The sequence below is a fragment of the Erigeron canadensis genome, chromosome 1 (assembly GCF_010389155.1).
Source record: "Erigeron canadensis isolate Cc75 chromosome 1, C_canadensis_v1, whole genome shotgun sequence".
NCBI lineage: Eukaryota > Viridiplantae > Streptophyta > Magnoliopsida > Asterales > Asteraceae > Erigeron > Erigeron canadensis.
In genome coordinates, this window is record NC_057761.1 from 49,213,679 (window position 1) to 49,284,185 (window position 70,507).

The 70,507-nt window shown below is 32.2% G+C and overlaps 11 protein-coding genes and 1 non-coding gene across 13 annotated transcripts in view; 5 read left to right on the forward strand and 7 right to left on the reverse strand.

Moving 5' to 3' along the window:
- Positions 1–1,869, forward strand: part of LOC122607927 (maspardin) — a 5,342-nt gene extending 3,473 nt beyond the window's left edge. Inside the window, exons 5-8 of the mRNA XM_043781004.1 lie at positions 1–50; positions 678–785; positions 950–1,090; positions 1,369–1,869. The exon at positions 1–50 is cut by the window's left edge and continues 59 nt beyond it. Of these exons, the coding sequence (XP_043636939.1) occupies positions 1–50; positions 678–785; positions 950–1,090; positions 1,369–1,803 (734 nt within the window). The 3' untranslated portion in view covers positions 1,804–1,869. The remainder of the gene's footprint in view (positions 51–677; positions 786–949; positions 1,091–1,368) is intronic.
- Positions 1,870–7,053: 5,184 nt separating this feature from the next.
- On the reverse strand, positions 7,054–9,913 carry LOC122605577. Its single transcript, XM_043778539.1, has 7 exons — positions 9,774–9,913; positions 8,952–9,400; positions 8,381–8,550; positions 8,220–8,300; positions 7,793–7,868; positions 7,621–7,707; positions 7,054–7,541 (listed from the first exon to the last, which is right to left on the reverse strand). The coding sequence occupies exons 2-7, from the start codon at positions 9,370–9,372 to the stop codon at positions 7,381–7,383; spliced, it is 996 nt and encodes a 331-aa protein (XP_043634474.1). The 5' UTR covers positions 9,373–9,400; positions 9,774–9,913; the 3' UTR covers positions 7,054–7,380.
- Positions 9,914–11,891: 1,978 nt separating this feature from the next.
- LOC122585058 (SNARE-interacting protein KEULE-like) lies at positions 11,892–18,409 on the forward strand. Its single transcript, XM_043757157.1, has 21 exons — positions 11,892–11,967; positions 12,607–12,665; positions 13,053–13,134; positions 13,354–13,432; positions 13,726–13,776; positions 13,861–13,957; positions 14,037–14,069; positions 14,291–14,416; positions 14,485–14,673; positions 14,751–14,834; positions 15,271–15,366; positions 15,443–15,519; positions 15,639–15,735; positions 16,130–16,255; positions 16,388–16,483; positions 16,602–16,709; positions 16,800–16,877; positions 16,964–17,157; positions 17,396–17,486; positions 17,574–17,663; positions 18,174–18,409. Exons 1-21 carry the CDS (start codon positions 11,892–11,894, stop codon positions 18,249–18,251), a joined length of 2,007 nt encoding a protein of 668 aa, XP_043613092.1. The 3' UTR covers positions 18,252–18,409.
- A 208-nt stretch (positions 18,410–18,617) lies between these two features.
- Positions 18,618–21,696, reverse strand: LOC122585369 (deoxyribodipyrimidine photo-lyase). The gene is made up of 9 exons (XM_043757502.1): positions 21,307–21,696; positions 20,396–20,736; positions 20,065–20,302; positions 19,824–19,981; positions 19,716–19,752; positions 19,529–19,587; positions 19,331–19,412; positions 19,170–19,241; positions 18,618–19,019 (listed from the first exon to the last, which is right to left on the reverse strand). Exons 1-9 carry the CDS (start codon positions 21,625–21,627, stop codon positions 18,816–18,818), a joined length of 1,512 nt encoding a protein of 503 aa, XP_043613437.1. The 5' UTR covers positions 21,628–21,696; the 3' UTR covers positions 18,618–18,815.
- Positions 21,697–23,311: 1,615 nt separating this feature from the next.
- On the reverse strand, positions 23,312–27,043 carry LOC122585368 (deoxyribodipyrimidine photo-lyase-like). Of its 2 annotated transcripts, XM_043757500.1 has the most exons (9): positions 26,639–27,043; positions 25,597–25,937; positions 25,281–25,521; positions 25,012–25,169; positions 24,905–24,941; positions 24,729–24,787; positions 24,276–24,357; positions 23,769–23,840; positions 23,312–23,644 (listed from the first exon to the last, which is right to left on the reverse strand). In XM_043757500.1, the coding sequence occupies exons 1-9, from the start codon at positions 26,981–26,983 to the stop codon at positions 23,465–23,467; spliced, it is 1,515 nt and encodes a 504-aa protein (XP_043613435.1). In that variant the 5' UTR covers positions 26,984–27,043; the 3' UTR covers positions 23,312–23,464. The 2 variants fall into 2 exon arrangements, with proteins under 2 accessions (XP_043613435.1, XP_043613436.1); XM_043757501.1 differs by lacking the exon at positions 23,769–23,840.
- A 1,238-nt stretch (positions 27,044–28,281) lies between these two features.
- On the reverse strand, positions 28,282–33,611 carry LOC122585370 (methylsterol monooxygenase 1-1-like). Its single transcript, XM_043757503.1, has 5 exons — positions 33,076–33,611; positions 30,990–31,312; positions 29,131–29,278; positions 29,021–29,053; positions 28,282–28,595 (listed from the first exon to the last, which is right to left on the reverse strand). The coding sequence occupies exons 1-5, from the start codon at positions 33,403–33,405 to the stop codon at positions 28,518–28,520; spliced, it is 912 nt and encodes a 303-aa protein (XP_043613438.1). The 5' UTR covers positions 33,406–33,611; the 3' UTR covers positions 28,282–28,517.
- A 6,804-nt stretch (positions 33,612–40,415) lies between these two features.
- LOC122585990 (uncharacterized protein At4g22758) lies at positions 40,416–42,188 on the forward strand. The gene is made up of 3 exons (XM_043758106.1): positions 40,416–40,813; positions 41,357–41,564; positions 41,891–42,188. Exons 1-3 carry the CDS (start codon positions 40,508–40,510, stop codon positions 42,118–42,120), a joined length of 744 nt encoding a protein of 247 aa, XP_043614041.1. The 5' UTR covers positions 40,416–40,507; the 3' UTR covers positions 42,121–42,188.
- Positions 42,189–42,684: 496 nt separating this feature from the next.
- On the forward strand, positions 42,685–46,778 carry LOC122584802 (protein cornichon homolog 4-like). The gene is made up of 4 exons (XM_043756865.1): positions 42,685–42,884; positions 45,792–45,973; positions 46,258–46,380; positions 46,468–46,778. Exons 1-4 carry the CDS (start codon positions 42,813–42,815, stop codon positions 46,502–46,504), a joined length of 414 nt encoding a protein of 137 aa, XP_043612800.1. The 5' UTR covers positions 42,685–42,812; the 3' UTR covers positions 46,505–46,778.
- A 1,667-nt stretch (positions 46,779–48,445) lies between these two features.
- Positions 48,446–49,513, forward strand: LOC122594044 (protein ALP1-like). Its single transcript, XM_043766528.1, has one exon. It carries the CDS (start codon positions 48,446–48,448, stop codon positions 49,511–49,513), a length of 1,068 nt encoding a protein of 355 aa, XP_043622463.1.
- A 4,741-nt stretch (positions 49,514–54,254) lies between these two features.
- Positions 54,255–56,776, reverse strand: LOC122610515 (AT-hook motif nuclear-localized protein 1). The gene is made up of 5 exons (XM_043783499.1): positions 56,305–56,776; positions 55,514–55,581; positions 55,283–55,414; positions 54,972–55,133; positions 54,255–54,873 (listed from the first exon to the last, which is right to left on the reverse strand). The coding sequence occupies exons 1-5, from the start codon at positions 56,756–56,758 to the stop codon at positions 54,577–54,579; spliced, it is 1,113 nt and encodes a 370-aa protein (XP_043639434.1). The 5' UTR covers positions 56,759–56,776; the 3' UTR covers positions 54,255–54,576.
- A 9,365-nt stretch (positions 56,777–66,141) lies between these two features.
- LOC122594055 lies at positions 66,142–67,514 on the reverse strand. Its single transcript, XM_043766536.1, has 2 exons — positions 67,412–67,514; positions 66,142–66,584 (listed from the first exon to the last, which is right to left on the reverse strand). The coding sequence occupies exons 1-2, from the start codon at positions 67,512–67,514 to the stop codon at positions 66,142–66,144; spliced, it is 546 nt and encodes a 181-aa protein (XP_043622471.1).
- Positions 67,418–67,522, reverse strand: LOC122586199. Its single transcript, XR_006321905.1, has one exon. It is a non-coding gene; the product is annotated as a U6 spliceosomal RNA (small nuclear RNA).
- Between the last annotated feature and the right edge of the window lie 2,985 nt (positions 67,523–70,507).

Below are 70,507 nucleotides of genomic sequence, written 5' to 3' on the forward strand. Positions count from 1 at the left end.
GTCCACATGAACCATTTATTGCTGATTCTGTTGACTTCGTTGTTGCTCAGGTGATATTTTGATACATCATGTTTGTTTTCTTAGGGATAGTTGCATAAAAAGCTTACCAACGTTTGTCGAATTCTTATTTAATGTAACAAAAAAATAACTTTAGGCTTGACAGTTATCAAAGTTTCATATAATGTATAACTAACCTCCGGAAAACTGGATATCTACTTATCTCATCAAATTGATGACATGCCAATTGTTGTGTTGGTAACATCATGTTAAGTTTATATTCTTCTTTCTAACATTATGCTGCCATGGTGCCTGAAGCCAGTTTCTAAGGCACCTTAACCCGAAAATTTTTGTTTTTTTTCTGGCTGTAAAAAAGTTGGCAGGAAAATAAGAGTTGGTTGCCTGAAATAAAAATTTAATCAAAGTTACTAGCTTTTTATGCCATTTCTCCTTTTTTTTCCCTATAGTTTGTTAGTGGAGAATGTTTTTTTAGCATGGAGTCTGCCACCTTAAACACTAAACTGTTAATTAGAGAATTCTTAATCTTCGTGAAACATGTATAAGTTTTACATAAGAATGTTACCCTACTGTACATATTTGATATTTGTCTTTCGTATTTTCATCCCTCCAATTTAAGAAAAGACCAAAGTCACCCAGAGCTAAAACTATAAAACATGCAGGTTGAGACCCTATCAAGGGAGGATTTGGCTTCAAGGTTGACTTTAACAAGTGATGCTGCATCTGTTGGATCTCTTCTGCTTTCAGATTCTTTGATCACTATTATCGATGTATGCTTTAAGAACACATAGTAATATGCATTTCTTAGTACAGCTATCTTTAACGAAAATAAGAAAGATATTAGCATAATTTACAAAATTATGGATAAAGTATCGGTATATTAATGGATGAACTGTTTTAAATGGTATTCCATGTTTTTTTTTATATCCTCAAGACAAACGACAAATGTGCAATCCCTCAACAACTCAAAGATGAAGTAAGTGAAAGATTTCCTGGTGCAAGAAGAGCATACATTAAAAGTGGGGGCGATTTTCCATTTCTTTCACGCCCTGATGAAATTAATCTCCATCTTAAGGTACACATATCCAACTTTTTATAGTTAGTAACGCAGGAGGTCATAACACAAAATATTTCACTCCGGGATGCTTTAAGCCTGTTTGACCTGTTATGTGCATTTGACCGATTCCTTCTTTAGTATGAATTTGTTCCATTTTACTTGTTTTGGATTAGAAAAAATCCAAATCGACCCATTGATAAAATCATAAGTTAATGGATCGCACTGTAGCCAAATCCTGAAGGATGTGACAAGCCAACAATAGGTTTTCTTTTAACGTTGTAAATAAATGATGACAGTTACACCTGAGACGAGTTGGTGTAGAAGCTCGGGAAGACCTTGTTCCAGGAATCCCGAAGGGTGGTGATGGTGGCAGTGATAGTGGTGCTGGTGGCTCTGGTGAACCAAAAGATGATAGAGAAGATACCGATGATGCTCCAAACGGGGAAGGTTCAAACCCCGGTGAGTCTTCCAGCAATGAGGATCAGCCACCACTTGTTCCAGAAAGTAGCTATTGTCACGGTCGAGACAAGCAGCCTCTGGGCGCCACCACCAAATGTGACAGGCCTCTTCCCCCAGTCTGTCTTGAAGCATTCTTGGAAAAAGTTGTCGAGACCACAATATTCTGGCATTTCGTGCTTGAGTTCTTGGGTCTTTATTACCAGTTTCCTGTTAACTTGTTAACTATGTACATCAACAATAAGAATCATCTCAAGATTCAGTTGTTCTTGTAAAGATGACTTCTTTGTGTGTAATATATTGTTTTGCCGTTGTTTTATACAACCCTTTTCTATTTTAAATCATTTGGTCGTTACATTTGTGTGTCACGTTTTCATTATATTTAGTTGGTTCTATTCATTTATAATTTACTCTCTCCTCTTTATTTTTGATCATGTTCCTATATTGCTGTTTAATAAACTAGCTCATTAATCTCAGCTTTATTAAAACACAGTCAAAGTCTATATGAGGTAGGTTTTATTTTATTTTCTTTAATAGCTTATTGCTCTTTAACAATGCCAAAGTTAAAAAGCAACTTAGTTAGGGTGTTGGCAACCAAAACACTCACTTCCAATCAATCATATTATGCCACCTCAAATCTATCATTCACTCACTACTCCTTCAAATTTTGATAACATTGTCACCAACCCACCACTCACCCATCACCCACTATAATTTTATTTTTATTTAAAAAATCCAAATTTCATTAAACATAAAAAAATTACATAATTCACTAAAACCATTAAAATACCTTACATAATACTTAAAAAACATAAAAAAAATTACCTTACATAATACTAAAAAAACATAATAAAAACATTACATAATACTAACACTCGAAATAGTCCGAGTCCACAGTACTGTCGCCTTCGTTGCGATGAATGTACCAATACGGTTCAGAAGACTCGGCAGCGTTTCCGGGTTGAGGAGATACATACTCCTCCCCCGGGTCAGTATGATAATCTACATATCGACCACCACCGACACTACCATGCCAGAACTGCCCGTGGTCTAGCGTGGATGTTAATGTCATAGAGGCGGTGGTAAGCTGGAAAATAACTTAGATTAAGCCAATTCATCTTTTGTCGAAGATATACAACATACTCAGATGCGATAGCAGTACGAACCCGATTGGGAGTTTCAATTCGGTAGATTTCGGCTTGGTAAGCCGCCTTGTTCTCAGATATGCTCTGAATTATGTTGTTTACGGCATATCGGTGCCTGTCGTCGTTATTCAAGTGGGTTTGTATCGCATTTTTAGCATCCCAAAGAGTCATATTTTCATTGTTTGCCATTTTAGAAAGTGTGTGTTGTTTGTGTGTGTGTATATGTATACACACATATATATAAATCTGTTAAAAAAAAAAGAAGGAAAGAGTCGTTCCTGACGGTCAAATACACCTCGAATCTCGCACCACTCACTAGCCAAATCGCGTGTTCTGACCACTCAAAATACTTCACGCGTGAGTGCTTAGGTGACGGCGGCGGTATGCAAGTGTGTCGTCCCACCACTCACCACCGTGACCCGTCCATGCCATCGCCCTCACTATATGCTTTTGAAAATAATCTTTTTATGCTCTTGAAAGGCCAATAAGCACAAGCTTACTTGAGTTAGCTTATTGTCTTGTAGCTTTTATCGATGTATGCTTTAAGAACTCGTAGTAATATGCATTTCTCAGGACAACTACTACTAATTTGTCTCATTACTAATTTCTCATATACATACTCACGTTTGGCGATCATGTACAATGGGGTGAAATCTTAGTCTGTATTAAATCTTTTTCTAGCTTCGTAAGTTATCATTATATATGCATATCGATTGGAACAAATATATTGGAGTCGGAAAAAATGAAGCCGTGTAGGCTGTAGCTATGTTACTACTGTACTTAATTTGTGGAGTTGGAAGGGATTCGAGGGTCAACTCAATACATAATAGGGAAAACAACTACTACTATACCCAAAACAACTCACTAAGCCCTATATTGCCATTTAAAATTTAGTTAGATTCTAATTAACACAATCGCTAAGACTGTAAAAAGATAGGTTAATTAATTGGAGGGATTAACTGAATCAAACCGAAAAAAGATGTTAAACCAAAATTACTATTGGTTAATGAACATAAAATTCTCGGTTAACCATCCATGAACAGTTGAACACTAGAGTTATTGCATAAGTTAATCATAATTAATTATTACTCCATATAATATTATTTCTATTCATAATATAATACTCCATATGATTGAGTTCAGTGGTTGTGTATATTTTATGTGAATATAGGTCGTGCCTGAAAAAAAAAAAAAAAGATAATTAATTTTTTAACAACGGGTTAGTAGTTAGAAATTAGTAGTTAGTATTCAAAACTCTACAGTGACATCATATTAGCCGGTATGCAGAGCTTGAAATACGTATGTTTGAGAAGAAGCTCAGAACTCTTGAAAACTCCGCCCCCTAATAATCAACTCTTACAAATACAGGAGATGACATTCAAACTCTGGTGGATTTTTCCATATGAATATAAAAAAGAAACGGGTTATGAGTGATTGCGAGTTGATAATCTATAATTATCATCCTACACCCATATTATAATCCTCATGGTTAGTTCAACAATTATTAATGGGTAATTGATTGCTTTAGACCCTCAAAAATTTAAGGCCTCGAGTTTTCATATAGTATGCTTAGTGCTTAGATTTTTGTTTATGTACCATTATATATTTTGTATTGCGGTAACATTCTTATTGGTTTTTGTATCAATCTTTATATTTCTTTTACTAGTAGTTTAACAATCTATACTTTTATACTATCTTATAATAATTCTAACACTCTCTCTCATAAAATTGTTATTTCCCGCACGATCTTCCATCAAGGATACCATTTGTGTATGTAATTCTCACCATTGTATATATTTCTCTTCTGAATGAGCATATAAACTTATACGACTTTATATCTTGTTTTAAACAAGTTAACAATTATGACTACGCAACCGTTTGGGCTTATAATAAAGATGTTAGGAAAGCAATAGGTGTACGAGAGGTACCGCAACTAGTAACCAACTATAAAAAGACACCTTCATTTCGGCATTATACTCTGATAGATCTATGTGGCCTAAGTTGCATGATATTGTAAGCAGGGAACAGTTAAGGAGTTTTTGTTATGTAATTTGGATATGCAGTACAACTATGGTAAACCTTCAATGCCAGTCTTACGAATTCGATGTCCAAAGTAGTGTTGTCTACCATGAAAAGCTAAGTAAGAGAAACTGCAGAGCTTTGATTTTCAGGTAATAACTTGGTTATTACTATCAGAACCCCCAATATGCAAGCCTACTTACTACTTTCTGTGTTTATTTTTCCTATTATAAAGCGGAGATCATGACTTGAGAGTTCCACATTCGGGTACACTCAAATGGATAAAGTTTCTTAATTTGACGAGGACTGAAAGCAATTGGGATGCATGGTATGTCGATGGGCAAGATGCCGGATACAAAACCACATATGCCCGTGATCTTTATATATACTAAAAGACAGCTGAACTAATAGTTTATTAACCAATCAAAGAGTTTAATTTTATTAAATTGAACATTAATGATGTCATAATTAATATTAATTAAAAATCTTAATAAAAGTTGAAAAACAAATTGAATATCCGATCCAAATACATCATGGAAAAGGATATACATATATCTACCATATAGTTATCATTATTTGATTATTAATTAACATATACTTTAAACAATTTAGATCCGATCCTAATACATCATGGATGGAAAAGGATATACATATATATCAACCATATATTTATCATTAGATTATTAAATATAACACACACACACACAAAAAAACACACACACATATATATGGGGAAAGAAATATGAAGCTGTTAGGCACTTAAGTTGAGTGAAAAACTCCTCACATATCTTTTTTAAAACCATAAAAATCATGGGGGGACAAACATTTATTCAAAATATTAGAATATTGGTATGTGAATGATTTTTCACCCAAGTTGGGTGCATTACAACCCCATACTCACTTTTATATATATATATATATATATATTAAACAATTATTATATAAATAATTAATCTACACCTTTTAATTTTCATCATCAATTTACGTTTTAACCCAATTTAAAAATAATAATTTATTTCTTTTTGGTATAATGTCGCTATAATCTTAATCTTAACTTAATATTATCTTAATCTTAATCTTAATATATACTATAAGATATATAAACTAATGACTTATTAACCAATGAAATCGCTCAATTTTATCAAGTTGACTCTCGCTCATGTCATCATTTGAAATCGCTCAATTTTATCAAGTTGACTCTCGCTCATGTCATCATTTAGATTAACTATAAATTTAAAATCCTAATAATCATTATCCAAATATATTATTATATTGATATTTATATTAATTTGTAAACAAAGCCTCATTAATTTACATTTTTTTGTTTTCCATCAATAATTTACACTTTTTAATCTTAAATACTTAATTTATATTTATTTTTAGATATCAACTTGAGAAGATTTTTATTAAATTGTTTAAAAACGTTACAAAAAGTATTTATATTTAATCTTTTAAAGTTATAATTGTCACTTAAATCAAAAGTTCTAATTGTTATCAAACATTATGAAAACAATCCTAATTGTTATCTTATTAACATAGTACAAATGTACAATGATTGAAAATAAACATATTGAGTCGCATCATGATCAAACACATATACTTGAATGTTAAGTAAATGATCACAACTATGTTTATATTTTAATTCTTAATAATCTTTTATAATAATATCACATTATGAGTATAATTGGTTTCAAAAAATTATATAATAGAAAAATAATTGTAGCATGTGTCTTGTGGAATGACTACGACAAACAATTCCATCAATATGTATCAGTTAATAATGACAATGACGAACATGTGGTTATTATATTACAACTTACAAAGTATAACACTTAAAACCGTATATCTTCAAAATTATATGAGTAATTTTTAATGAATTAAATGTATGAAGATCTAATATTAATAATATCATAAACCCCGTGTCAAGTATCGGACACGGGTCTAAAATCTAGTAACTATACTTTAGTATTTGCAACCGTGAAGGTACAACATGCTATTTTTGTATACATACAAAATTACTATTATCATAAGAACGGAATAAGAATGCTTTATGATTTTGTTTGTACATATGTAGGGAGCAGGGCATAAAGCTCCTGAGGACAAACCTAGAGAGTTTTGAGATGGCCAAAAGATGGTTTGCATATAGACCTATCTAAATTCTAAACCGACCAGTTAAGTAATGGAAATCTGGAATCATACGTTATAATTGCCAAAGAACCGCTATTTTGCAAGACAATAAAACTTACATTCAAGTTTTATACATGCCAACCAGCTTATTTTGGATTACAATGGTGTGTCAATGATTATTTGTTCCCCTGTAATGAAATGGGTGATCTTCTTGTATTGTATGGTTATGGAAAATCCATGTAATTGACTTCGTTACAATAAGTTTTACTTTGCATATAAATGATATTACATGCCATTTCTGACTTTTCTATACTGAATAAACTATAGATTGATATGTTTTTGTAGGGCAGATTTGTTATATACACTGCTCAAACTAGATCATGATTATTACCTGGTTGGACCATGCTGCTGAAAGTCGAACAGAGCAACAGCTCAGGAGGATTTCAATTCATCATCTAGTTATAACCATATGCATCAAGAAATTCACCAATAGTTATGTGAACAAAATACAAGCTGACATGCTCTTTTCAACAATCTACAAAGCTAGTGACCCTGACCATCTCAGAATCTCCTGATCTTAGGTAACTGACCGTCCTTACCACCATCTGGCCGCCTTCTCACACCCAAGTGTGAGCCAGAGGTACTTCCATGGTTTTGCAAATCCTGTCCTGTCTGCTCAGGTGAAGGCAGTGCCCAACCACCTCTTCTCGGCCCTCCTATCACTACAACATAAATAACAGGAAACATTATTGTATCACTATTAAATGACATATAGTGAAGGTTAACACAATTTAGACGTACCTTCATGAGTACTAACTCCACCAGTCCACCCAGGTAGATGCTTTCTAGCTTCTCCTTTCCAAGCCTCTTCAAATCCGCCGAGCTCATCTGACGCAGCCCCAAAACAAACACATAAGGTTACTCAATGTCATGAATCCTATTGAATGCATTACTATATACTGTATTCTTATACCTTCATTGATGTTGTGCAGCACTTGCATTGTATCTACTCGCCCATCTGATTTTAGATTCCTAGTAACAGTATGGCCCTACCATCACAAGCCGGTTAACTTATTAAACCACAACACATATGATCAATTGCAGAACATATGGGTCAAATCAATAGCCAAAAACGAAACTGTCAGAAGTCCCCCTAGTGTATAATTAATGCAAACAATCTTCTATATCCTTTTATGCACATACGTAAAAAACAACTCCATAGATCGCTAATCCGCTATCGTAATAACCTAGTTTCTATAATACCATGAAATATATTCATTTTTTATATATGAATCTGGATCAACTTGATCCAAGCGGATCAATTACAAACATACAATATGAATTCATTTCCCGACACGCCCATTTTGCAACCTCTACCAGGTAAAAAGACAGTAAGATACCTTATCATGTATTCCCCTTGAAAGCCTATGAGCAGCCTGGCCAGTCATTGAATCGGCTTCTTTATATTCCTCAAATCTCAACTGAAATTCCAGATAACACAACATTTGAGTCATAGAAATATAAATGAAAAAATTCCAGTAAACGTGAACTAATTACTCACTCCATCACTGCCAGTCCTTTTGGTTGAAGATGAAGTATAGTATGCTCCATTAGAACCCCCATATGTTACGGTAGAGCTCTGAAAGGTGACGCTGTGGGCTTGTGGACGTGAGGGCATATTATTCATCATACTGAACATATCTCCAAACTGTGTCTGCCTTTGCTCTCTACCTGCAACAAGACAACTGGTTGTTTATTTGCATTGTTGTTCATTACATCAAATAAAAATTTCATATAAATTAGAACCTAAATATTGCGAAACTATATTGTTATAAAGGCAAACACAAACTCTAATTTAAAGTTTTTGTCCGCTTATACGAGTTCATACAACAAAAGGAATAAACGTCACGAAATGCTTATGACACAGCTTTTTCTATATTCGGTAACGCTCATTCCTATTTAGAGGCGTATTTACTCGACCTTGTTCATTTATAATAGTGATACTCCGGCTTAGCATATCAGCACAAGTCGGCTGTTTTAGGTCATCCGATAAACGACTTCAATCATCAAACACATACTAAATCATATATTAAAGGCGTATTCATAGAAATAACAAGTAAAACACACTCTACCTTCAAATTCATCATCGGGATGCTCAATGTAAGGTTGCATATCATGCCTAGTATGAGGCCGAGGATTTTCTTTCTCACTGTCTTCCGCATCAGACTGATCTTTTTCATCATCAGAGTTCAATTCTTCAATAATCGGTCCTCTTGAACTATTTGGCAGGGAAGGTCTACTTTCATGAATTCGAGGTGCTTGTCCATCTATGAACGGATTTGATCTTGGACCAAAGAAGCTTGACCCGAATGGATTCATATTCATGAAAGGACTCCCTGCGAGTCCAGACGGGAATACTCCACCAAATGGACGTGTAAAGAAAGGGTCATCAAATGGATCCCTTCCTCCGAAAACACTAGGCAAACCCCCGAAATCAGCAAAAGGATCGCCGAAACCAAATACCGGATTGCCTCTTCCTCTCCCACCCTGCATCTTCGTCAAACTATTTCTCTCTCTCTCTCTGAAGAGAGCAATTCAATAAAATATTTTCCGACAATCACAAAAGTATATACTTATAATTCACAAGTACAAATATCAGAGTAAGATTAGGCATTTAAAATCATCATCATGATAATATAAAAAATCTAATTTCTACAATTTACCAAAACTTATATATAATTATAAATGACTAAACAATTAATCAGATTCCAATTTCTAAGTAATTAAAACCAAACATTTTATTTCCTAAAAAAACTGACGAAATCAAACACAATAAGATCACATAATATAAATATCGATCGATTTTTAAAACAAAACCTAATTCAGGTAACTGATAATTAAAGATTATAATTATAAGTAATAAAATAATAATGAAAACATATTCAGTATGATACCTTGATTTTGCAGAATCGAGTGACAATTGGAATAAAGAGATTAATAATGATAATTTTAAGAGTAAAAATAAGAAGGGAAAAGTGACTGGTTATAGTAGCGTTTTACGGTAGGTCGGTTTAATCCAGGTTCGGTGCTAAAGAAAGTAGCCTAGTCTAGTAATCTAATCCACGATACATAATTTTAAGAGTAAAAATAGAATAAGGTTTTTTTGGCTCACATAATTTCCCGAATTAACCTCTAAAACATGATAATTAATTTTCAAAGTTAAACTAGCAATTCTCAAATTAAAAGTTTTTACCGTGTATATCATTTACTTTTGTTATACTAGGACGATACCCGGCAATGCGGCAGTGGTCGTGACGGGGACAGTGCGGTGGTGGGAGCGACTGTTGGTGGGGAAACGATATCAAATGGGGTAGATAGTTGATGTAAAACTCTTTGATTCAAAAGGTTAATGAAGATATTTTAAAAGATAAATGATTGGTAGTGTAATTTAACCATTAATGTTATTTTAGATTATTTCTCCATGTAACCTTTAAAGAGAGACTTATTTTTTTAATTAAATGGTATAAAAGTATTGATCATGTGTATAGGGAAATTAAAATTAAAAAATTGAGGTATTTTGAGTATAAAAAGAGATAAATTTCCTAAAATAAGAGAATTAAATATGTTTTATAAGGGGTCATTTTAGTTACTCAGACTAGTTACCTTTAAAAATATGCTTTAAGTTTTTCTTTTTATTTAAAAAACTAGCACGTTACCCGCGCAATGCGGCGGTAGTCGTGGCGGTGACGATGTGGTGGTAGATGCGACTATTTGTGATAGATGAGACGTCGATTGATGTAGATTATTAATAGGGATATTTTAAAAAATAAAGGATTGATAGTATAACTTAATCATTAATGTTAAGGGGTAGTGTAAGTAAAAATATTTTAGTGCTAAGTAAAAATATTACATATCTTAAGGGTGGTAGATGAAAATAGTACATGGAAGGACATTTTAGACATTTCCCTCCATGTAACTTTCAACATGAGGGGTTATTTTCTTTAATAAGTAGTATAGATAGACCTCCTTGCTAGTAGATCATCTTTAGATGGTTTGTAATATATCACGTAATCTTAAGCATACGTGACAGAAAATTTCAACCTTGATATCTAAATTATTTTGAAAGCTCTTTTTGTTGTTTTCCCATATAAGTTTTAGACTTTTAGATTATTTTTAATACAAAATATGTTTATAGGATTTTTGTGTTGTATATTTATGTGACTATGGAAGAACATCTAGAAACTAGAGACGCGCAATTTTGTAAGTAAGAAAAGTAGGAAACCACTATTCCTTAATTTGATAATTTCAGCAACCGAATTTACACGGAAAATTAATAAATATTACTGTACATCAGTGACTATGTTCATAATGTGTTATAAAATCAATTCTAATACTTATAATAAAACTTAAACATTATTTTTTTAACGGGACTAAAAGTCTAAAATATAACTCAATGACATGATAATAACATGTTGAAAATAATGGGAGCTTAAATTAAGGAATACTCATCATATATGCCTGGTGTAATGACGAGTATGATTATTGACAATCAATCTCCATAATTCACGTTATAGAAAACCATCAACCAAAGTTTAATTTGTTCTGAAAAGTGAAAACTTATAATTAAAATCCGCATAATCCTTTGTTTCTAAATGTTTGCTTAAAAGATGTTAAAAATTTGCATAGTATTTTTTTTTAACGACCTCCATGATGATTTAGTAATCATGTTGACATCATGTTTCTATTAAACCAGTTTCTAAACAAACCAGCTGACCCGATACGACCATATCAAAAAATTAAAAAAATAATATAAGAAAAATCACCTAATACCACGTACGAAACTTCGAGTTACATTCGGGTCAGCCATTTAATTTTAAATTATATAATCTTCAAGATATATTCATCTACGGAGTATATATTTTCCTCCGTTCCACCATCATTTTAACTGTTTTTCGATCTCTTCTTTCTTCTTCTTCATATTCTGTACTCGAATAACATAATATAATCATAATAATATATTAATTCATTTAATTACCGATCAATCAATTTGCATTATCCAAGATATCATAAATATGTCGATGTCAGATTCTGATACATCTTTTTACGGTCGCAATGAGAATAAAAATTTCAGACGAACTAGTCGTGATCGTAAGTTTTCAATTTTATTTATTTTTATGTGTGTACGTATACATGTATTGTATTGTATATCATCGTACGTACGTGTATGCATGCGAAATGAATTTTGTTTTCAGCTATGGTGATCATTTGTTATCACCTTAAGTTTTAAATTCTTGTATATTTTGTCCGTTAAATGTTCATTTGAAAACTAAAAATGTTTGTCAAACACACTGTGATGTGTTTATAGCTACCCATCACCATCATCTCTCTCTTTGCTCCACCTCCTCTGGCGAAGTAAGGACAACGCCTGTACCGTATCAAAGCACCACACTATCTCTTGGATCGCCGTCCATCAAATCCACACCATTCTCATATGCGTCCGACTTCCAATCCCTTTATAAATGTCTCAAGGTAGGCTACCGAGAAGGGCGAAGCCCCCTGAACGGCATAGCTGTTCGATTAAGGACTTAGCCCGTATCGTATGACAATTTTCGACGATGGTGATTGACAGCTATTAACACATTGTGTGAAGTTTCAAATCACAGTGTGTTTGACTAGTTTTATGGTTTTCACACAAACTTAGTTTTCAAATGATGATAACCCTATTTTGTACATATATCATGTTTGTATGTATTAAATACTAATTCGTTTTCGCTCATCATATGTTAGGACTTTTGTATGAAATGATCAGATCCGCGAAAAGACCAGACTCCAAATCAAATTGGAAGGTATTATCATAAGTCATGTCACCAGCCCAAGTGTTTGAAAGTGTATTCAACTTTAATATGAAGTTTATTGTATGTATACGACTTGTGTTTATAATTAAGACACTTCATTTTTGTCTAACCAAGCTAAGTATCCAGCTTTTGCTAGCATCCATGCACTATATATCTAAAAGTTGGATACACATAATAACAATACTTGAAGTTGAATATACATACTATAGAACTTTTCTATTAGGTGTACCCAACTTTTAAATTTCGGGCTAGATTTATAGGCTGCCTTAAGGCAATTTACTTTCTATTTCCGAGTTGAATCAGTTTATTGGTTATCTTATAGTTATTTCATTCTTTGCTCTTTTCATTTTTGTTAAAATCTGACGTTCCTTTCCTTAGGTACTAATTATGGACAAAGTTACTGTTCGAATTCTGTCATACTTGTGCAAAATGGCTGACATGACAGAAGAAGGAGTTTCATGTAAGGCAAATACACCAGTCTGAAAAAATGTGATTTCTTTTTGTCATAATATTATATAGAATGGTTACTTGAATAGATGTTTTTGTTATTTCATTATCTGTTGACAGCCATATTTTATCATTTTGAATTAGTGATATATAACAACGACATTCACATATGCCTCATGAAACTAGTTTGTTAGTTGTAATGATAATTAAGCATCATTATTTCTTTATGCAGTGGTGGAAGACATAAACAAGCGAAGACAACCACTGCCTAACATGGATGCAGTATACTACATCCAGCCAACAAAAGAAAAGTAATTATTATTTTTTTTATATATATAACAATCAATATGCATTTATGTTTAATTAGTTCTGTTTTTCTGTCATTTGTTTTTCGATCCGTTCGCTTTCATACTGTCAATGTAGAACATTATGTAACAAAATATTGAACACTTACTAGCCCCGGGGACTCCTCAAGATGAACAGCAGTGTTTAGTCATAGGGAATGTGTTGTTATTAACATCCTTCACAAGATAATCTAGTGACATGGTAGATGTAAATCTCATAGAGATGCTGAAAATCTTATATTATTTCTGTTGAAATGTAGTGTCGTCTTGCTCTTGTCTGACATGGCTGGAAAATCACCTCTATATCGAGAGTAAGTGAAAGATTTCCTTTTTCTTTCCATCCTGTATCTTTAACTTTGATTTCAAACTTTGATTTTCTTTTTTTGTTTTTTCAGTGCGTACATCTTCTTTAGCTCAACCGTTCCAAGAGAATTAATTGCTGATATTAAAAAGGAGCCAACAATTAAATCTCGCATACGTGGCATGAAAGAGGTTGAATCGTTTCCTTATCACCTTTTTGTTTAGTATTAGCAACTTTCTCGTTATTCTAACTTTTGAGGGGAATGCGCAGATGAACTTGGAGTACTTTGCCCTTGATAGCCAGGTATATGATATTGCTTGAATAAATTGGTTCACTTATTTAATTGTCATTGTGATTGGCTGGGAACCGTAAATGATATGTTTCTTTTAGTAAGTTCTGCATGATATTGATTAATGGTCACATTCTGGACATATTTAATTGGAAATCCAGTGATGAGGCAAAACACACTATTTCCATCTATATGATGTGTTTTGGTATTGACAGACCAAAATTATTCCATACAGTGTTTTATTACTGATCATGGGAAGGCCTTTGAAGAACTTTACGGGGATATGGAAGTTAGCCGAAATGGAGATGAATATCTAACTGCAATGGCCAATCGTATCGCAACTGTTTTTGCTTCAATGCTGGTACATAAATGTGTTCTATCTACCGTGTCTATATCTAAATTTGTATCTTATACGCTTTTTTGTTTCAGGAATTCCCATCTGTACGTTACCGAGCTGCCAAATCCCTTGACCCTACTACAATGACAACATTTTGTGATCTGATCCCTACAAAACTTGCTGCCGCTGTTTGGAATTGTCTTATGAAGTATAAAACTCTCCCCAGCTTCCCACAGATTGAAACCTGCGAGCTGCTCATCTTAGATAGATCAATAGACCAGGTATTTATCCTAATGTCAGTTATTTTCTTTGTGTGGCCTCTCATCTTAAGTTATGTCCTCTGATTTCTCCTGTCTAGGTGGCACCTATCATTCATGAATGGACGTATGATGCCATTATCCATGATTTACTAGAAATGGATGGAAATAAATATGTTCATGAGGTTGGTCAAAAGTTGTCCGATTATAGTCAAACAATTAGAGGTGGCAAGATGGGTGGGCTGGGTAACAGGTCAAAGAGGCCACTTTGTAATAAGAGTCAAAATGGGTCTGTTTGACCACAAAATCAGTTTTTGTCCAGACTAAAAAATCAAGAATGAAGTGTATATATTAGGTATGATCACAAAAAAAGTTTCAGTTTATATCTAAATATCTGAATAAAGTGATTTAAAAGGTTCTATGTGTTAAATCTGTGGAGCTTTGAACTTATTTGACCCGTTCCCTTTTTAGCTAACTTTGTGTTGAGCTGTTTGAACTAAAAGTCAACCCAAATCGACCAGTTTTATAAGTAAATGGGTCGAAATTGCCACTTCTAATAAAAACCGTTTAATGTGTTTGGTTTTCTTTTGCTATTATATGTCAAGTAATTATACTGCTTAGGTTCCGAGCAAAACAGGTGGTTTTGAAAATAAAGAGGCCCTTCTTGAGGAACATGATCCGGTGTGGCTAGAGCTCCGCCATTCACACATAGCAGATGTATGTCTAGTCAGCATTGTATATCAGTTTTAAACAAATATTATCATATGGTTTTTGATCAAGGGTCCATTGTTAGGCTAGTGAACGGTTGCATAACAAGATGACAAACTTTGTGTTGAAGAATAAAGCTGCACAGATGCATCAAGGTGCAAGGTCAGTTTGCAGATGCTTTCGATGAAACTGAACCTTATATTTCAAAACAAGGTGGTCATTTTATATGATTGTACCTGGTTTATAAAGCGCCATTTGCTATTCTTTTCCCCCCCCTGTAGAGATGCTGATCAGGTGTCTACTCGTGACTTGCATAAGATGGTTCAAGCATTGCCACAATATAGTGAACAAATAGAAAGACTATCCCTCCATGTTGATGTAAGTTTCCAAACAATGTTAAATGTTACTCTCAGATACTAGGCATCACAATATTATCTCCTGTTGTAATCCTTTGTTATTTGATGATAGAAGTGGTAAGTAGATAACAGGTGGGTCAAAGGATTAATTACGTATATAAATGATTCGTGAAGTAACTTCTATTTATCAAAACCCGAAGTGCAAAAATTCACATTTCTAGAATACAGCACCTCACAGTTTATTTATCTTTTTATAGTTTGGTTTTATCACCAAAGTGAATTTCTTAAGTTTAATTTGTTTTTAAGATTCGCTGACAGATAACAAAAACAATTGCTCTTGTTTCGGGACTTTAGTACTACTACTTAGAAAAAAAGGGACAGACTACCTGACTTAATATCTGATTTGACTGAAATAGATTGCTGCAAAGATTAACAGTATCATTCGGGAGTTCGGACTTAGAGAGTTGGGGCAACTAGAGCAGGATCTTGTCTTTGGAGATGCAGGAACCAATGATGTCATCAACTTTCTTAAAGGACAAACGGTAAGAAAACTAATGATATACAACCAGTAGGAAAAACATGATCAGATCATCAATAGTTTATGAACATGCCAGTCTGTAGGCACCAAGCTGTACATATCGATACTTATATATATATGTTCTCTCTTCATCCAGGATGCAACAGATGAACAAAAGGTACGATTATTAATGATCTATGCAGCAACTCGTCCTGAGAAGTTGGAGAATGCTAAATTTACAAAGTTAATGGAGGTGAAGATTTTCTTCATCATTTAACTTTGATCTTATATGAGTTGTTTGATAACAATTCTTTGACATTATTTTAATGCATGATATTGATATTTTGCTATTATTTATATCATGTTTTTAGCTAGCAAACCTTTCTCCTGATGATATGAATGCTGTTTACAATATGAGATTTCTTGAGGCAGCCCCAGAAACCAAGAAGAACTCAAGTAGTGCCTTCTCATTTAAGAAGGTATATACACAGATTTATAGTTTGTTGACTTTCATGTTTGCTGAACTTCATCTCTGACTAGTCAGTATCTTCCGCTAAAAATGATTTCAGAAGAAACATGCTCTTAGAAAAGATCGCCCTGGTGAAGAAGCGGCTTGGCAGTTATCCCGCTTTTATCCCGTGATTGAGGTGCCGTGTAGCACACTTATTTACAATAAACACATGTCAGCATTTCCTTTTTAGTGAGTAGAATTTACATCATATAATGTTTTCAGGAACTCATAGAAAAACTTAGCAAAAATGAACTACCAGTGAATGAATACCCATGTATGAATGATCCAAGTCCAACTTTTCATGGGGCTTCACATTCTGTGTCTGCACGGGTACTTGATACTCCATCTGCTCACTCAATGAGATCGAGGCGATCAACATGGGCTAGGCCCCGCAACTCTGATGATGGGTATACCAGGTTGGCATGCTTGTAGTTAATTCATTGCGTGATTGTAAATTTGTATATGTTTTGGTAGTCATATCTGATGCGTTAGCTTTATGTTAAAAACAAACCATAAAAGGGTCAACCTGGCCTAGACAGTTTTGACCTGCATTAAAAAGGATCCTTTTGACTTGACCCATCCTACTACCTCCAGTTAATCTTAGATCCTCTCATTGCTACTTATAGAGATGTAACCTCTCAATCTGTTCTGCAGTGATTCAGTTTTGAGGCAAACAACTAGCGAATTTAGAAAGATGGGTAAACGTATTTTTGTTTTTATTGTTGGCGGTGCAACTAGATCAGAGGTAAGAATGTTCTGTTTTATTGGAAATAACAGATTCTAATATTCTATAGTGGTGAACATTATTCTGTTACATTTGCTTTTCAATCAGCTGCGGGTTTGTCATGAGTTAACATTAAAATTGAGAAGAGAAGTCATTCTAGGTTCATCTAGTCTTGATGATCCAGCCCAATTTGTTGAGGTCAGTAACATCTCATCTATTCTTGAAGTCTCACAGATAAGGAAATGCAACACTAAGATTAGGAACATACCAGAAATCCAGAATGGTATTTTGGATGTGAAGGCATTCATTCACTAAATTTATATACCTCTGATTCACATTTATGTACTTGAAGATCCTCTTTATATGATTGTGATTGATATATTCAATGTATATGTACAAAGTTTTGAATTGAATTTACAAACTGTCACTTTTTATCCAACAACTTTCAACATATAAAATTATAATTAAAGTTACAGAATTAGTGAATGGATGGCTTTCCGTCCTTACCTAATCCGGATCCCTGTAACATCAAATATGGATCGCTGCATGCTGTGATTTGTAAGCACTTGTTTTTTTTTTCTTTCCAAAAGGCACATTAGAGTGTGATATGTGTTTATTAGATGGACTTGTACTGAGATTCCCATTGATTTATGTTTATGTATATTTCATTATTATATTTCCATTAATGGCCTCTCTATGGTGATGCAGAAACTGAAGTCGCTGACTCCCACTGAGAACGAGAATGAAAATGAGAACGAGATCTCATTGGATGATCTTGAAATCTAGACATGATTTTCTATTCATGCACCTAAACCAGTCATTCAACTCATTGCTAGTACTCTTTAAGTTATAGATCATAGATGTAAAGCTCTGGCAATCATTGCCTCAAGCCTGGTTCTCATAAACACTTTGGGTCGTATGGAATTGTTTTTTCACCTTGTATATTCGTCTAGACGATTCTCTTACATAAAATCTTTTATAGTATATAATTATATAAAATCAATTTTTTATTACATGGTTTTCACATCTTCTCCTTGGACAAGCTACACACTATATACTGGCATATACATTTATAGACATAGTAGTGTTTACATTATCTATTTCTTTGACATTTATAGAAATAGTAGAGTTACCGCTGTACTTGGCAAACAGTACTAATAAATGACAATTTCTAATTTCTCTTCATGGCTACAAAAATGATTGAAAATATGTTCTCTAAGGTACATAATATATATGTCAATGATACGAAACTACGAACTAACTGTTAGTGGCGCAACCCAATAAGATAAACAAAAACATATATAGTGCATAGTACAGTAGTGAATCAAGTATCAGATCGAGAAATCAGCATCAAGTAAGTTTCTTCACAGGCAACTGTTGAATACTCGTGAGTTGTTTTGCCTTGCTATTAAGCAAGGTTTCCCCTTTCCGTTTCTTGATATCACCCACTAACCTCTTCACATACGCAATGTATCCATCAACATCAAATTTCCTCTTGCATCCAGCATAGTTCATGTATCTTATCTTTCCAAAGACTGGTCTCTCTCGCCAACCCTGGGACCAAAGAATTAAAGAAATAATATCTTAAATTTGTGCAAAAAAGTTAACGTCTGTTACTTAGTCCTATATGTATGGGTGTGATCAGCTAGTTGAATCCAAGATTTTATGTAAATAAAGAAGAAGATGCAAGCAACAAAATGAGACCTGGTCGTGTATACCACAAATTGACCACATACAACCAACGTATCCATTTGGATCTCTCCCGTCTAAATGATACTGCGAACAAAATCATTTACAAGTTCCTCAGATTTAAGACAGGACATAGAAATAAAAAAAAATTGGTCGACTTTTACAGTTTTACATACCTTGTCATTTAAATAGACTGCTATTTCTAAAGCTTCTTGGGGGCTAGTCGTCCATTCGAGGATTTTTTTGGCCCAGTACATTCTGTTATCAAGTTATACGACAAAAATTAAAGTTAAGACAAAACCTGAAATCTCATACTCTTTTCTTCATGCTATATAAACACGATCCCACAAACAAACAAGCAAAAAAACCCTTACCGCATGAAACCATGCATCTTTCCATTATGAACCATCTCTAACTGTGAAGCATTCCATAGCTGCAAGTAAGAACAATAATCCAAGTCTAAGCATAGAAACTAGCTAGCTAAGAAATATAAACATTCAGTCAAGAGAAAACATTTGCAAATGTTTACTAGAATAAGTGAAATAGAGTATAGTAGTTTACAAGATCTGCAGTTTGTGCCTTCTCCAGCTGCTCCCTCCTGCACATGATGCACCATTATTTAAGTGATCAAACAAAGACTAAGAGGATAAAAACAAGCAATGCACTTACGTGTATAGATGTTCACGTGCGTCTAAGGCATGGTCCATAAGTGTTTTTTGCGCCCAGTCCCATGCACCCTGTAACGAATCATAATGAGGCTGATAATAGCAGAAGTTATCAGACAGTTCCCTGCGCACGATCAGTTCCTCCAGAAATGTACCAACCGCCTTCATTTCATCCAAAAAAGATCATGAAACTGATATTTATTAAATAATCGAGAACAATACCAGTTACACTACCATTTACAAACCTGTGGATTAACTTTGCGTAATTTATGGGCCTCAATTGCACAGCGTTGGGCCGATATCTGCCCAAAGTGCAGATATGGAGAAAGACCAGAAAGCCCTTTGGGTTTTAAGGGGTTATTACGATCTGTGGAGTAATTCTTTAATCCAATTGTTAAGAAACCCTTAGTCCCCATCAATGTTTCCAATGCAGCATTTTCTCCTGATTTACACCATTCGATTTCAGGAACTTCAGCTCCTTCCCTGGCCATAAACCAATATTATCAACTTCAAAACATCCAATATGTCCCAACTCGATTATAAAAGTGAACCATATGTAAACACTCAAAATCTTACCTTAATACATTTTCAATAAGCGTTTCCCAATCAATAATCTGATTTGGGTTACCCCATTTTCGGCTCTGAGGCATTAACTTCGGAAATTCAATCAAATAAGCAGGAAGCCAGTTATTGATCTTACGTCTAATGGTTCTAGCTCCGTATTCCAACTTATCTGATGCCACCCATGTGGGTACTACGTTGTGTGCATCAACTTCATGAATCGATACAGAATCAGACACCCTTTTAACTATCTCTTCTTTCCATCCCCTAACTTGCCTTAATGGTGAAAAATCCGTAACCAATAGCGAAGCTCCACATTCTTCTAAAAAACTAGGAATTGTATCAATAGCTTCCCCCTATATCAGACAACTTTTGGTTTATTTTATTCATCATTTAGTATTATATATATTCCCAAGTGCATAACAATGTATCCAACTTGTCACATTCAGTATGCTATTGTATTTATCGAATTTCCAATTTTGTTATTCTATATACCCCCTCCGTTCCAAAATAGGAAAGACGGACACTTATTTTGGGACAGAAAGGAAAGATAGACCCCCACCTTTTCTTTTCTTTTCTTTTTTTTTTTCCTTTTTCGTTAATGTGACAACCACACATCAACAAAGCTAGTGTCATTTTAATGGTTTACAAGTAATAGAAACTCAGATACAATAATAACAGTAACTTAAAGATGGCTACATACAATAACAATTTCAAATGTTGACTATACACCTTAATAAAACTGGATAAATTATATACATTCATTAATTTTGTACACTTAGCCCTTTCATTACGCCTGTACTAATTTTTGTCCATCTCAAAAAAAAAAAAAAAACCTATCATGAAAACTATAGACTTGACATATATAAATTAATTAATTAAGAAAAACATAATAGTACAAAATAGAATAATAGTAAATGACTTGCCTGAAACAAGAAAAAGGGAATATGAAGAGTTTGTTGGAAATCGAGATGAAGTTGCTGTAACCCTCTTAACATAAACCCCAACTGACGAGCTTTTGCGCCTAAGAACCGATCGAACAAATTAAACGCAACCGCGACTGGAACATTACGTTTGTTGGCTTGATCAACGGCATGAATCAATGCCCAGTTGTCTCTCAACCGTTGATCTCTAAACATCCAGTATACGACTGGGCCGGGTTTAGGAAGTTGGTTTGTTATTATTGCTTCTTTAAGAACCCGGATTCGGCCTAATTGCACGGAAGTGTCAGCGGCGGCGGTTGTCATTTTTTTGGGAGAGAATAATAAATGAAGTGATCAGGGGGAAGGCAAATAGGCAATGGCGGTTGCTGTAGAGATTAGTTGGAAAAGGATGAAAGAAAAATGGAGGGAAAAAATGGGAAGTTATGGTTTAGAAATGTACACGTTTACAAGTTTGATTGGTTTTGATGTTGTACACGTCATCTAGATAAAAGTACATCAATTAACTTTGATGTAACCGCTTCGAAAAACGCTATTGTTTTAAAAGGATTTGGGCCCACGCTGCTACGGCCAATGGGTTTACATGTAACTGGGTTCCAGTCAAATTTTAGATATCTTTTTAACGTCATTTGTAACGGTTCACTATTTTCATCTATGCCAGTCTTTTTATGCCATGTCAATTTTACCTTTTTATAATTATCACCTTTTCTTATTTTTCTTAACCATTCACTTTTAAATTAATACCTATTATATCTCACAATATACTCAATCAAAATAAAACATAAGCTAAACTATACAACATACACTTAAATTAAAGCGGATTCAACATAAGCTAAATCATTCACCTATCTCCTCTTCACCTTCTCGGCTTAAAATCTCACCTATCCATTATCTCCTTTCACCTATAGTCTTACCATCCTTTTAAGGATGGTATTAAAAGTTATTGGCTTTGATAAAGTGATTGATTGGATATATAATATATATTTGAGTTAATTTAATATAATTAGTTCATGCTTACTAAGTAAAAAAAAAAGTTTATACATTACGTTAATATTGACTATTGAGAGACATATTTCTTAGGCTAATTGGTTAAACGGGCCATCCACACCGATGAAAACTTACTTGCGTATTCATAGATGTTTTGGCTTGTTAATCATAGTTTTTAGAAACTATGTTCAACTGATTCCAAACTATGATTTGTTAGTATTAGTTTCTCCTTGCTCGATACATTGTAACTGGCACGAGTACTTTTTTTTTTATTGTAGTACAGTACACGTAGTTAATGCCTTGAAAAAAACTCTTGAAAATATAATATCGATAATATCTATATTTGTAATCGTATAATTGGCTCCTAGCTAATATAATTTTCTCCTTAAAAAACCAAAATGTCTAGATCTTGGTTGGGTTTTCAAGTGATAGTAACACCTTAGGCTTTAAGTATTTTTGTCATTTTTTGAGTTGGGTTATTTTTTATGAGGGAAATTCATAATCAAACCACAAATCAACTTAATAAATTGACCTAACAACACGATGACGACACTTGTCAAAATCAAAGGAAGAGATTGACAGAGAGAATGAGTGGATACACGTGTCATGTGACAAAAGCCCTAAAGCTGAATGGAGTGGAGCGGCGGATCCGGTGACTCATGCATGGATTGCCTACTATATGCCGGCTACACAATGCTTGTTAGGCCCCGGCAAAAAACCTTCTTTGAGTGACTTTTGTACATTGCCAACCACATCTCTCTCTTTTGACCATACACCAAACCTCTTTCTTTATCTCTCTTACATTTTCACTCCCTAGCCAATCACATAGAGCCACTTGTCGAAAGTCCCCCACTCAACTAGATAGCCCAATCCCACTTTTTTTTAAAGGGCTGGATACTCCATTCCTCTCAGCCTAAGTTGATTTTTAAGAGGATATATCATTAGCCTTTTATGAGCCTTCTTTTGGTTTTCGAGTGTAAAAACTGCATCCTGAGCATGTCGATTGGTCAAGAATGAAATAACATAGTACATAGATCATAGATGTATGTCAATACTACAAATTTTGCATTGTGCGAACTTTGTTTTACCTTTTTCAGTTTTGCTTACTCTATAACAAAACGAATGCCTAGTATTTAATTTGAAGAATTACAGTAACTTAATTGGGTATAGCGGGTTGTTTTGCTTTGCTATTAAGCAAGATTTCCTCTTTTTGTTTCTTGACAGCTCTTACTAACTTCTTCACATAAGTAATGTATCCATCAACATTGAATTTCCTGCTGCACCCCGCATAGGTCATGGATCGTATCTTACCATAGACGGGTCGCTCTTGAAAACCCTGAAACGAAATAAAGATTTGACCCACAAAATGAAGGAAAAAAAAGGCAAACAAGAAGGAAAATGATGTAAAACTAATAAATTCAAGAACTTTAACAAAGCATTAATTTGGAAAGATTACATACATTATCGTGTACACCACAGATTGACCACATTATACCAGCATACCCGTTTGGATCTCTCCCATCAATATGATACTGTGCAAAGTAAACAAATTCGTTATTAGACTAGTTAGGATTTCACATGGTGGTGGCAAAATGGTTTGGTCATATGAATTTGGATTTTTAAAAAAGGTTACTTATTGGTACATGAAGAAAATGGGTTTTGATTGAGAGATTCAAAATATTTTTGTATATTGGAAAAAAAACATGTATCTAACTAGTAACTAATGTGCTAAAGGGCGGTCTAGAATGAAGTTAAAGGGTCCGGAAAATTAATCTTTTTGGGCAATTTGCAGTTGCCTTTGGTCCACTTCTATAAAATAAAGTGTTGCAAGAGGTTAATAAAGTGATGTAGGAGATTTTGTGCATATAAGCTAAATGTTTTTATCCATTTGACCCGTTAAGACAAAACATAAACTATAATGACTATGCAAGTAGCTAAGGCCCTTATACAGATGATTAATCGATTACCTTGTCATTCAAATAGACTGCTATTTCTACAGCTTCTTGCGGGCTGCTCGTCCATTCAAGAATCTTTTTTGCCCAATACATTCTGTTATCACCTTTTGCAAATTAGAGATAAAACTTAACCAAATTTTACAAATAACGATACAAGAAAAATCAATCTCTTCATTCCTTAAGCTCCATTTTATCAAAATCATCAGTTTACTTGATTCTTTTTTACCATTTATTGTCATAATCATAAATCTTCTATTATATATAAAAAGATAATATGGCTCACAAGCAGCAGAATACCACAATCAGATTAGCACAAAACCTGTCAATATATATATATATATATCTATATATATATTGACAGCTTTCGTGCTAATCTGATTGTGGTATTCTGCTACTTGTGAGCCATATTATCTTTTTATCTTATTTCTTTTCGCCACCAACCACGATGGAATAATTGCTACTTACCGCATATAGCCATGCATCTTCCCATAATGAACCATCTCTAGCTGAGAAGCATTCCAGAGCTGAAAGTAAGCAATAAGCATAATAAACCATTTTACACAAGTTTGCTAGCAAAAAAATTAAAGATAAACGATCTAACAATCTTTAAGTGGTAGATAAAAAAAAGTATGATAGCTTACAGGATCTGCAGTTTGTGCCTTCTCCAGCTGCTCAATTCTGTGTACAATGCATCATAATCAATCAATCAACCAAAGTCTAAAAGAATCAAAACAAGCAGTGCACTCACGTGTATATACGTTCACGTTTGTCAAAAGCATGGTCTAAAAGTGTTGTCCGAGCCCAATCCCATGCACCATGAAATGAATCATAATGAGGCTCGTAATAGCAGAAATTATCAGCTAGTTCCCTCCACACGACCAGTTCATCCAAAAATTTGTCAACTGCCTTCAGTCCATAATCAAAGATGATGAGATTTGATAGTGTTAGAAAAGAATTTCAATCAAAACTATCAAAACAAAACTGTCAAAAAAAGAAAATGTTTCTTACAATACCAACCTGTGGATAAACTTTGCGCAGTTTACGTGCCTCAAGGGCACAACGTTGGGCTGATATCTGCCCAAAATGCAAATACGGAGAAAGACCAGAAGTTGCTTTGGGTTTAAAAGGGTTATTCCGGTCTGCAGCGTAGTTCTCTAATCTAGTTGCTAAAAAACCAGTCTTACTACCCATTAATGTTTCTAAAGCGGCAATTTCTCCTGGTTCACACCAATCGATTTCAGGAACTTCAGCACCTTCCCTGACCATATGATCATATAATTATCAGTCTTCATAAATTTAACTAACCTCTAAATGCAATAAATTAATATATTACCTTACTACACTTTCAATAAGATTCTCCCAGTCAATAACTCGATTTGGGGCAACCCATTTCCTTGTCCGAGGCTTTATTATTGGGAATTCAGTCAGATAGTCAGGAAACTGGTTATAGATTTTTGGTCTAATGGTTCTAGCATAATCTTCCAACTTGTCTGATGCCGCCCATATGGGTACAATGTTATGTGCATCGACTTCATGAATCGATACAGAATCAGGTACCCTTTTGGTTATTTCTTCTTTCCAGCCTCGAACTTGCCTTAAAGGTGAGAAATCGGTAACCAAAAGGGAAGCTCCACATTCTTCAACAAAACTCGGAATAGTTTCAGTAGCTTCTCCCTACATCAAACAAAATAATTTCTCTAACCAAGTTTTAAAAAACAACATTAAGAGGGACATTTAACTGTTATAGGTGATGTCAAACAAATAGCAACCTACCTTAAGTTTTGTATCTTTTAAGTAATTTTTTGTTTTTGTGGGTAATCATGGGTGTCTTACTCGCTTTACGAGCAGACTAATCACAAAAATTGACTCGCTTTTGCGAGCCCAAAGTCAAAGTGGTGAGCCTCTGTGGCCACTAGGGTATACTTTTTAAGGAATAAGAAATCAAACCTCTGACCACTAAGAAGTTTCACCCTTTTGGGGATGTATGCCCAACCAATAGACCACCACCCTGGTGGTTATGTTTAAGTAATCTTACTTTTATTTAAAGAATAGGGATTGCAATTCATGACACGAACCCAACTGTTGGGCTAAACAGGTTTGCATTGTAACCCATAACATAGTTAATAAATTAGTCGGGTTCAGGCTATCCTTTAGGACCCCACAATCTACGTAAAAACCTAGTAAAAGGTTAAATTATCAATTAATCTATCTCTTCTATGAACTGAAATCGTTAAAATGTACTTTGTTATGTTAATCCCTTCAAGGTAGATCAGATTAATAATAGATCGGTTATCCATTATAAGTAGTAGCATGATTAAAGTAGTTAAATAAAATTCAGTAATAAAACATCTAATAATATTGAATTCATCACTCACCTGAAACAAGAAGAAAGGAATATGAAGATTATCTTCGATATCGCGATGAAGTTGCTGTAACCCTCTTAACATAAACCCCAACTGACGAGCTTTAGCACCTAAAAACGAATCAAACAAATTAAACGCAACCGCAACAGGAACATTAAGTTTGTTGGCTTGATCAACAGCATGAATCAATGCCCAGTTATCTCTCAACCGTTGATCTCTAAACATCCAATATACAACTGGGCCGGTTTCATTAGACTGTTGAGAAAGTTGTCCTAATCCCTCTTTTAGAACCCGAATTCTGCCTAAATGCACCGCCGTGGATCCGATCAAAGACGAAACTGATGCGCCTGTGGCCATTGGAAGAAGAAAATGTATAGTTGTGGGATGGTAGTTCTATGAATGCAGTGAAGCAAAGGTTTCATTCAGTTTACAAGAAATAAAAAAATAAAAAATGGAGGGAACTTACCGATGGAGGTAGTGGTTTGAAAATGTACATGTCATTAGATTTGATTGGTCTAGATTTGGACACGTTATCAATGTTATTTGGTTTTTGATGTGTACACGTCGTCATTGAGGAAAAATGTATTAAAAATCACTTCGAACCAAACTGCTAATTACTCCGTATTTATTATTCCCTCCTGTCATTGGACTTGTGCACATTTGACTAATACAGAAATTAAAAAGTCACAAAAATTTTAACTCGATAAATCGACATTTTTCCTTCCAAGTTGTTTTGAAAACGATAACTTAATACGTGTGTATCATAATATATTTTTATCCGTTACAAAATTATGAACAGTAGGTTTATTCTTTCCTGTGAGCTCAGAACTTTTGATAGAATACAATCCTCCTCCCTTTTGTTATCTCTAAAACAAAATTAAATACCAAACTTACAAAGGCCTTTTAACTTTTGTATCATCGATGATGGTTTGAACCTACAATTCGATAAGGATTGAATCAAAGCTGATCAAGCCCTTTTAAATGGGCGCATATGTATTCATGTCAATCAAATAAGCATCTATACAAGATTATTTAGTGTTGCTCATATCGTGTATTACAAAGCTCTGGAACAAATAGGCACAAAAATAAACCACAATACAAAGTGGAGCAATATCTTGAATAAAAGCTGTAACAAGGGCATCACATCATCATGTGTTGTTGCATCTTAAAGTCTGCTTTACCGTTTCATCATTTGTCCAACTGACAAAAATCAATTGTGAAGGGGTGGTCTCACATCCCACCACCATCCAAAACATTTCAGCCAAATCGGTCTTGCCTTCTTTTATAGTTCACTGAAAAAAGGTCTAATTTTTCAAAAAAGAATCATTCACAATGGGCTGCCAGCGTTTTCAAATGTGAAGATGTTGAACACAATGATTTGGTCAGCTATATACATTGTTTGGAGTTTCAGAAATTATAGTGTTCATGCCAAGCTCTAACGTGGTACCAAATTTATACAAGGAAATTCAAGTCAAGGGCCATTAATACTTAAGTCGCACTGCATTTGCAAAATTTGTCTAGATTCATATATCCAACCCCTTTGGATTCCAACAGATAGTAGCGTTTCTTTTGCTTTTTCACAAGTGTAACAAAATGGCCATGATAAATTAGGATGGCCGAAAAACTGCAAACGCAAATCACTCGTGTGCACAAGGTTAAATCAAGAAAAAGTATGACTGTATTATATGAACATTGTATGGTACAAAAGCTTAAATAAGAAAGAAAACGACTTGAACTGACCAAAATGGACAAACAATTTTAAAGCTATCAATAAGAGCCTTTGTAAATTAGCACAAAGACGAGCTTAGAAACCTAGACACAAAATACCTAAATTGATCTGAATAAACAACTTAACCTTAAACAGGTGAGAAGCATATCGGTATTACCACGGCTACTCCAATTTAATATCTTGTGTAGAAGCATGCAATCCATCATTTTCTTTTCCATCACTTTTCAAGCCCTCTCTTAACTGGAAGAGACGAAAAGAGAATTATTATACTAGGGCATAAAATCTTCAGAATCAACCGCAGCATTTTGTCATGTAAATTTATCAATTAGAAAAAAGAAAGAAAAAGAAGATATTTTTCTGTTCTGTTTGATGGGAATTGCAACAGTTTCCTTTCTAGGATGAGTGGAATTCAGGAGAAAATCTCTTCAAGGAGAAAAGGTTAGAGAGAATTTTGCTCAAGGAGAAAATTGCTTAGTTTTTGGGTTGTCACCATTACATAGAATTGATGCTAACTATGATCCGTATGAATTGTCAATATTGAAGATTACTTATAAAAAATGTTAATGATCAAATATTTCTCAAATATGACTACACTACTTTTAATGTAAAGAAGGGATATAACAATTGTTAACCAAGAATTCAAAATAAGGCTGCAGTCTTTTTACCTGTCGCAGTACTTTCTTCTGGTAACGATAGCCCTAATAAGATAAACGAGCACAGCATTAGTAACTTATGCAACAACAGGCTAAAGATAGATGTAGAAATATTATAATACCTTGTCTGTTCCGTATATGAAGTCACAGTAAGTAAAGACAGATGCAAAGTTGCTTTGGCTTTGTCCTCCAACGTAATGGTGATAATCATGGTAATCAGCTCCGCCATAGAAAGGGATGAATTTTGTGAATGTCCATGGGAAATCATACCTGCATAAAGCAAATTCCAACAGCAGTGTAGTTGCTTTTTTTTGTTCACTTGTATTGACAGGATAATGTATAGAACCTACAAGTAGCATTTCAATGAACATATTTTTGAAAAGATCCCATTGAGGTTGTGTCTTAATACAAAATATAGAGTGATGACATAATCTATTTGTTGCTTCAAATCAAGAGATAGAAGAAACTACTATCTAATAAAAGGATGTACTAAAATCTGGTTTTTGTACAAAAACAGTAGTTCGGTTATTTTCTGTAATAACATGCATTATAGTACAAAGAAATAACAGAATAGAATTGTTAAAGTCATTTAATTATCTTTTAAGCAGTGGCTTAAACTCTCTTCTAACTTCTTGAGAAACAATATTAATGGCTTGAAGTCTATAAGAGTTTAGTAGCCTACAACATAACTGTTCCCATATTTTCCTCGATGAATAGGCAATGACAGGGTGAAAAATTTAGTGATTCTGTTAGATGTGATTAATCTATAGTAAAGAACGAAACGATCACTTGAATATGAATATTTAGCTATGTTTTAGATCCCTTAATATTCAGGTAAATGTCTGCTTAGACATTTCTAATTTGGAACCATTGTAGGAAAACTGGAAAAGTAAAAGAGCAAATGTAACTGTCTCATATGGTTCTTCCAATTCACACAGCTGTTAGGCATTAAAATCCAAAATTACATATCTATATCTATAATCTATATCTATAATCTATTATCTATAATCTATAACCTATTATCTATAATCTATATCTATAATACCTGATAAAAGGGGAACCCACCCCCCAAAAATCTCAAATAAGGAATTGAACTACCTAAAATACCCCCCTCCTTTATTCATTAATTTTAACATCTCCACCTAATATACCTACCCTTAATGAAATAATTTACAACATAAATTCCTCAATCCTTACAATAACTACACTACCTCCTTTAACATCAATTACTTTTACACTCACCACCATTGCCGCCCCCACCACCCGTCGCCGCCACCACCATCCCGCACCGCTACCACCATTGCCGCCGGATTGCGCGGGCATATGACTCGTATTTATAAAAATGACAATAATGAATCATCAAACTGAAATTAATAAATATATATTATGTTATGTTCATTTATTAAAATATTTAGCATCATTATCAGCCTTGGATATACATAGATTAACTAGTATGTCCTAATCACAAAATTTCCTATAGAATACAAACTTGCAGTATTACTATGACTCTATTAGAACAGGCGGAATCAGGTATAACTGGAATGCCAAAAGAGCAAGGAAACAACATAAATAGACCTATTGCTGAATAAAAACATGAACTTTGTTTTTCTATCTACACATTCTAAGTAGAATTTCATAATTGATGTAATAGACCTTTCATTAATGATGTTTGGCCTTGGAGTGCAGCGCAAAAGTAATGAAAAAGACGTAGAAAGCAAAACACACATACCACAAAAGTGGGGTTAGAAAAAAGGATAAGTGGGGTTTGGGGAGGAAAAAGTATTTTGATCATTTTCCATAGTTCCAAAAGTCAAATCATCTATACTTAAGATCACACTATTTCCAATCAGGCCTAAGTTTAATCGATTATTAATCATCATTTCAACATATAAGCCAAATTTGAAAGTAAACAGTAATCACGAGAATTTAAAAAAAGTAAGGCTAAAAGGTTTGAGTTTAATAAAAAAGCATGCTTACTTACCCACTGTGAGTCTCAATGGCCTCAATCTGCCTCAAAGCAATCCAAAGCCAGAATGTAATCATATGACCCGGAACCATGGCGGGCCCAAGAAAAGATGGAATCCCAAGAATCAAAACCTCGGCCCAGTGTGCATATGGTGCTGCATATCCTATAGGTGCTGTATATTCATGATGAACCTTATGAATTTTTTCATACCCCCATTTTCCATGCAAAAATCTATGGATCCAATAATTTGTGAAATCCTCAACTATAAAGTAAATGAACAATTGAGAAGCAACCTCCATTAGTGATGGCAATGGTAAGCTTGTTCGAATGCCAATCATCTACAAAAGCATTTAGTAAGCCAGTCAATATTCCTACAAATCTTAAAAGTGAAAGTAAGATATTCCCAATCATCTGCTACCGGAAAATGAAGAAAAAGCAGTAGTGCATGATTTAACTTTTTTGCCTTTAGACAAATAAGTTAGTTAAACTATTTTTAAAGATGCTTGAACATCAGACTACAATTCAACAAAACCACCAAACATTACATCAACATAATAACAATCTAATATACAAATGGACGAGAATTAAACGGTGATGTAAAAACTGTACAGACACCATGATAAGGATCGATATTACAAACCCAAAACTCGTTTTGTTAGACTCATAAAAAACATAACCTCCCATTTCAGTATTGTGCATATCGTTCTTCCAAACTGACCTTTTTGTGTACTAAACTTTGTAGCTACTATTGTATGTATCATTCATTCGTTCTACCTTAAACCAGTAAATTTGAGTATGTCTGACCACATATCAAAAAGGTAGATATATCTTTTGGGGAAATGTCATAAAATAGCAAAGAACATTTCGAGGACATCCATGCAGATATACATATGTTATGTTCTTTTAGGTAAGTATAACTTTCCTGCTTGTCTGGATTTTACCATTTTTAATACTAGTAACATGGGTGATGTAGACAAAAGATACTTTCAACACATTATTTTTTTTTAATAAATGATAAACATTCGGCTATAGCGGGACAAGTAAAGTTATGATAACCTAAACAAACAAGAAAAACTTATACTTATATCGATGAACACTCTACAGTCTAGAAAAATTTATTGCTAGGTTATGAAGTTTAGAGAAGCCTGGGTCGCGTTTAGTTGGGAAAGCACCCTCTGTTTTCCATTTTCATTTTCTAAGAAAACATGGAAAACAGGCAACGCGTTCAAATCATAGTTTTCCAAAAATGTTTTCCATGAGAACAGAAAAACATGTTTTCCACTTTTCAATGGGAAATTAGAAAACACTTTTTTACTGTTTTCCACTTTTCATTTTCTAAATTTTGAAAACCTCAAATTGTTTTCCAATTTTTAGTTTTGAACACGTTTTCAAAATTTTCATTTGTTTTCTAAAGATGGAGAACTCCTTTCAGTTTCTAGAAAATTAGAAATGGAAAAGTAGATTACATTTTCCACAACCCCTGATTCTTTTCTTTTCTTTTCTTTTTATCTCTTAAAGTACTAAGGGGGCGTTTGGTTGCGGAAGACACCCCTTGTTTTCCATTTCCGTTTTCCAAGAAAACATGGAAAACAGAAAACGCATTCTAATCATAGTTTTCTAAGAATGTTTTCCAAGAAAACAAAAACAATGTTTTCCATTTTTCCATAGATAACTTGAAAACATCTTTTTCTTGTTTTCCATTTTTCATTTTCATTTTCCATTTCATTGCTCCCTCTCCCCTCACATCTCTAACATGTTTTCAAGTTTTCTAATTAGAACGCGTTTTCAAAATTTTTATTTGTTTTCTAGGAAATAAAAACTCCTTTCATTTTCTAGAAAATTAAAAATAAAAAACTAGAAAACATTTTCTACAACCAAAAGCGCCCTAAACTTTCCAAAACCTACTAATTTATCTATCATTCAGACCCGGAAACATTAGTTTTGGGAAGTAATACGATACATACATTACTAATAGTCTAAAACATGTATAACCGGATACATTTTAATAACGGTTTCCCATCTCACATAACATAAAGAACCCGCACAAAAAGGTACTCTACTTCTAACAAGTAAATAAACAAATAATGGAAAGAAGGCTTACTTTAACAGAAGGATAGGAAACAAGCTGAAGAGGGCCAACAACTAAAACAAACATGCGCATAACATCGACATAACAATTGAAATTATCGACAAACGAGAATTTGACTTTAGGTTGGATTTTATAGGCAATGATATATTTAGAGAAAAAAAGTTCTGTGAAGATATAAAAAAGAGGGACAAGAGTGAAAACAAGAAACAAGAATAAAATGTTGTGACAGTAGAGAAAATAATCGGATTTAGTGGATGTGTAATTAAACCAATATGTTTCTAATGTTGTTAGTGATCTGTTTAGTGATGTTTCGGCGTCATGGATGGAGGTGTAAGGAAGCATTTTTTTTTTTTTGGTGGTGTGATGATTTGGGGATCGGCGTTGACGATATTAACTAGAAATGTGTAGCGTATATATATACAAGTCACAAGTGTGCTGAGTGCGGGGTGTATGTGAGAGAGAGGGAGTTTGTGTGATTCTCTGTTTGGGGGAAGAAAAGAAAGACGGGTACTGGTGGTGGTGAATTGCATCAATTGTATAGATGGTTTGCCAGATGTTTTTTTTATCTGATTTTATATACATATATCTTTTTTATATATAAAGCTAAAGTCTAATTCTAAAATTTAGTCTAAAAAAAACTTAAGTGTACATCTAAAATCTCTACATTCTCTAATTAATTTTTAAAATTATTAATTATGATGTCATAAACAAATATTTAAATATATTAACTAAAACTAAGTAACTAACTAACTAGAGGTTTGTTACTTTCCGCCGAATATAGTGCCTTCTTTACTCCAACATTATATCATATCATATTTATTAATTATCTATATACATTATAAACTGAAATGCAAAATGTTTTTGTTAATGCAATGCATCCATTTCCATTAATAAAATAATGCAGTAACAAATATGCATTATCTACATCGAAATGCCGTGAATTACCAGATTCCACAATCAAATTTTGAAAAACAATTTTGGAGTGATTCTTGCACAGTTGCACTTCAACGGTTACAATTATTATTTATTAAATTTACAATTTAGCCTTAGAAACTCATAGCAGTAGATACGTGATCTTCTAAAAACCTATTCTATTGCATCCAATGGTCAATAGTTATACCGTAGCACTTTGTCTTATTTGAAAGGTGAATTTCACTGAAAACTTCGTGTCATGATTCGACAACGAGAGGTTTAGCATATGTTGTCTTAACTTATGTCCACCCCAAGGCTTGAACACAAAATCTCATACAAGGAGATGGTCATATAACCATTGAGATAAAGCTTAAGGACTCTTACACTTTGTTAAACTACACACATTTGTATGTTAATACAACCCTATATATAGAGGTATATGTATACATAAAATTTTAAATTATTAAGAACTAAAAAAAAAAGATTAATCTAAAGAAACCGCAATTTATTAAATTGATGTCATATTCAAGACATATTAATAAAAAAAATTACTAATACATGCTAACTTATTAATAAAAAAAACTAAAGTGTAAGAAATACGGTCATGGATCGTTAAATAGAATGGTAAACTATCTGTAATTTTAACCATATTGTCAAGTTTTCATATTAAACATTTACATTTATCACAATATCAATTACTACAATATGTTGTCTAAATATTATTCGGGTATTAAGATAAGGTGCATAAAATAGTCACTTAACATAAATTTAGGATGTGCTTTTGGTATGAAAGCTTTAGTTTTTTATAAACGTTAATTAAAGTCTTAGGGATGAATTTAACATTTTCAAATAAATTATTATGTCTTAAAAAATTTATACGTTCCATGTCAAAAACTTTCCCATATTTTGAATTTATTATCAATATTTAATTTTTTTAAACTTTTTTATTTATATTTTATGTCAAGCTTTCATATTTAATAATTACATCATTATATCTATAACTATATGTAATAAGTTATCTTAATATTACCCGGGTATTACCCGGGTGCTTAAGCTAGTATAGTATTAAATTAAATAACGTGAACACCCAATTTTTTTGAAATATATATTATATCTATCTTTTAATTTTAACAAAATACTCGTTAAAATCAAAATAAAAAGAAAAAAAATCGTAATGGAAACCTGAAAATTATAATAAGATTATTAAAATCCCAATTAAAACTTGAAAGTTATTTATGCGATTCTATATTTCTTTATGAAATTCTGAAGTTCTTTATGCGATTCTATACTTATTTACCCAATGCTATATAAGAAGCAGCCTAATTCGTCTTCTCTTATATGGAATTGGATAAAGATCCTAAAAATCACAGAAAGAACTTTAGAACCGCATAAAGAACTTCAAAATCTCATAAATAACTTTAGAATCACATAAGAATTTCATAATCTCATAGGAAATTTCAAAATATTATTAAAAAAAACCTTTCAAATTCACATTTCGACTCTCAACATCTCATTGCGATTTTGAGATCTCGTTATGATTTTTAGAATTTCCATCTCATTGTATTTTTTTATTTTTTAGTTTATTTTCCCAACCCAATCTTGTTTTACACGTCATACAATAAAAGGTCGTTTGGTTCAAAGATTTCGATAGAACTTGAAGAAACATATTTTAGATTTCATTCTTTTCTCTACTCATCATTTACCGCCTCATCGGCCGACCAACTGAAAACATAACTAAAAATCATGAGAAACATGCACTTGGTTGTCGTAATAGTCCGTGGATGTTACGAACGAGGAAAAAGAAATGAACTTTGGTTGTATAATAAGTTTATAAACTGACCTTTCTAATAGCATCTAATTTAGTTGCTATTAAGACAAATTTATATTTTCAGCTATATAACTATTTTAGACACACATATTATTGTATACTCTGTATTTATATTTATCTTAAAAACACTTGGGTTTGGTGTTACTAATAGCACCGGTCATTTTGCTTAGATATAATATATCATATAAATATGCACAATTTTTATCTTTTTCTATATTAACCTTAAATGGTTTTTAATTTTTTTTTAAGTAAATAGTTTTTAATATTTACGGCATCAATTTTAACTGATTACTTTTTTTAAAACCAGAATTTTCTTTACTTTTTCATTCTAACAAATATTGAATATACTCGTAATATCTTAATCAGAACATATGATATATGAAACTGGTTTCACGTTTGCGGTGAATCACAGGCAAAATTTACCATCAAATATTACAATGAAACAAAGCACGAATTTCTTTCTTAGTTATTGTCATTCACCATAACAAAAGCAGAATATTGAATACATTTTTCGATGATATATGAAAACGTAGTTGATCGTTGATACACCAACAAAAATAGATGAGGATTACAACCCCTATAGCCCACTTAAGGAAAAACATAGCACGTGGAAGGGTTTTATTTCGCAGTCACCATTTGTTTTGTTTTTATGTAATGATATGTTTATTAATTCTATACAATTATGATGCTTTCATTATAGATTTTCAATGGATTTATATGGAAATGGCGTAAGTATTAATCCTTATGATTTTCATAGCTCGCATATGCTATTAACCTTTTGGATCATAACCATTATTCCATTAACTAATATGGTTTTTGTTCCCAATCTTGAACTTAGCCTAGGTATAGCTTTTGTAGACTTAGATCATGTTGTCCAACTTGTAATGAGTTAGTTTAAAGTTTTTATTATTAATAACAATAAGTACTTCAAAGTATAATTTCTTTATATTATATTATATTAAATATCTTAATCTTATCTTAACTATTCTAGTGTGAATCAAAAAAGCTAACATATTTTTTCTCTCATAGTTGCTGTAGCTAACTCTTTTTACAGACTTTTTTTATTTTATGCAAAATTAAATCAAATCTAGATCTGTACTATTCGACCGATCCATACTCCGATCACTTAGAGGATCCTCTATCTCTTCATTCAATTACTTAGTAAGTATATATAATAGATGTTTACCATACATATATATACTAATTTAATTTTTTTGCAATCCGTTTATTTTAAACCTTTTTTTTATTAATTAAGTTAATTATTTTTTTTCTTAATCTATGTGAAATCATATCTAGTAAAATTTATTATTATTCATTATATTATCCGGTATTTATTTTAAACTTTTTTTTTTATCTTATATTAGTTAAGTTATTTTTTTAAATCTATATAAAATCATATACATTAAATTTTATTATTATTCATAGTATTATCCGGTATATAATATTGTTGAATGAAAGTTAGAGTAAAAATTTGCTTGTTAGCTTCATTTCATTTCCTTCACATTTAATACAAACAAACAAGAGATTCAATCTCTAAGATATACCTTAGGTCAATTATATGTTGGCTCCAAACAAAAGAATGTGTTTCATTCTTTGAAGTGTATTCTTTTTCTCTCCATTTTCATTCTTTATTACAATTTCATCCTACCAAACACCCCCTATAAGATTTTAGAAGAGAATGGAAATGGGTAGTGGAACCATGACACACAAGAGAAGAAGTGTTGGTTTACTCCAACCCATGTCACGTTTTCATTGCCAAATAAAAATGATATTATACCCGCTAGCAACTAAGATTCCACCTAATTTAACTCCATTTTTAAAATAAAAAGCTATGATATTATTTTAATGTCAAAACTACAAGTTTATTTTAATTACTTTTTGGAAAATGGGGTGTTACAATGTTTGACTTCTCGTTGTAATCACTCATATAGTCATATCTTTAAAAAGAGAAAATCAAATTTTATTGATTTTGTAAATAAAATAAAAATAAATTAAATGCATACAAAGGTGGTTGTGTTCAAACTATTGTCAGGTAATAAAATAATAAAATTTTTTTTGAAATAGTGATTTATGGAAGATGTTTTGTCAAATAAGTTTTCGAAAAAAAAAAATTATAGAACCGGATAAACCGGCTTTTGAAAAGCCGGGTTCAAAAAAGTAGCCTCGAAACCGGCTTTTCAAAAGCCGGGTTCGAAAAAGTACATTCGAAACCGGCTTTTCAAAAGCCGGGTTCAGGTGGGCCTGACAAGTTGCAGGGAATCTTTGACCGAACAGGAAGACGTGATGGTGATGTGACTAAAGCACTCGAACCCGGTTTTTCAAAAGCCGGGTTCAAAACAGGAAAAAAATAAACCTGCAGGTCTTCGTTTTATGCATGTATATATTCGAACCCGGTTTTTGCTTACATGAATATTTCATTATATATACTCCCAATTGATACTGTTATGCAAGAATTGTATTTCAAGTACGCTATTCTTCAAACATTACAATTTTATTGTCGTCTCAGACACACACAAACTTGAGACCCTTGTGCAAATCCAATGGAGATCATTTCCCAGTTATGTATTAAGTCCAAACATTAAACAATGGAAGTTTCTATATATGCACGTACAGTAAACCCAGGAACATCATTAAGGTGGATTGTAATACCCATAAATACCATCAAATGTCTGTCCAGCGGTGAGGATTAGTAGAATGACAGCTGCGAAAAATGAAATAATGGAATTTTTTTTTGAAATAGTGATTTATGGAGGGACAAGTTACTTGCATTCTTGAGTTTACAAAAATAAAAATTATACTGAAGAGACAAGTTCATGTAAGAAAGGAGTATGTGAAGAGACAATATCAATTGGGAGTATATATAATGAAATATTTGTAAGGGAAACCCAGTTGTCGACTAAAAGCATGAGTTGCAACTTGTTTCATTTCGTATATCTTTGAGTTACAAGTTACTTGCATTCTTGAGTTTACAAAAATAAAAACTAACGAAGACCTGCAGGTTTTTTTGTCCTTTTCTGAACCCGGCTTTTGAAAAACCGGGTTCGAGTGCTTTAGTCACATCACCATCACGTCTTCCTGTTCGGTCAAAGATTTCCTGCAACTTGTCAGGCCCACATGAACCCGGCTTTTGAAAAGCCGGTTTCAAATGTACTTTTTCGAACCCGGCTTTTGAAAAGCCGGTTTCGAGGCTACTTTTTTGAACCCGGCTTTTCAAAAGCCGGTTTACCCGGTTCTATAAAAAAAAAATTTCAAAAACTTATTTAACAAACCACCCTCCATAAATCACTATTTCAAAAAAATTTTCTAAAATAATGGGATATTATAAGAAAATCATTTTGCAAGCTTCAAATCAATTGCGTTGAAGAAGTGACAGAAAAATAACATGTTGGGAATTGGTTTGAAATAGTTTTCGGTTGTTTTATTTTGGGATAATGACACGTGAATGTAGCTAACTAAGCCTATATAATGTAACGATCCAGAAAACCGTCTATCCAATGTAACGAAAAATGTATTTGTGTTTATGTGATGTATGTAACCGTCTAAGCTATACAAAATGAGCATTGGATAGACGGTTACATTACATAGACATTTTGGCTTAGTTAGCTACATTCAAATTTCATTATCCCTTTTATTTTTGTACATTTTAACGTACTGTAGCCTAAGGACTATGATTAATTATAAACCATAAGTCGTCCATGTCCGACAAAAGAATACGTTCTTTAAATTAATTGAACTCATGTTACATATTTTTAGTAAGCCACAAACGTAAAGTATAATGATCTTGTAGAATATAACACATAAAATTAGCAATCTAATTATAGTGCGGTCCAGTTTCAAACATTTATAAACATAATTTATAATTTTAACAACCGTGATTATTACTTGTTTTTTTGGAAATGTGGAGATGGTTATTGCCAAATTTTATATTACAGAATACAGACAGCACATTAGGGGAATTGAGAAAGCAGGTTGAATTGACAAACAGAATTGAAGAAGGTACGCGGAAGTTTCTTTGGGTGTCCGAATCTGGATTACGTCGGCATTTGGCAACAAAGTGCTGATCATACATTTATTTATCATATGTATGTAAAAATGTACTCATCGATAATATCAAGTTATATCAAAATTTCACTAAAATAATATGATTACTTTGCATTTATTTTAATGTGACATTGTTCAGCTTAATTTGTTTCCTTTCCACCATCATTGATAACTATCGCAACCTGGTCTTCGTGTGTCCTTAATATTGGCCGTACATATAACCTTAATTTTGTTTTAAAAACACCGTCGCATCGTGCTAGCTAATATACTAAAATAGGTCGATTAAATTAAGAAACCATAACAATTAAACGAGATTAAATAAACTATATATTGAAAAAAGTATATATGTTAGTTGCTTCATGTTACTTTATTATTTGGAATGTAAACAAATAGTAGATAACAAACTCTCTCATTATGAAAAGTGAATACCTATGGAAAAAGATACCAAAAATTCTTAATTTAAACACACGTATACTTCCTAGACAATCAATGACGAATCAAACATATATATCTATAGATATAGCCACAACACAACTTTGTCTTTGTAATAGTCTTACCCAAAACCCAAACGTACACTTAATCTTGTATCTAATTACGTATAAATATTTCCACGTTATCAAACCACTTTCTATATATTATATTTTTGATCATTTAGTTTAATTAATGTCAGAGAAGCCTCCCCATAGAAGGCTTCCGGGCAACCGGAAATTCAGGCCTCTACATTCTTTGACGTCGTCTACTCGTAAATTTCCAACTCGTCAAGTAGTAATTCGCCGAAAGCCAAAGAAGCCGTTGAATAAGTTCATTAGAAGATGCTACTCGGAGCCTGTGATGGATCACTATATCGATGTTGTTGGTGGCACGGTTGATGATCACGAAGAAGACGTATTTATCCAACCTCAGGCTTGTGGCGACGCCTGCTGGTCGTCACCGGATATAGTGTTTCCATATTCTCCACAAAATGTTGAGGTAACAGAAATATATAGGTTTACTTGCTGTTATTAACTAGATTTTAGTTTTATTATATATAACTTTAAATTGCTATATATTTTTTTACATTACAATTTTGTACGTCCTTTTCAACCTGGTAAAACATGAAAATATTCGTTGCACCTTAATTAGTGATAAGACTGTCAAAATCTTAATCTCCCAAATACACTGTTGAATATGATATTGGGACTTATAATCCGTGAAAAAATTTAAATTCACAATTTATGAGGTCAGTCTATCTGTCACACGAATTTCAGCTTAATTAGTAATCTCCATTAATCTTAAAGGATTACTCGTATAAATTAGCCAACACATATTGCCTTCCAAAGAGAGATGCACAAAATGTTAAGGAATGATATACGTACATCTTATTTAACAAGACTACATTGTTTTTGTTCTGTTTGACCCGATAATAAATTTAAGATTCTAACTATGAATGACATCTAATTTGTTTGTGTCGTGTAAAGTTTTCATGGTTTTGTTACAGAATTGAATTGATAATTGGGATACAATGAAATGCAGGGGTACAAGGAGGATTCAAAGGTGGTGATGAATGTAACAGTTGAGGGAAGCCCAGGACCGGTCCGAGCAATGGTAAAATTGGGTTCAAGTGTAGAGGAAACAATGAAGATAGTTAAAAGACAATACATGTTAGAAGGCAGGAGTCCTCAACTTGATCAATGTTCCATTTCAGCCTTTGAGTTGCACTCATCTTACTTCAGTCTCCAATGCAAGTTTCTTGCTTTCAATTCTTTCTTTCTTACATATAAATTAAACAGTAACTTAAAATTCTTTAAAATTCTTGATAACAGATGAATCAATACCATATGATATTGGAATTGGAGGATTGCTATATATGCTCATTTTCTTGGGTTTAATGACAATTCTTAATCAAAACCCAAAATCATGAATTGAATAGTACATAATTTTTTTTTTATATATAAATGATCATCAATGTAAGAGTTTGATGTATTATATGCAAGCTAATACATACGAGTTCATCAGCAATTTTAATCTTCTTTTCTTTCTTTATTTTTTTTTTGTTGGTATTTTTAGGTTTGGATGCATCAGACAAGATCGGAGACATAGGTAGCAGGAGTTTTTTCATGCGTAAATGTTCAAACGACGACTCCTACATGAGATCTGGCATTATTTCAACGAAGACAAACAATTCTGCACCTCCAAATCCGATCATTCTCTTCCCCCATTTTATTTCTCATAACTTTAAAAAAATTGGGAGACTGTCGAACAAACTTTTGAGAATATTTGGTTGCGTTGATGAGTGATTTTTTGTTCAACCCCAACGTCATGTATACACCCTAATTGAGAATATGATGATGGATGATTATGACTACATGGTTTTTACAGAGCTTAATAGTTTAGCCGGGTTATAAAACATATATAGCTAATTAAGTGAAACTAAAACATTTTTATTTAGATCGAAAGAATTCTTATAATATATATATATTTTTACACTTCCATATTACTATATAAGATAAAGATAAAGATTATAACTTCATGTTGAAAGTTAATGAAATGAGATATTCAAATTGATCAAACTATTATTAATGAATTAAATCACCATCAACCCATTGTATTAAATTACACCATCCATCTGTTGCCGTCATCGCATTGTGCGGGTATCATGCTAGTATTATATTATATTTGAATGACTTAGAAAATGGTTTTCAACTCGAAGATAATTGTAAAAAATATATTAAAAAAAAAGAAAAAAAAACAGACATATCCAAATGGCAAAATCAAAATTTATTTCCCATGGGTATCGGCCCAACTTTGCAATATATAAGCCCATTCACTAGTTCGCTAGTTGTTAAACAATTACGAGTGCTAGTTTGTTACAAATTTAGATACAGAGTGTCTTGTATCTGTATCTCCAACCAGAGAAAACACACATATAAACACAGTCTGTGACACAGAGAATAAGAATAATAAAAAGCAAAAATTTCAAAGGAGAGAAATGGGGGATATACTATTATGGCTACTCTTCTTCTTCGTCCTCATTGCTCTCCTTATTATGGTTGTTTATCAGGTTAATATTTTTATTTTATTTTATTATTAATCTTGCTCATATATATGTCCGAATCTACAATTCTTGATCTATAGATAGCTTATTTCTTTTAAAGTTTCGATCTTTTTTATCAATTTTAATCAATAACGCTTGTGGGTTTTTCAATTTTGAAAATTTGTATAATTAGGGATTTCATATTGTATCTTCTATTTCAAATTAGAAAATTTGTGAAATTTGTTTTATTTCTGTGTAATAGTATTGTATATGTATGTATTCTGTTCTGATTACTGGCTTAATTCCTTGTTATTATTATCTTTTTGTTTATATATAAAGCTTTGTTTTGGCTTTGTGTGATCACCCAAAGACTATTAGAGCTTTTCACAATTTACTTGAATTAGAAATAGGGCAATCGTAGATTCGTATGTAGGCTTAGGTGTAACTAAGGTCTAAGGGTGAATGAAGAAGTGTGTGTGTGTGTGTGTAGGAATGTTAAGAGTAACAAGTTGGGTGCCTTTGATCATCGAGTGAGGTGATCTGCACGTGTGTGTGGCATGAAAGAGCCACACTGGAATTGGTGTGAGCTTCACGGTGTGGGCGAGTGGAGTCGTAGAATGACAGGGTGTGGAAGAGGGGGCCACTTGCAAATGGATAGATTTTGAGTCATGAAGGTGTGACTAGGGTCCCTGAAATTTGTTGTGATGAGCGTGGGATCATACCATGAAAGTTTGTAGGTCTGAGTGAGGAGTGGTTTATGTTTACGAGGCTGTGTGAAACTGCGAGAGGTGTGTGAGCGCTTGTCCATATAGAAGCTCTAATTTCGGAACTTCTAGCAACATATATGCTATTCGTGTTAGAAAAAAAAAACAACTTTGATCTGTTAAACCTTAAAAAGGATAAAATTTGACATTGTAAAGCTGCGTTAGAAAAGGGTAAATTTGTGACCTTTTAAATCATAGTATTAGGTATGATAGAACAAAAGACATTGTTCTTACAAAAATTTAAAACAAACTAAATATCAGTTTTGAAAGAGTTTGTGTTTTTGAACATAATTTGGATACGAATTTAAAAAGGAAGCATGGTATTTTACTGGTTTTGTATGAAAGTTCTCATTGCTGCAAACATATAAGTGTTCATTATGCATTATTGCAAGCACGTGGTTGTTTGCAGTGAAAGTTTTTATATCATGTCAAGACACCATGGATTAGAAAGTGTATTGTAAATCCTAAGGTATAAAATGACAGGAATGGTAAAGACAGCAGTTGACCAGGGATAATCTAAATGTTAGTTCCCTTAGAAGATGTTTAATTGAACTTTGAAGTGACTGTTAATTTTTTTTTCTTGTCTTATCCGAAGAAGTATATAAATACAGCACTAGATTAAGAACAAGTAACTAACCCAAAAAGGCACTAACTTTTCAATCAACATACAAGGTAGTGTTCCTAATGATTTCATATCATCCTGTGCAGGGATAATAGATGACATATACAGTTGACTAGGTAATTTTTTTTGCTAACTAGACCTTAAGCTCTCAAAAATCGAAACCCTAGCATGAAGTCGTCTATTATAAATTCTTTCTCAAAAGCATTTCACATTAACACGATTAAATTGCAATTAGGATCGTGCTTAATGCATAATTGCTAGTAAGTTAAAACAACCTTATGTCAATCGATCAACAATTATGGTGTCAGAAAACTATGTTAATCTATTAGCAAGTATAATGTTAGAAACTTAGTACTAAGCTATTTAATTAATTCATACTTGCAATTTATATACATCAAGTATGTTCCTTTTGTATCAATCACACTAGAAATTGTTCTAAATGTATTTAACTTATTATATGATAAATCTTGATCTATTTCTAATCCACTTTTGTCACAACTCATTGCAAGTAATATTATGCCATACACAATTTCCCAAGAAACAAAACATAAATAAGTAGATAATAATAGATCTACGCAGTACGCAAAAAGTGAGTTGAATCATATACTCATAAAAATTTATCACTTAACCATACTCAAATCCAATCCATAACATGATAATGTCAGATATGTCTAGAAATCACATCATATAATATAATCATCCATTCATCCATGATAGGATATATCTACATGATACAAACACATCAACAAACTACCCTGAAGAGAATATATATTTTTCATCGTCAAATCAAAACCATAAGAGTGGTTTCCTATGAGTATTAATGAAAAGAAATAAAAAAAAACTCTAGTGCAGTCTTGATCCTTGATGTTAAACAAAATGGTAATCATTGATCGGGAGATGATCATTAACTCTAAACTTTGGGCCATTTGTTTTGAGGTTGCTGAAAGTACATGTACACGGCTGTTTGTTTTATATTGCACAGCCATGTTCCCTACAAGGCTATAATGCACAGCTTTGTGCTGTTATAGGATCTAATTTACACACAACCGTGTATCAAGGGAAATCCAAACCTTTCATATTGGCTTATTTTCTTTGTTTTTGCTATGGTTGTGGACCAATTTCTCTATTTAGACCTTTTTAGCCAATAAATGTCAGTTAAGTACCAATATATTGCATTTTGCTAAGCAGTTTAACCAAACAATAAATGGATAATGTCTTAGAGAATATATACATTTTGGGCCGTATCAAAAGGCCTATGACTTTAAAGTTTAAAACTCAAAAAAACAAACAAATGACAAGGCACACTCAAAAGTCAAAACCCTGCTGCAATATGGAAGTATAAATGTATTTGTGATTTTTCTGTATAGATAAAGTAGCGATAATGCAAGGGTGTGTATGTTATGTGGGCATAATAGTTTGCTGTGTTAGGTTAAGGCATGATTTGTATATTGTAATTACTTTGTCAGTTGAGTGTTGAGGTTGACATCCATTATTTCATGTTTCATAGGGTTCAGATTTGCCTTAACGTTAAACATTTCTCTGTTGCAGCTTATGTGTTTCGCGGATTTAGAATTTGATTACATTAATCCTTACGACTCTGCATCTCGGATAAACTTTGTGATATTACCTGAATTTATTACACAAGGTGTTTTGTGCTTGATCTATCTTCTAACGGGACATTGGGTGATGTTTCTTCTGGGTTTGCCATACCTTTACTACAACGTGAGATTGTAAGTGTTCTTTACTTTATTTTCAATTAATGGACATATTATAAGGTGCTTTTCGAATCATCATTCGGGCATTTCTTTTTTTAAAGTTCAGCCAGATATGTTAAATATACAAATAAGAATTTCACGAATGATCATGTCAGTGTATTTGTAACCATGATTGCGAAATTTGTATGTTAACTAGGAATATATCCTAAAAAAGCAAAATGAGCTTTATAAGTTTTGCGTTTTTGTATCTAAACTTGTTTAAATGATAGTAATAATTATATCTACACTTATGTTACCAGGTACACTCGGAAACAACACCTTGTGGACGTGACAGAGATCTTTAATCAACTCAATTGGGCAAAAAAGGAACGCCTTTTCAAGCTTGGATATCTTATATTTCTTCTCTTCATCACCTTATTTTGGTAATACCAGATACATGTATATTTAAGTTTCCCTCAAAATCCATAATGCCCAAGCAAATTCACCTTAATTCTTTATGTTCGTTGCAGGATGATCTATAGCGCATTGGACGATGATGAAATGTAGGTTTTGAAGCTGAACAAAGATGCACCAGAGTTTGAAAAAGGTGCCCTCTGATACTTAGTCTTAGATTGTGACAATAGATTCCCAGCTATAAATTATTGTCATTGTTGTATAATTATAATCATTTTTTGGTGTTTGATTTCAAGAAAGTCAAAACATTAGTTCTACGTATGCATAATAGGATTCAGTTGTCATGATGCATGTTTTGTGAGATTTTATTGGACAATTTTTCTTCTTTAACCTGTGATAAGTTCTAATGTATAACCACATTTGATTATTGTTATTCTTGTTCACCCTATTAGTGTGAGCATCAAATCTTTGGTAGTATAAGTAGGAACAACTATATTTGATCTCACTAGGATATGAGAGAGTTGTAGACAGAACTGCTTCCAAACAAGCCTCGTTTGGTAATCGGCTGCCTATGTAAATCTACTCTTAAAGATGCATATTCCAACAGCCATGTAAATTTCATTACCGACTTGGTCTAGTGTCGAATGGAATCTGAGATCACATGGAAATTAATGAGGGTAGCTAAATGAAGAAGTTCTTGATACAAAGCTAGGACTTGTAGGGTCTCAGAGAATCTTGATTTAGCGATCAATGTAAATGATTTGAATCCAAAATTTTTGAGTCTTTAAGCTGGTCGGTTTATTACCTTTAAAAACTGGGAAGAAATGAAGAATGAGCTATCCAATTTTTGTCTTTCTTGTCGTAGAAATGTAAACTCTGGATCACAAAAAATTGAAGAATAACAGATACAGGACTAGATTAGCATATTATATAATAGTACAGGGACTATTTTTGTAACTTAGTCCAACCGAAGCATACAACAACAACCGCAAGTACGACTTCTTGAACTCAGTCATCCCCACGCTGACATAACTTAGCAGCACTTTCAAACCTCGCCGTATCTGACACATACGCGGTATAGATTTATTTATACAGTTCATGATTTTTGGAATTAGAGAAGTTTGAGGATATAAAAAAGTATATAACTCACTTATACCTGCGTAACACGTGGGATTTATATATTTTTTTGACATTAAAAAACTTTTAATCATTTTTTTAGGAATATTAATATTTTTTTTATAAGTGTGACATGGTTTGGAACTGGTCTAAAGCTAGATATCTTGGAAGGAATGTCATGAGAAAGTGTCCGACCATTGACTGACATGTGCCAGTCAAAGTTGCATGTTACAGACATTACAAGAAGAGCATTTTGGGTTTAATGGTTCGCAAAATGATGTAAAAATATAGGCCTATACTAATTACCAAAAACCAGATTCACTTTTCTTTTACGTAATTATTACTCTTTTGGTTGATTACTATAGGCCTATACCAATTACCAAAAACCAGATTCATGTATATTTGCTATATTGAACGGCTTACGATGCTTTTGGTACAAAATTTACATGAGGGTTTTTCATAGGGACAGGGGTGTAGTCGGCAAAAATCATTGGCAAAAAGCATCGGCTAAATCGGCAAACCTATAGCACATGCATCGGCTTCTTTTGGCAAGTTTAATTGGCAAGTTTTGTCAAACAACATCGGCTAGTTTTGGCCGATGCAAGTGAACGTTAGGAGCGTATGAAAATGACCCCTTTTTTTTAGTGATTGTGAACATTGGAGCGTCTGACTTGTTTTTTTTTTCCTTTTATATACACATACACATATTTATCATATATTTTCCATCTCAAATACAATCAAACACCAAACAATTATACTATCACATACAATCAAACACTAAACTATCAAATTTCATAAGGCAAAATGTCTGATGATGAACTACCCGTGTAAATAATCCTTGGATTCTCGTCGTCGGCGTCATCGTCTTCTGGCGGCTTCGAGTTTTTGGCTTCTGTTGCTCTTGCAGCCTTAGAAGAAGACATTGCATACACACAAGGATATATTTTGAGAGATCGGCACTCGGCTCATGAAAGATTGATGTCCATGTACTTTGTGGATGAGCCGATGTTTGAGGACGATGTCTTCCGTACGAGATATCGTATGTCGAGGAGGTTGTTTTTGAAAATCGTGGAAGATATCACTGCATCATTTCCATGGTTTCGCTCTTCGCCGAATGCGACGGGTATTAGAGGGTTTTCGGCAATTCAAAAGTGCACGTGCGCGCTACGGCAACTAGCGTATGACAACCTCGCCGACAACTATGATAAGGGGTTGTCGTTCTCTACTAGAACGGCACATGAGTGTCTAGACAACTTTTGCATCGCCATAAAGCATCTTTATGGTGAAGAGTATTTGCGTTATCCGACTAGCCACGATGTTGCGCGTTTATATGAGGTGCATGAAGCTAGACATCATTTTCCTGGCATGATCGGTAGCATCGATTGTACCCACTGGACTTGGAGAAATTGTCCACATAGTTTGCGTGGACAATACCACCGGGGTGATCATGAACGCCCGACTATCATACTTGAGGTCGTAGCTTCCTATGATTTATGGTTTTGGCATGCGTATTTTGGTGTTGTAGGGTCAAACAATGACATCAATGTTTTGAAGCAATCGCCATTGTTTATTCCCGAAGTGAATGGGAAGTCTCCTGAGTACGGCTTTACCGTAAACGGACGCCGTTACAACAGAGGATACTATCTAGGGGATGATATTTACCCACCTTGGTCTTGTTTTGTGAAGGCGTATGCTTACCCGGTCGCTCGTAAGGAGAAGATAACGAAGAAACTTCAAGAGTCCGCGAGAAAAGACATTGAGCAAGCATTCGAGCTTCTGAAGAACAAGTGGGCTATCATTGATCGACCGGCACATATGAGCGACAAAAAAAAGATCACTAACGCGATGTATGCGTGTGTTATTTTACATAACATGATCCTCAAGGACGACAACAACGCGATATCACCAGTGTACATCAGGGATCCTCCTAATGATCTTCGTGCTAGCGATCCTAATTTTCTCTATAACTTACGTAACGAAGAGACGGATTACATGTTACGTCGTGATATTACGGAGCACGTGGGAGATATAGATATCGATGTTTAGTGATCTTGTTTTTTTAAGTATTTGTCTGTTTTATGTTTTAAATAAATGTGATGTTTTAATTAGTTGTATTGTGTTTTTTAAGTTTAATAAAAGTTTAAGGTTTGTTTTGTAAATTTTTTGCAATTGGCAAGAATTGGCAAAAAATCGACATTATAGCATGTACTTTGGCAAGTTTTGGCTATTTTTCTGACAAAGTTTGGCTTCGACACGTGTCACGTTATGATTGGCTATAAAGTTGCCAAAACTTGTCAATTAGCTACAAGATTACCCTTACCCCTTATAAATACTACGAGCATAATACCCGCGCGTTGCGGCGAAATTTTGTTTTAAGAATGGGGTAGATTCGAGGGTAGTTTAGTCCAACTGTAGAGGTGGGTATAGAAAGATGTATTAAGGTGAAGGACATTTTAGACTTATTAGGTTCTTAATGACTTAAAGCTAGTTTGCTTTATAAGGGAGTATAGATTAAGTACTGGAGAAAAATATACTCGTAATAAACCAGTTACTAGCTAGTCTTCTATAGAATAATACATGTAACCTTTTTTTGATTTAGAAACATAAGTTACTTGCTAATTGCTATACTACATGTCTACATCTACATATACTACATGTCTACATGTCTACATCTACATCTACATATACATATATAATAAAAAGTTACTTTGCTATAAAATATTAACAGTTGTTAATGTGGATGTGGTTTATCTTTATGGAAGTTGATGTCACATGGTTAGGCTGGCAACAACGGTATTTATTTTCCTTATTATTATAAACGTTTATAAAGTTGGAATATGTTGCCATGTATAGTTCGACAAAACCAATATATAATACAAAGGGTTAATGTTCAAAAAAAAAAAATACAAAGGGTTAAATTATCATAAAGCTCGGTAAAGTTAATTTGAACTTAAACTTGAATCTATCAATACTAAAATTGTATCATTCTATCAATTCGTTAGAAAAACTGAATAACTTGGTTTGTGTTGTATCTATATTTTAAACTATCAAAATAAATGATTAGGTATTCAAAAAAGAAGAATTTTTCTAATAAGGTTGTTAATAACATGTTAAAAAACTTAAATCTGTCATATAAAAAACTCACCCTTATAAGTTTTATGATAACAAAATATATATCTTATTGCAAAATTTGTATTTTTCATATAAAAAGCCACCCCTTTAAATTTTATAATAAATCTTTATGCAAACTAAATACAATCCCTTAGTTAGTCATTAAAATTATAAACGTCTCAAAAAAACATAAAAAAAAAAAAAAAACAAGCAAACAAACAAACAAAACAAATCAACTAAATGCAACCTGGTTTCTAAGAACAACCCTTAATTGTTTTATGACAAGATGCACAAATAGGTGTTACATATTTGATTTGGGATTTGTTGACCTTTAAAAAGAAACTATTTGATGCACTGATTATTTTTTATTTAAATCTATCATTACTAAAACATATCAACCGTTATTAAGTTTTACCTAAAGCTGGTTAATAAACAATAAAGTACTATTTAAATTGTATGATCAATTTCAAAGACACAATAGATGGATGTCATTGTGGTATCTTACCTCATTACCAAACTTTTTCTTGAGTTCACATGGCCTTGCTTCTTTATTACTACTTCGTAGTATAATACTGATAACTATCAAATAAATAAATTGTTAGGCGAAATTACATAACTATTTATTTATTATTATATATATAGCATTGATTTTGAAACCAACTATAGTATTTGTTTTTATTATAATTAAAGTATATCTTAAACATCAATAATTACAAGGAAAATATATAAAATTAATAATCATATAAGTTATAGGATTTGTCTAAAGGTACATATTAAAAAGAACACATATAATTGCTTATTTAATTATACATTTAAGCACGACACGTTTCATCAAGTTGTTCTTTTATGTCTGGCTATGATCACATAATAAAGATTATATATATACATATTTAGCTAGAAATTTACTTTTCTAAAGGTAAGAAGTTCTCTTAGGTCATCCAAAACATCACATGGCTACATGAAATGATTGGAATACGGTATATGATTTTTGGTTAAATTACGTATGAATATATAGTTCATATAAGTATCACTTTCTTAATTAAACATCTTCAAATAATATATAAATTACAAAAATAAAATAAAATTGTTGTTGTAGTGTTATTCTGTCAAGCATTAAACTATTCGTTATCGTTTTTAATATGACGAATTCAAAGTGTTTTCACTTTAACTCGATGTATTATATTTTGTTGGTATATTCGTTAATTGAAATTTATTGTTTGTTTTGATTTTTAAATCCTATTGTAGTTTGATCTTATTGCTATTATTATTATTATTATATTATTTTTAATAAATTTGTATGTGGATATATTTGTAGAAATTATGAATTATGATAAAAATTACAAGAACTAATTGCACTTTTGGTCCCTGTGTTATTACACTTTTTGCACGCTTGGTCCAAACTTTTTATTTGTTGCATTTTTGGTGCCAAAAGTGTGCATTTTTCGCAAAAATGGTACAATTTAACGGTTCCGACGTCAAATCAACCGTTATATGGTTTATGTGCACCTTATGTGAGGGACAATATCGTTTTTTTACACAAATATGGACCAATCTTACAATTTACGTTATTATACAAATATGCGTGCATAAATTTTTAACAAATTATAATAAATAAATATATTTATAAATTAAATGGCATACGTGGAAGTAACCATCACTTCTAAAACTTTGCCATACACATACACATATTCGTATCTTATAGAAAGACAGATTTAAAAAAATTGGAGGCTAATCAATTTAATTAGTTATACAATCATGTTGATAACTCATAAGTTTTTTTTCTTCCTTTTACCTTCAATTATGCAACAACATCAACGTCAAAAGATCATCATCATCTTCATCACCCAAATTTTGGGTTGAACCGGTTTCAACTACCTTTGATTTTAGGTTTCTTATATATTCCAGGGACCACTTCATCAGACACCAGCAACTACCGCCACTAATTTTTGAGAGTTATCTATATATATGGTTGTAAATAACTGAAATACAAGTTGTAGATTTTCATAAGTTGTAAGAATGTAATTTTATTTGTAAATTTATATAGTTTGTAGATCTATTGTTGGCGTGGTGTAGATCTATATATGTTATGGCGGTGGGGGTGATGGCTATGGTCCTCCATTGATGGAAAAATTTTAGCTTTTGGCAACCCCACCACCACTATCACGACCATTAAAACCTGACTTCAACACCGCTGATGAGTTCCTCTGTCGCACCTCCGCCATCACTAGGCGGCGACATCAAATAAAGTATGTTGATTGATCTATTTATGTGTTTTCTTATTTTGGAATATATACATATGATTTGTGTGTTTTGTTATATATGTATGTGTAAATTTGGAAATGTGACGTTTGGAATTTATCTATCCAGATTTAAAAATATAAAATTGTGAAAATTAGGTTTTTCAGATTTAAGATTTTTTGAAGAAGATAAATAATGAAAAAAAGATAAAAGGTAAAGACTCAGTTAGTTGCAAAATTGGTCCATGTTTGTGTAATAAGACGATATTGCCCATCATGTGAGAAACACATGATCTACTTAACGGTTGATAATTGACGGAATCGTTAAAGTGGACCTTTATTTCGAAAAATACACACTTTTGGCACTAAAAATACAACTAAGGAAAAGTTTATACTAAACATGCGAAAAGTGTGATAACTTAAGAACAAAAAATGCATTTAGTTCAAATTAAAACGATGATTAAAAAGTTTCACTTCAACGCAAATGTACCGTAAATTTTGAAAAACCTCGCCGCAAAAGTGCAGGCTTTGTTTACCTCTTTGTTTCGATAATTGATCAGATAATAGTATGTGTTTTATTATGCTTTTACTGATCTGTCAATTATTATTTGTGATATGTTTAAATTCTAGAATTTTGGTGGTTGACGTTATTTACGTACCGTTTCATTAAAACATGTATTGAATCCATATTAAAGCAACACGTATATTATTGGTACATATATAATTTATATTCACATATCCACATTTACGAAAAATGCTAAATGAAACATTTACTTAACATGCATAAATTTTTTTATCTTTGCATATCAAAAATAAACCCTTAAATTTTATGATAATATACAACTATATAATGCAGACGAATCCTTTAATGCTTCGTTTTAGCAAAAACCTACATTTATCTACATGTATAATATATATGGAAAATAATCCATGTTTACTTGTTTAGGCTACTCAAGAAAGTCGAATATATATATATATATATGGAAAGTAAGAAGTCGAATATATGACTGCACATAACAAAATCTGATATTTCTCAGACTATTTTTCCATGAAAGTACAATATTCTGGTTCGAACGGTGGTAACTCAGCACTGGAGCTCGGCTTCCTCGCCCGTTTAGGCTGGAATGTTCCCAGTATTGCATCATTTCTGATCGATGGAGAGACGGTTCATTTACGGATGATTGGCATAGACATGTTCAGGATGGTATGAAGGAGCGTGAATGCGTTTTATAGGGAGCTAAAGATTGGTACCAGTAATAACAAAAGCATAGTATAATGATAATAAATAAAACACATCTACTAAGTTATGATAAAACAAAGTTTTAACTAAATTTAATAAATATAAAACACCTGATCCTAAAAGATTTTCATGATACAATCCCAAATGCCCCAACCCCACAAAAATGTGCTCAGAAATCAGAATTATGAACCATGTAAACTGCACTGGTCAAATTTTGATAATTCTACTAACGCATCAGGAACACATTTTCTAAGATTCAAATTTTGATAAAATAGCTCGGATGAATTGGAAAGATCCAAACCATCTACAGAGAACACCTGACAAATGAAGAACATGAGACTTAATACTACTGAAATCCTAAACTAATCACTGAACTGAACCCCTAATATCGACCCATCAAACTTCAAACTAAAAACAAACCCAAGAAGTTTTTACATACAAACAACCAAATTCCAAAGGGTGAGAGATTAACTGTCTAATCGCCAACGCAGTCAGTTTACCAAGTTACCGTTTGTAAGTTACTATTGAAGACTCACATTGATGTCAGTTGATTTGCTCCGAGACTCGGGGGCATTATAGGATGACCAATTATCTCCACGAAACGAAGGTGATGAGAGATTTTGTTTGGCAGAATATGCCTCGTTGGTCTCAGCCGTATGTCCTGGTGCTGGTGCTGGCACGGGTACAGGCACTGCTGCTTGAAGGGGTACAGGAACCGCACCAGTTGTTGGGATTGTGATGGTTACGTTATCGGATTTTGGTTTCTTGGCGGTCTTCTGATCTTGCTGGACACCAGTCAAGAAACTTCCTACTATAATCTGATTATTATGAAAACCCAAACAATAATGAATGAACACTGCTTCAATTGACAGAAAATTACAATCACAATAATTTGGAGATTGAGAAATAAAAATACCTGCACCGGACTGGCAGCTACCAATAGACCCGCCACGCTGCCACCAACGACCCGCCCATCAGGGCTTGACAAAGAAACACTCATCCCACCGGATCTGTTCCTTATTCCTCCGCTCTCGGATGGAATAAATGACCCCGCCAACGAAAGTATCTCAAAGCGACCCTTAAGAAAGAGATCAAACAAAAGGTGTAAAATTTCATGAAAATTCAACAATCAGTAAATACGATCCGATATCACACCTTGATAGTTTTTAAATAATATTGGGACAGATAACACAAAAGGTAAGTGATTAAAGCAGATTAATTTGTCACCTCATAAGTCAATGTACCACCAGAGGAGTCGGGCTGGCGAAGGGTAACACTGGAAATCACGCCATTTGCAGACAAAATGCATATTGCACGGGGTCCTTGTTGGGAGAACGATATAACCTTCATTGTCACGTCCTAACGTAAACCAAAACAAAATTAGTCGCCACCAAGGGACCAATAATATAAGAATATCTACAATTTCACAAAATCCAGATGGTTGATATTATAATTTACCTCTCCTGTGTTGACATTGATGATATGCGGCATAAAGTTAGCACCAACTGAGCTTGAAACCCAATCACCTAACGAAAGAAACAACCAGGTAAGTATACAGATCAACCTACTAATTAGATCACTTAGAAAGACCATATGATTTGATCTCAAGTTGCTCAAAAAGATAAACATTACCAAGATAAAGACTGTCGCAAACAAACGATGAAACCTCAAACACATATATTCTCCTCCAAATCAATGCGACACATAATGTGCAAGAAACCCCACAGAGGTTAACAGATAAGAACTTTGAGCCAACAAACAAACCCCACACCATAATAAAAGCCAAAGTCTTGTTGATCTTTTTAAGTATATCCAGAGTGTGACACTACATATACAAGTTACTACACATGCAACCTCAAGTTCTTTAATTTGGACAAGATTCATAAAAAACTATCCTTTATCTCTTTTTTCTTGTCACACAGTATATTAATGTGTATGCATACATGTATGTAATACACATATATACACCATGTAAGCATTTATCCCAAAAGGTAACAACAAAACTAGAATCATCTGTTTCAAGATTCTCAAAATTCAGTCACCAACTTCCACACACACAAAAAAGCACATAGCTTCTAGAACATGATGAACATCTTAAAGAACTATTCATTTTTAGGACCCACTTAAGTTTCAATCAGAACCCACAAAAATCTTGAAATATATCATCAAATCAAACAATACCCAATTAGCCACTTCATAAAAAAACAATAAAGTTCCAAACTTTATAACAAAAAATAAATCTTTATTACCTAAACTTTCCATTTCTTTGAGTGCTGCTACTGGTGGTTGTAGTGATGGTTGCTGGTGGTAGTGCTGGATTTTTCCGGCAGAGTGTGGCCGGATTTTGCCTCTTTTTCCGGTGGAGAAATCAATGACTGGTGGAGGTGCTGCAGATGAGATGGGCTTTGGAGATAAAGCTTTTCTGACTGACCCATCTTGATCATATTTTCTGGGTCTCCCTCTTTTCTTTTTTTCAGTTAGAGGTGATACTCCGGCAGGTGGTGGCGCCGCCGGGAACGACGGAGATGATGCTGCTGCTAGTTGGGCTGTGATGGATTGTGGTGGAGCTGGCTTAGTTGGTGGTGGTGGTTCTTCAGTTCTTTGAGCAATATGAAAGTCTGTAGGTGCATCTGATCCAACTACTGTATCACCAACACTAGTATTATTGTTGTTATTGTTATTATTATTACTACTATTATTCATTTCTTCTTTTTCTTCAAACATCTTGACAAAAAATATATTTTTTTCCAATATAAATATATAAATAAATTGAAATAAAATGAAAGTTAAAATTATATAAAGATATATAGACAAAAAAAGAACAATTTAAATTTTTTTATATTCTTAAAAAATATATATATCAAATTTCTTTATTAATTAAGTAGGATTTTAAAACATAAAACCCAGGAAAGGAAAGTAAAAAAGATTAAAAGTTGAAAATATTTTTAGAAAAAACAGAAATTTGTGGGAAAATTCTCATTGAAGTGAGATTAAAGAAGAGATGAAAAATTTATTTTTATTGAAATATGAAAATTTGCAGCAAATTATGCAGAGGAGACAGTAGTCTACTGCATGAGGAAGATGATCAATAATTATTTTTTAATAAATATAAATAAGATAAAGAAATTAATTTAGATATTTGAAGAATAATGAAGTAGAATAAAGAGAAGATAAAGATTGAATTTTTGGTTTTATGAGAAGTTTGGAAAATTGTGGGTGTTTTTAGATGTTAAAGGTGTTTTGAGTTGCTTAAGTTTCTTCATGATAGTCTGAATTATAAATTAAAAAACAATAAATAAAAAATATATATATACATATTAAAAGAAGAAAAAAGAAATTATTTAATGTTGGGCTTTAATTATCAACTATTAAAGTGGGAAAGTTTTTATGTATTTTAGTTAATAAAATGAATTGAAGTCCGGTGAAAAATAAAATAAAAAAAGTGAAATTAGGTTGCCAAGGCATGAAGACAACCATACCTCTTTTTTAAAAAAGAATTAGTTTAATTATAATTAATTTTTAAAATATTACATTCAATGCAATTATAAAATATTATCAAATACAAACAAACAAATAAAGGTGTTTGAAAACCATTGAAATATTAGAATAGAATATTATTTTATTTCAAGATAATAGTTTATATATAAAAAGGCCATCTTGGTTTCTTCCCCAAAACAATGAATCTGAAAATAATAGTTTTAAATTACAGTATTTTATTTTTCTTTTTATTTTTAGGTTTATTAATATTATATTAATTACATTAGGATTTTTAAGATTATTGATTAAAATGTTGTCTCAAATGATAATTTTTGATTAATAAATGAATAACACTTAAGGAAAAGAAAAAGGTAAATTGGTGAAAACCTACTATCTTGATATCCAGAGCGTACACTATATAAAAATTATGTCTGATGATTCATCATTCTCACATATAAAAATCACAATATATAATTTCTCCATTTGTTTTTGATAAGATTTGAACATGTAACTTACAATCTTAATCTGTAACCCATATGATCATATGATGTTAGTACTAGTTGATTATAAGAAATGAATAATATTAAAGGTGTATAAAAAAAATATGTTTTATTATATAGGCAAAAGTAAAGATCATAGTTGGTGTTAACACAACGGAAAGTGATTTTGAAGGGACCATGTATCATGAAAAACATATGTTTTAAGATATTAGTAAGGCTTGACTAAGATTAAGAGGTGTTTTTACTCTTTTTTAGTGAGTAAGTGTTGAGAGAGCTTGAAAGGAAAGACATTGGTAGAAATATGTCTTATGTTTGAGCGTGGCCCTTTTCACAGACATTAATCATGAGATGCTCGATCATTGTCTTTGCATTAGTCCTTGTTAAGAAAGAGCCATACGTATTTCAACGATACATCGGGTCAATGGTTGGCCAACAAACGAAACCAATAAGGCCTTTACTAAATTCTCGCAAACCTTTAGCTTTCGTTTGCTGTAACAACTTCTTGTTATCAAGTTTTAAGGAACTTAATACTGTTATTAGATACTATAAAGAGAGATATTTAGTATTGAGTTGATTACGGATTAAGAAGTATTGAAAAACAATGATTAAAATAATGTAAACATACACAAAATATAAGAACAACGCAATTTTAATTCAAGTTTGTAAAACACTCAGATTAGCCAATGATGTCTAGCCTAGCTGGTCAGATACACTCCCAGTTTTACTCAAGGTCTTGAGTTCGATTCTTAGGAATGATAAACACTGGGGTTTTTTCTTCCGAATACTTGTAACGGTCCTTAGTCAATATCTCGTTGTCTATGGTACGTGCAATGCTTAACTATTATACGGTGAGATTTCCTTGATATCGAATACTGACCGAATGTTCGGAAAAAAAACACACGTATTAAAAGGCATAATGTTGAGAAAATTAACAATTTATTTCTTGATCACTAAAATCTCATAAGCATGAAGGGGTTGTCATAAGAAACACATGAGCTGATTAGCACAAAGCAAATGCGTATTACATGGAAAGGTGGTTGCATACTTTAATTTGGTGAGGATGGAGAGAAGCTAATTCAGCTGTTGAGCTGACATGAATGATAATAAGAAATCAAAAATTATCTTTGATATTAATTTCTAAAGGAAGAGCCGATTGTACCAAGCACATGTGTTGCTCATCTTCTTAAGTTAAATTTCATCTACCATTTTTACTAAACAGCCATAGAAGGAGGAATTTCTTTTAATTTTCATTAAAACGGAAATCAACAATTTACTTTTGGTACTTTTAAATAAAGTTATTTATTTACCAATAAATTAAAACAAGATTGTACGTTTTTTTTATTGACAGGTGACATTGCATTAAACAACAAGTGTCATTTTAATAATAATCATAAAAAAAACGTTTAAAATAATAAATAAGAATATATAAATTAAAGATCTCTATAAATAATGAATTTCTTATTTTAGTATAATACTTATGAGATTTCCTTATATTAATAGACTATGTTTATAATGGTAAGTTGCTATATACCTATATTGACACTACTAAATGTTTCCATACCAATCTATACCATAAAATTTGTATACATTTATATCCTACTTCACATACAACTCTTCTTTATCTTAAAATTTTTTATTTTAATTTCTTATGGTTTTCAATGTTTATGTATACTTCAATAATACTTCAAGAATTAAAAACTTTTTTTTTTAAAGATTGTATCTATATAGATTAAATATTGTATTTATTGCTTACCACTTTTTGGGTTTATTTTTGACAAGTGTGGTTTTATGGAATTTTACTATAGTGTTAATTACGGACTTAATTATGATAATCTCCATGTTTGTTTTTAATTATGTATAATTTTTTGTGGTATTGATCAGACATAATGGATATTGCCGAACATAGTCAACACACTATGCCTATTACCGTCTTGTTAATAGAGGATATTACTCCCGAAACAATTGATCCTTCTTTTTGTTTGTGCAAATTTGAACATGATAAACATTGCTTTTTTCCAATCCATTATGATGTCTAAAAATTTATTATAACACTATGTTGTGCTATTGTTTACAGTATAAACAGATCAAGCTACTGTTAGGAAGAAATTAGTCTTAGAATTTCACAATAAGCTTTGAGAGGGTGCCTGCTTGTTTTTTCACGATTACAAAAATAGATATTTGAGTCGAACATGCATCACGCATGGGTATTAGTACTAGTTTATAATCCATATAAAAATAATAATTGTTAGATTAAATTATCGAGCATTGAACTATACAGTAGAACTTCTTTAAAATAATACTCGATAAGTTAATAACCTCAATAAAATTAATAATTTGTCTGGTCCCAACTTGGGATCAATACAAACTTAGACCCCAATCGATAAAAAAAAATATGATAATAATTTTTCTGAAATCCCGTTTCAAATATATTAGTTCCACTGAAACTGTAAATTAATAATTTTAAAAATATTCCATAATTCTAACATTGTCTAGTCTAGTAAAAAAAAATGGACTTGGAAAGTTTCAATAATAACTCCGATAATCTCTAAAGAGTGTTTAATATTGTTTTTTCAATAAGAGATATTAGTCTCATTGTACTAAATTTTGTTGAGTGCATCTTTGGTGATCTCTTTAATACTTACATAACAATTTTCATTGTTAATTGGTCATTGAACTATCTTTAATTTAAAACAACATACTTAACAAGTTCATTTAAAGTGCGATTGTAAATTGAACATGGAATTTTAAAGGTCATATATGAACCTCTTTCATTTGATAATTTGTTAATTTATTTTGATATAATAATATCTCGATAAGTTAATAAAAACATCGGTTTCAATATTATTAATTTATTGAGGTTTTACTGTATTTTGATTATTTAACAGATATTGAGTTCAATAAATGCAGCTTGGGACATTATTTCAAAAAATTGGAAAATGGTAAATGAAGCCTTTAGGACTTCATTTAATGTGCATAAAAATATTGTATATTTCCATATTAAAAGTCCATCCTTAAACTTTATGGTAAATGTACAATTATTTAATGCATTTTAACGAAAATCCTTAGAGTTTCATTTGGCAAAACCCTAAAAAATTTAATGTTTAAAACCAATTATTTGGTTTTTATATATCGAAGTCTATTTTAACTATAAAGTCGTCTCAAATTTTATTATTTTTTTTTTTCCCTTGTTAATACTTTAAATCTTTCAAAGTATAGTATAACTTTATGAGTTAGGTGAGTTTTGATCAATTTCAACTTGATTATGTTTTCTAAATATTCCTATTGCAAGTGGAGAAGCAAATTTGAAAGCAACTTTATAACCTTTGTTTTTAGAATTTATTTTTTCCATAAGAGTAAAAGAGATGCATAGAGATGAACTATATCCTCAAATTTTATAATCGTTTTATTTCTTTTGCGTATTTGATGCTTTTCCTATATATATATATATTAACAAGCCAAGAATATATAATTACTCCCTGAAAAAATATGTGGTTAGACTTAGATGTACGGGAACATAAATAACTTTTGTTATGTAATTTTAATCCTTGAATGAATTTAGTTTCTTCAAGTTACCAAAATTTATCTTCAAACTATATAAAACACTCCAGTATTCAGCTTTAAATCTTAAATGATATTGTAAGTTTTTTTAACGTCTTACAACACAAATCATAAGTCTAAACAATATCTAAATATATACAAATGTTTGATTTGAAGAAAACCAACATATATAAACACGAAATCATAAAGTTAAATTAATAATTATCCTAGTATATTATCAAAATCTATATATCAAAACCATCAAATCGGCAATCACACCGTCGCTTAAGTCTATCTAACGACCTCGAAATTTTAAATTTTAAATTTAATCTTCAATTGTTTTAAAACAACCAAGCATCTTGTCTAACAGATTCGAGTGAAGCCTTTTAAGATTTGTAACTGGGCTAGCTTTGTAAAGTTGTAGCAATGTTTGTAATCTTGAATTGGGTCGATGTAAAATAATCTAGCATCTTGCTAGCAAGTGATAATAATAGTTTTTGTTGGCCGTTAAAAATAAATAAATAAATTTGTAACTGTACGTCTCAGCGAGATGTATTGGTGACTTGGTGCGCATTTTGATGAAATCCATATATATTTCGTAAAATATGAAAATTAAATCCGGTTATTTATCATCATAGGTGTAATTATTATTAAATACCTGGATCATAATTCATCGAATAAGAATTAAACTCATTATAAACACATCAATACATACCACCCTAAAGACAATCGTCATATTCTATCACACTGACAAAAGGTGTGATCACACTCTACAATCATATTGAATCCAAGTATTTCCCGAGTTATTAATAAATGACCAATAACCTTGAATCACGCTGATTACTTCTTTATACCACTTTTAACCTATGATGATGCAAGATTTTTGTGGTAAAATTTGAAACTACGATAGTGTATCTATATTACTTTTATTAGATAGTTCAAAAGTAGTTCTAATCACATCTTTTCGATCTAGAAACTAGTTTTATTTTTGTATTGTTTTAAATCCGATAATTAGAATATAAAGGAAACACTTGAAAGCCATCAACACGATACCGACCACATCTACCACATTGCCACACCAGCCGGTCAAACCAGAATCTCGACGCCATAGACTGGTTCGTGCGAGTGATAGACCCATTGAGATGCTCTAACACATATTGGCAAAATGATTTAATTATTATTAGTTCATTTGTTATGAAGGTCAGAAGTCTCAGAACAATGGAAATACTTCATTACAATTCATTATGAAGCCCAAAATTACACTTGGGCCTGGACTAAAACTATGACCTTACAGATTGTTATTTACTCTGTTGGGCCTAGAAACATACGAGTAAAAAAACTTTTTATACATGTAACTAGTCCTAATATCCGTACAATAGGTATGTTTGGCACAAAAGCTTGGAGCTGAGGCCGTAGTTAAGGGCCTGGGGCTGGAGCTTGACGTTGGGGCTAGAGGCTGAGGCTTTTTTTTCAATTCTCTTCCTACGAGCTTTTATTTTAAAGACCTTTTGGGACTTTTAGGAGTTTTTCGGGGCTAGGGCTTTTGATTTCTTATGTATTGGCAAACAGGGCTAATGTACGTTACCTATATAAATTGTATTATAAAGAAATTCGAATATGCCACATACATGATTCATGAGTATGAAATAAATTATGGTCAAAGTAAACTGATGATTGATAGTAACTTATAATAAACAATATGATAATTAATATATGTTTAGTAGGAGTTTTGGATTCACCTTAAATTTAAAACCACATCAAAATTGGAACTTGTAAGGATAATAGATGATGACTAATAGTCTTGTGATTTCGGATCGTAAACTCAAATTTTTGAAGTTTTCATGTTAATAACTTATTATAATTAATATAAATAATAGGAGTTGAAGAATTGAGAAAGAAAAATAGACAATTTATTAATGAGAAAACGACAATTAAATAAGGTTATAATAAGAGTTGAAGTTTAATTCTAGCTCTAATAAGAAAATTGAATTTATATACAACTAAAAAAACTAATTTAACAAAATAAATAAATTAAAAGAACAGATGTCGATTAAGTATTCCGCAACATGTCGTTTCAAGAATATGTCAATCTTGTTTTAGTTTATTGGTAGATAACTAGTCTACTCGTATGATGTACGGTAGCTATATAGATTGTATCATAAAGAAATTCGAATATACTACATACATGATTTGTGAGTATGAATTAAACCGTGGTTAAAGTAAACCGATGATCAAAACTAAACTATAATAAACAGTAATGATAGATATAATATGTTTAGTTAAAGTTTTGGATTTACCTTAAACTTTAACAATCATATCAAAATTGGAACTTGTAAGCATAATGTAGCCTTGTGATTTCGAATCGTAAACTCAAGTTTTTGAACTGTTCATGTTAATAACTTATTATAAGTAATAGAAGTTTAAGAATTGAGAAATAAAAAGAGAAAATTTTATTAATGACAAAGCGATCAATCAAATAAGGTTACAATGTGTTTTGAATCTATAAGTTAAATATTAGTGTTTAACTACATTTTAGACCCGTATCCAGCGATATTATCAATATTAAATCTTTATACATTTAAGTCATAAATTATAATTTTGTAGAACTACGGTTTTAAGTGTTATATTTTGCAAGTTGTAGTACAATAATCATAGGTTCGTCATTGTCATTATTAGCCTAGACATATTGATTGATATGTTTGTCGTAGTCATTCCACAAGGCACATGTTATATATAATAATTTCTCTATTATAGAATATTTTAAAACCAGTTGTACTCATAATGTGATATTATTATGAAAAGTATTTAAGAATTAAAATATAAACATACTTATGATTCTGTACTTGACATTCAAGTATATATATTTGATCATAATGCGGACCCAAAACACGCATAAGATTATTTTCAATCACATGTCCTATAATACATTGATTACAGTTAGAATTGTTTCTATATTCTTTGATAACAATTAATACTCTTGATTTGAAATTCCTATTGTGTTTAAAATGATGATGTTATATATCGTCATCTGTTATTATGTTTAGGATATGCATCTAGAGTTTAATTTATGTTTATATTAAATATTAAACTAAATATTAATATTTATAATTTATAAAAATCTAATATAATATTTGTTAATAAGTTATTAGGTTTTGAAATAAATTTTTGTAGACAATATTTCATATGTTGAACTTTTTTTAATTAATTAAATGATTACAAATTTTAAAGAATTCTCTCAAGTTGATGGCTAAAAATATATATAGATTAAGTATTCAGGGCTAAAAAGTGTAAATTATTGATAGAAAACAAAAAAGTGTAAATTAATGAGACTTTTTCTACAAATTAATATAAATATCAATATAATAATATATTCGGATAATAATCATCAAGATTTTTAATTTGTAGTTTATCTAAATGATGACATCGATGAAAGTGAGTGATGTGATTGGTTAATAAATCATTAGTTCAACTGTTTTATATTATCTATACTATATTAATAAACAAACTACACTCCCCTCTTTTCAACTCTTTACCTTTAAAATACCCAAAATATCCTTAATTTTCAACACATTCATAACTCACACACTAAATATACCCAATATATCCTTAAAATATTTTACACTCATATTTATCCAAGTTATCTATCTCCTTTATTAATTAATTAAAATACTTTCACCTAATATCTCTATAAGATTCTTAATAAAGTTATTTACAAAAGATACATATCTTAACCATAAAATAATCACATTACCATTTACGTCAATTACTTTAAGATTAATAACCACATTGTTACCACCACCGCCACTAGCACCACCCGTCGCCGTCACCGCCACCGCATTGCGCGGGTACCTATCTCGTATATTAAAATTAAGATTCTAAGTCTAATAAGAAAATTAAATCTATATACAATTAAAAAAAGCTAATTTAATAAAATAAGTATGGCTTTAAAGATTGTTATTTATTCTGTTGGGCCTACAAACATACGACTATACGAGTAAAAAAACTTTTTATATATGTAATAAGTGAAACAAAATTTCCGACAGTATTTGCACAAGACACGGTAGGTTATAGTTTTCAAAGTTTGAAGGATTTTAACATTTGTGATAATATCTTTAAACCTCCTCAATGGCTAGTGATAAAACGAAATCTTGTGACATTTTTACCGAACAAAATTTTATCCAAATTTAAAGCGTTTATTAGTTAATTATTCTTTGTAATAAATATGTTAAATCCATATAATTCACATTCACAAATGTTAAGCTTTACATTAATTACATATAATATTAGAAACGAATACGCCAATAAGGCTACACATCCATCCACAACAACGCCACAAATTAACGTACATAGAAGTAACAATTATATAACAAAATCTCGAAGATCATTATAATTTCCATCAATTGATGATCATACTTGTTAGTTAGTAAAATGCCACAAGTATATTCAAATGTTAAAAAAGTACTTCAAAGAATTGTAAAGATTAAAGTACTTATAACTTCCATAAACCATCTATTGAATAACAAATGCAAACATCTAAGAGTTGAATGGCATGAAAATAGCAAGCTTAGGGTGTCACATGATGGAGCAAGGATCCACCGAAGCACCATTGTAACACGGGTCATTATAATCCTGATATGGATATGAAGGCACATAGGGTGCCGAGGGGAGTGGATTTCGGTGGTCATAGTCGTAAGAAGGACCATAACCAATTCGAGGAGCTGGACCATAATGTGGCAAGCCATGTGGATAATAACGATCATTATTATAATTAGTTTCATAATAAGGCGGCAATGATGACCGATAACCATCTCTATAATAATTATTACCAAAGGTTGGACGACGACCATATGAGCGATAATAATTGTCGTATCTTAGTAGTGGATGTTTGAGCTTAACATTGATGAGCTCCGCATGGCTACCTGAACGCAACACTGCCTTCATTAGTATATTTGGATCTACTTCTCCCGATATTTTGAATACATTTTCTCGACGGTCCCATTCGACATTATAAACTCCTACATAATTAAGTTGATCAAACACATCATATCAAGTTATTATATATAAAGTCTAAGATTCAACACAAACTCAACCTCAGATCAGAGACTAATATCTAGAAATTGACGTATTTTGACTCATCACGAATAAAGAAAACGAAAGCTCACCACGAATGGACCTTAACGTATTTTGACTCATCATCAAACAAGATTCACAATCAGCATGGACTTTAAGACAACATTCCTTCAAAACCAAAACCAATTAAATAAATATAAATTCAAACATCTTCAATTGTATCACATATATGCATAATCAGATGAGTAGGTTAACTTTACCACATCCGCGCATGGTAACGCCATGTTGAAGACAAAAGTACGTACTGATCGATAGTTCTCTAAATCAATTTGAAAGAATAAGAGGCAGACAATTGATACGTGTGTATGTGTATATATATATATATAATATAGCATACGTCTCATTTTTTTAAAATTAAAATAAGAAAGACAATATATATACACATTTCTATTTTTGTGTTAGATATGTCACATAAAATATTAAATATATATGGTAGATCGTTGTTGGTTCTAGAAAAGATTTGGCTACATATCTTAAAGATATATGAAATATTTGAGAATATTACTCTATATTACTTAAGAAATATTCAAGATTAAATGCCCATTTTTATTCTTATAAGAATTTATTATGTGATATTTTAATTTTATTATTTGATTTGATCGATTAAGGATAATACAACTAACAACCGTGTGTACAAACATTATTTTATTGTTATATATATCTACTCCGAATTAATTACGTAATTGATTTACTTAATTATATTCCTTTAAACCTCCATTAATTTTTGGACCATTTCTCGATTTTTGCATATCATCCTTGCGCAGAGGCCATGCTAATCTTCTCTGTATCGTTTCAATATTATCGGATGTCCCCATATGCTTACTCAGATCGTCGGGGTCACGTTATACAACAAAAAAGACACCAGGACCTGAAACCAAGACACCAGGACCTAAAACCAAGACATCTCAGGCACGTTCACAGTGAGATCTCTAAAATTGCTCCTACAATCGGCCACTTATACCGCACCGCTGGCCTTTCCCTTGGAGCCGACTTGCTCCACTAAAAGCAAACATCTTTGGGTGGAGGCTCGAAATGGACAGGATAGCAATAAGGACCCAACTCCAAAAGAGAAACATCACAATAACCACAACGAGCTGCCCAATTTGCAATCTGTATGAAGAATTGACTGATCACTTGTTCCTCCAATGTACCTTCGCATCAACACTTTGGGGGTTCATTACCTCATGGTGTAAACTTCCAGCCATCAAACCATGTAACATCAGAGAACTGTTTGAGACACACAAACACCCGCTATTACATACGGGAAAAAGAAGTCTCATCAACCTCATAATTCTCGCGTACTGCTGGGTGATTTGGAAATGCCGAAATGACTGTGTTTTATCCAATAAGAGACCATCAACCCGGTTTGCAGCAAAGGAAATAAAGACCACAAGCTATCTTTGGCTGACTAACAGATCTTCGAAGCACTGTGTAGATTGGAATACCTGAGGTAGCTTTAACTTCTAGTTTTTATCTCGTTATTGCATAACATTATATAGCCCTGACTGTATGCCTTTTGTCTCTTTTTTTTCTTTCCCGGTAACCATATTGTAAACTCAAAGCATCTCGCTAGTTTACTTGATGATAATGAAGTCGATTGAACGTTCAAAAAAAACCTCCATTAATTAAAAGGGTTTTAAACCGGCTACCATATTTCTCACGTCTTACGAAAGGTTATGTTCTTCAATAATATTTTCTTCTATATACTTACTATAAATGTAAATAATCAAACCCGAATGAAAACACGTTTCCGGTTCAGCCTAATAATGTCGATAATGAACTCAACATGAAAAGAGCAGGACTCAAGTTAATTTAATGATGCGAAGTCAGTCAACAAAACCTGTTTATTTTCTAATTACATCAACATCTTGACCAACTTATAATCAACTAATATGAAACTTATATCATTCCGTTAAGTATAACGAGAAACATGTTAATTGGAGGTTATATATACCTTATGATGTAACCCAAAGCCTAACGCGATAATGATTGAACCGGTTCTTGACGTCGAATAAACTCGCTAGCACTGCTCTTACTCGTAAGTTTACTCGTAGGGTTTTCTATTGTGAGTGTGTTTTAACGGTACCTCAGCCTTTCTCTATTTGACGTAACGATAGAAAGTACCCGTGCGTTGCAGCGGTGAGATGGTGGGGTTATAGATCATATATAGGAGGTGATAAGTCATAAAGTGTGATAGCCAAATGCCTTAGTCGTACGGGCTCCGTCCTCGAATTTAAAAATTCGTTGAAAGTATATCGAATGACCTCTCTAATAAAAGAACATGAAATTTTAAGAACACTCATACAATTTTTATAATTTATCAATATATGGTTTTTGAGATAAAAAATTTTGAATGAATTAGAGTAATAAAATAATTTATAGGGAAGAGAAAAAAAATGAGTGGTTAGAATTTGAGGAGAAAGAGGAAAATGAGTGCTTTAAATTTAAGGGTATATTAGGTAAAGATGTTTAAATTAGTGAATAAAGAAAAAAAGTAATTTAAGTAGTTCAGATCATCTTTTCTTAAAAAAAAAAAAGAGGGTCCTCCTTTATAAGATAATATAGATATAGATATACCTTTTTAAAAACTCTAATAATTTACGATCCCTAAGTTTCACTATATATATATGTATATAATAGTTATATACTAGAAGGTACCCGTGTGTTAAAGCATCAGCATGCACGAGATGATGTAACGGTATTAACTAGTTAATTAACCCGGTTCAACCCGGCCATTTTAACTAAAATATTAAAAGCAAAAAAAATTCTAAAAAATATGTATATAGTTTTTGTTATTTATATATTATAACTCGGTTTGAAAAATAAAATTAACTAACACAATAATTTATTATATGAGTATCTATTGTATTAACAAAACATAAAAAGATGTTTCATGACACTATATAAAAAAAGTTTTAATTTTTTTTATTAATAAAAGAATAGAAATTTAAGATAAACATTTAATGAACATCTATTTTTAAGATATTAATAACTAAATATGACATCATAAACAAAATAATTTTTTTTGAAAATAATTGTAGGCATGCCATATCATAATCTTTTATATAAATAGCATTGTACCCGCGCGATGCGGCGGTGGTCGTGACGACGACGGTGTGGTGGTGGATGCGACGTCGAGTGCCGTAGATAATTCATATAAAAGTAATTGATTTAAAAGGTTAATGGAGATATTTTAAAAAAATAAAGGATTGATAGTGTAATTTAATTATTAATGTTAAGAGAATAGTGTATGTGAAAATATTTTAAAGGGTTGTAGCCTTGTAGGTGTAAATATTACATAGGAGGACATTTTAGACATTTCCCCCATGTAACTTTCAACATGGGAGTATTTTCTTTAATATAGAGTATAGATAGTTTAAGGAGACAATTCTTCTTTATTATATATAAAGATAAAAGATTTAGAAAGTAATATATACTCATATTCTACTAGTTAGGATTTTTATTGTCGTCTTGTCAAGTTTTAGATAATGAAAATGCAAAGAACGCAAATATGATTTGTAGATGAAATGTTATTCATCAGGTCATGGTCATTTATAGTTTTGTTATATGATATGATCATAAACATATATAAAAGGGAGGTGGTGGAGAAGGAGGGCGGCGGCGGAAGGTGATAGAGGTCGATGAGAGTGTGTAATAATTAGAAAGTACGGGGGAAAATAGGGTATATAAGGGTTTTATGTTTAAGTAGGGGTATTTTGGGAAGAAAAAAAAGTGTTGATTTTTAAGAAATCCAATACTCTTTATAAAGGAGTATAGATGATATGATCATAAACATATATAGTAACTT

Coding starts and splice junctions, on each gene's coding strand:
- LOC122605577 (XM_043778539.1), bottom strand. CDS start 9,372: ATGCAGGGTGGGAGAGGAAGAGGCAATCCGGTATTTGGTTTCGGCGAT. Junction 7,869..8,219: donor CAAGGGGAATACATGATAAG/GTATCTTACTGT, acceptor TTGTGATGGTAG/GGCCATACTGTTACTAGGAA. Junction 7,708..7,792: donor GCTGCACAACATCAATGAAG/GTATAAGAATAC, acceptor GGGCTGCGTCAG/ATGAGCTCGGCGGATTTGAA.
- LOC122594044 (XM_043766528.1), top strand. CDS start 48,446: ATGTCCATGTACTTTGTGGATGAGCCGATGTTTGAGGACGATGTCTTC.
- LOC122585058 (XM_043757157.1), top strand. CDS start 11,892: ATGTCGATGTCAGATTCTGATACATCTTTTTACGGTCGCAATGAGAAT. Junction 11,968..12,606: donor CAGACGAACTAGTCGTGATC/GTAAGTTTTCAA, acceptor ATCATATGTTAG/GACTTTTGTATGAAATGATC. Junction 16,484..16,601: donor AATTTACAAAGTTAATGGAG/GTGAAGATTTTC, acceptor TCATGTTTTTAG/CTAGCAAACCTTTCTCCTGA.
- LOC122584802 (XM_043756865.1), top strand. CDS start 42,813: ATGGGGGATATACTATTATGGCTACTCTTCTTCTTCGTCCTCATTGCT. Junction 42,885..45,791: donor TTATTATGGTTGTTTATCAG/GTTAATATTTTT, acceptor TCTCTGTTGCAG/CTTATGTGTTTCGCGGATTT. Junction 46,381..46,467: donor CTCTTCATCACCTTATTTTG/GTAATACCAGAT, acceptor TGTTCGTTGCAG/GATGATCTATAGCGCATTGG.
- LOC122610515 (XM_043783499.1), bottom strand. CDS start 56,758: ATGAATAATAGTAGTAATAATAATAACAATAACAACAATAATACTAGT. Junction 55,582..56,304: donor CAAAGAAATGGAAAGTTTAG/GTAATAAAGATT, acceptor TTCTTTCGTTAG/GTGATTGGGTTTCAAGCTCA. Junction 55,415..55,513: donor TCAATGTCAACACAGGAGAG/GTAAATTATAAT, acceptor GGTTTACGTTAG/GACGTGACAATGAAGGTTAT.
- LOC122594055 (XM_043766536.1), bottom strand. CDS start 67,514: ATGGGGACATCCGATAATATTGAAACGATACAGAGAAGATTAGCATGG. Junction 66,585..67,411: donor TGGTCCAAAAATTAATGGAG/GTTTAAAGGAAT, acceptor TTAATTATGTAG/GAGTTTATAATGTCGAATGG.
- LOC122585368 (XM_043757500.1), bottom strand. CDS start 26,983: ATGGCCACAGGCGCATCAGTTTCGTCTTTGATCGGATCCACGGCGGTG. Junction 25,522..25,596: donor CTTATTGAAAGTGTAGTAAG/GTAATATATTAA, acceptor TCATATGGTCAG/GGAAGGTGCTGAAGTTCCTG. Junction 25,170..25,280: donor TGCGCAAAGTTTATCCACAG/GTTGGTATTGTA, acceptor TATGGACTGAAG/GCAGTTGACAAATTTTTGGA.
- LOC122585370 (XM_043757503.1), bottom strand. CDS start 33,405: ATGCTTCCTTACACCTCCATCCATGACGCCGAAACATCACTAAACAGA. Junction 31,313..33,075: donor TTTCCTATCCTTCTGTTAAA/GTAAGCCTTCTT, acceptor ATGCTTTTGTAG/ATGATTGGCATTCGAACAAG. Junction 29,279..30,989: donor GCCATTGAGACTCACAGTGG/GTAAGTAAGCAT, acceptor TGCTTTATGCAG/GTATGATTTCCCATGGACAT.
- LOC122585990 (XM_043758106.1), top strand. CDS start 40,508: ATGTCAGAGAAGCCTCCCCATAGAAGGCTTCCGGGCAACCGGAAATTC. Junction 40,814..41,356: donor ATTCTCCACAAAATGTTGAG/GTAACAGAAATA, acceptor AATGAAATGCAG/GGGTACAAGGAGGATTCAAA. Junction 41,565..41,890: donor ATCTTACTTCAGTCTCCAAT/GCAAGTTTCTTG, acceptor TGGTATTTTTAG/GTTTGGATGCATCAGACAAG.
- LOC122585369 (XM_043757502.1), bottom strand. CDS start 21,627: ATGACAACCGCCGCCGCTGACACTTCCGTGCAATTAGGCCGAATCCGG. Junction 19,588..19,715: donor AGGCACAAACTGCAGATCTT/GTAAACTACTAT, acceptor TCTTACTTGCAG/CTATGGAATGCTTCACAGTT. Junction 19,020..19,169: donor TTTGTGGTATACACGACCAG/GTCTCATTTTGT, acceptor CTTTGGTCCCAG/GGTTGGCGAGAGAGACCAGT.